Source organism: Tyto alba, unplaced genomic scaffold, assembly GCF_018691265.1.
Source record: "Tyto alba isolate M040663 unplaced genomic scaffold, T.alba_DEE_v4.0 Super-Scaffold_14, whole genome shotgun sequence".
Lineage (NCBI taxonomy): Eukaryota > Metazoa > Chordata > Aves > Strigiformes > Tytonidae > Tyto > Tyto alba.
This window is the reverse complement of record NW_024881276.1, coordinates 60,234,264-60,292,280: the sequence shown is the minus strand read 5'-3', so window position 1 is coordinate 60,292,280 and position 58,017 is coordinate 60,234,264. Positions and strand designations below refer to the sequence as shown.

The window sequence follows — 58,017 nt, the reverse complement described above, 5'->3', positions numbered from 1 at the left end:
CGACCCGCCGCCGCCCGGCTGAAGCTCTAGCAGCTCCATAAACCTCAGTGACGGAACAACACAGAGGGCACCCCCCCCACACACCCCCTCCCCGAGCCGTCAGGTAAAAAAAACCCGTGTAGATAGATATATCTTTTTTGTTTGTTTGTTTGTTTGTTTGTGTTTTGGTTTTTTTTTTCCCCAGATATAAAATATTTTTCTGTCAGAACAGCAGCACGACTGAGGTGACAAGTAAGAAAGAAAAGTACCAACTGGCCGTTGGTAACGTCTGAACGTTGAATTGAGCTGCTCAGGTGCTGAGAATCATCCAAACGAAGCTGATCTCCGTTTTGTCTGAACAGGCCTCATCGAGAGGAGCATTTATACATTGAAATACAGCCCTGCTTCCCCTGCAGTCAGTTCTGGAAAGGAATTGAGATTAGAAAAAAGGCAGCTGGCTGAAGATTTTCCAAATCATAAACCAGCAGCTTGCTGTTTATTAGGAGCCCAAACAATGTCTGTGAGTGTTAGTTATTCACTGTTACTGATTCTTTTAACAAAATCAGTTGTTTCAATGCAAACTTTATGACACACTATGCTTATATTTAGTTCCAGGGAGTAAGACCCTTTATCCATCTTCCTCATTAATTAAAGTTTAAGAAGTGTTGTTTCTTCTGCTAAAATAGGGAATCTTAATTCCCCACTACCTGAGTTTGTATTTCCTGCTAACACCTAATTCAATTACTAGTCATAATAACATTGCCTTCCTGTTTCCAGCCTCAGTAGTTTCCTTCCACAGAAGTTCTGCAACAGTTGCATTTGAAAAGAGTTCCAGAAAGTACTTTACAAGTACTTCATGTCTCTGCTCACCTGTAGGTAATAGTGGAGGTGCAAAGCCTTTTCTCTCTGAGGCAACCTGAAAAGGCAGAACTGTGATGTTTAGGCTTTATAGAAGATGCAAGTGCCTTTTTGCCCAGACAGCATCTTGTGTCCATACAATCTCCTAATATATAATACAGAGCAGGGACAAGTTTCTGAAATAGTGTCCAACAACTTTTCTATTGCTGAAATGAGTCACAGTAGCAATTAGATGTAAAAAAAAAAAAAAAAAAAAAACCAAAACAAAAAACAAAACACCAAAACCAAACAAAACAAAACAACCCCACCAAAACCAAACAAAAAAAAGCCATTTACTTTTGAATAGCTGCTGCTTGCAGAATAATCTTGCAGCTGGCATTATCTGAAAGACCCATTTGCCAGCTGTGAAGAAATTTAAAAGCCCTAGCTATTTTTGCAGAGAAATTCTACAGTTACTGTAAATAGCAACTTTGTAATGTATAAATGTAAACGCACTTTTTCAGTTTTCGTATTTTTTAGTTCTGACATGACAACTAAACTGGAGGACAAACAATATCTGAAAAACCTGTGCTGTCAATTTATTCCAATATAAACTGAGTTACTTCCCCCTTCCCCCTTTTCAAAGGTAGCATGCTTTTTTAGTGAAGATTGTCACTAAAAAGGCACCCCCTGTCCAAAACCAGCAAACCCAAGCTTACTTTCTACCACCCTACTGTGCTCTGGAGTGTTTGACCTCATAAATCTTCAGATTACCCATACAGTGTTAAATACTGGAAATACAGTAGCAAAAATTCACTGGTGAAATCATATATAACAGGTAGTTGTTGAATATCAGTAGCCTGTTTCTGGCAGCGAATATAGACTAGAAATTAAATGGCAAGATAGACTGGAAAAAAAAAAAGTTTTGCACAAATATTTGGAAAAGCTTTACACTGAGTAGAGGAGATGATTTGCTGTTAGCGGGACAGGTGAAGAGTTTCTGCAGCTTTATTTTAAACAGTCTTAAGAACAACTTGAGTGCATTTTTTTTTTTTTTTTTTGCATGAGAGCATCATACTTGACTGTCTTGCAGGTTTGGATTCAATAATTTAGTGAGCAGTAATGGTGTAAGTATTTATGATATGATACAGCAGCTGTTAGAAAAGTGATCAGAAGCCAGGTCAGTGCATCTCTCCCCAGGTGTAGGAGTTTCTTGAACTACAGGCCACGTACATGCAAGTGAGTGAAAGAGAAAGCTGGTAACTCAGCAGCCTGGAGAGCTTGAGCTGGTGTTGCCACAAAACCCTTAGGCAAAATGGTAGTAAAACTGAACTAAAGGACGTGTAGGGGGGAAGGAATGATAAAAAGATATGGAAAAGGTGACCTTGCCATCATCTGGTTTGACTGATGCCTCTTTATGGGCAAGAGAAAAGCACATAAGCAACAATCTCATGTCCCATACAAAGCATCTGGACTAGATGAGTTAAACAGATCTGGAGAACCCCTACAGGGGAAAAAAAGCCACGTTGTCACAAACTGATTACAACACTTGGCTCACAGACTGGTTTGGTAGATATTCAGAAGGACTTCAAATAAAAGATCCCTGTTCCAAAGCTCCTAAGTAATCTAGGCTACTACAGGATCAGAGGACAGTATCCTCACAGGGATGGAGGACTGATTAAAAGACAGAAGTCACAGGGCATGGAATAAAAGATCAGTTTTCACACTAGTAAATAGGGTGATGTACACACTGGGGAAAGAACAACAATCCCCTTTTTTTGTGTGAAGTCAATGAACTTACCGCTCATTAGATCCTGGCATTGTAACTGTTCTTTAAATAATCCTTTCAGTAACAAAAAAGCAAACTGTTGTAACTAAAAGATAATGGCACACCATAAGTTATTACAAGGTCCTCATAAAACAACCAAGTTTTGAATACAGTTGAGGGGAATGGAACTGCTTATCTTAAGATACTAGTAGAACCAGCTAAGCTTTGGAGATCAGTGATATCTGCTAGTTTCCCTGTAAAGAGAACTGAATTGCCTAAAACTGTACAGGCTGTCAGGCGGTGTGACTGGGATGAGCATGGAGAAGGAAAGAAACAGTGACAGAGATCAATAAAAGCTGTATGGCTTGGAGGACAGCTGCAGCAGTTGAAGTTGGCTAAAGGTTTTCCAGCTTCTGCATCTGCTGGTGGGGCCAGTGATGGAGGTGCCATTCCTGGTAGCAGTTCATCTCCAGCTGTGCCTTCCAGGCCCTCCAGCAGAGGTCAGGGAAGACAGCTGGTAGCAGCAGCTCAAGACCACAGTCAAGTTTCAGAGTGAGCTTTGCTTTCACATGTTATCCTAATGGATGCAGCAACTCCATCTACTGATAAAGCACTTTCCAGAAGAACTTAAATGAGTGGATAGAATAATCTATAGAATATTTAGGGTAACATTTATTTTTTTTCCCAGAAACTGTACCACAGTGCAACTTTATCACTTCATAAATGGTACTTCAAAGCAGGAGAGGAACAGGAAGAAACTAAAGACAAAAATGGCTTTAACAGAAGAGACTGGAATAGTTAAGAGAAGAGTTTTACTTAAATATCTTTTTCTCAGAAAAGTCAGTACGGAAGAATACTCGCTGCATCGTAAGACCAGTTACTTTTACAGGTACAGACCACAGTTTTTCAAAGATGGTTGTTAAGATTTGCAAGAGCTAGCAATTAATTCCAATACTTTAAAATATTTAAAATATTTTTATATATTTATTTGGGCTTTATATTTTAAATATAAAGCCCAAACCACAGTTTTTGATGCCTCATCTGTTTGTTTCAAGACTGCTCACTAGTCAATGCAAAAATATTCCAGGACAGTTCCTCTCTTCCCTCCTGACCCCACAATTCAGATGATTTTTGAGAAAAAGCTCATAACTTCAAGGAAAACAAACAGACTCCCACTTTCCTCAGTTGTCATCACAGCAGCCCAACTCACAGTGCATGTTAGAAATGTTTCATGAACCGTGTAACTGAAGATCTGAGGAATATTCTGTACCTGATTTCAGAGAGAAACAGCTGGACTGCAAAAAAATGCACATGACAAGTCATAAATGACATAACTCAAATAGTGCACATTTATTCTGAACGGTATTTCTAAAGAGTTTGAGAAAAACAAAAACATGCTCCTGATGTACAACAAGGGCAATGACACAGATTAAAAATGGACCATCTTATTGTAAAGAATTTGCTCCCCCTGCAACTTAGCTTGTAACATTAAGAATGCATCTGTAAACTGCATACAGCATACCTCTGATTAAATGTTAACTCAAGAGACTGGGGGTGGTCTTAGCCAAATTAATCAGGAAGCAGTTGCAGATTCAAAAGAAACATCCAAGTCAGCAAACACTTTACAAAACACAGACTTTGTGCATAGCAGCTGACCCTCGATTACAACACGGGGAAAATAAAACAATTTGGGGGATCAAATTTTTACTAGACACAGGGCACCATCAAGATTTAACAAAATATCACATAAGTTTGTTTCAATTGTAACAGTAAGTCATATTTAGTTGGCAGGTTTAACCATCAGCTGCATCATGTAAACTCAACCAGTTTCTGTATACACAAAATAAATTCTCTCCCTTCCCCCTCCCAAAAATGAGGGATATCTCTCCTGGATGATTCTTTTTCCCCTGTACCATGGTTTCCTCTAGTAGGAGTCTTTTTGTAGATAGTATCTTCATACTTCAACCAATGTATGACAAAACCAGTTGCAAAGATTCAGAAACAACTCATATATACACAATTTACACTCTTAAGCTGTTAGTTGCATTCATTTTTCTTGCTAGATCTTCATCCAGAACAGGAAGTGCTGGTGGTTTTGGTTTCTTTTTTTCCACTGAAACTCCCAACTTCTTTAAAATTTAGTTGTTCATAAACTGTTATTTTCAAGCTAAGAGGAGGTCTTGCTGCAGCAACAGCCAAAGTAACCGAATTTCTCTGCAGTAAGCCCATGCTTCACATAGTTTCAGCGTCTCTGGGTAACAGCACTAAGATAGATCATTCTCCTCCGACACTCAACACACAGCTGATACACCTATGAAATACAACTGTTTGTCATCCAGAACTACTGACCTTCACTCACCCTTATCCACGTACAGGGAACACAGCTTTCTAGGAAATTTAGATTAAACCTTGTATTCAAGATTTAACAACCGTTTTCCAGGATTAATAGCCTGGGAAAAGGAGTCTTAGATTTGTGGTTACTCTCTCTTCCACCTCCTACAGAACATTTTATCAGAAGTTACAGTGAGGCAGGTTTGCTGTGAAATAGGAGCCTTAAGAATTGTTTTCAGGGATACATTCATAGAATGATGGCAGCCCAAAGCAAAAAGACAGAAATAGAGGTTAATCCAAGTAAGTTCAGACATCAGACTCGTACTTTTAAACCTGAAGGAAAACTGTCTGTGAAACACACCGATTTGTGGAAGCCTACGACAACAGCAAATCCTAAGAGTTTGTATCCCCACACCCATCTACCCAACCCAAACACTTACCACTTAGTTCTAGAAGAATGAAGAGCACTTTGCTTGGCACCAGAGGCAGCTATGGTCTGAGTTACAGCTGTGCTGCACAATCATCCTCAAATACAATACTGTCTCTCTCCCTCCACATACTTCTCTTGGTTTGGTCTACAGATGGCCAGGGAAACTATGTTGGCATATGACAAGCTAATTGTGCTTCAGTACATCCCCTTGTAGAAGGATGCTGGAACTGCCAACATAACCAGTGCGAGCAGGTCCTAGCAGTACTAAAAATAAGCTTTTGTCCAAACTAGGCTGCCTCTGGCCAAGGAAATCGTTTGCATCTTTCTAGCCAGAGTCTGCCACCGAGTGCTGCAAACACAGGTACTCGGGCCATGCAGAGGGGCTTGTGTTGTTAGTGATTTGCCTACCCCCCAAGACTCGATTAGTGCAAACCCAGCAAATGAAGTAGCCGTCTTACAGCACAGGTCTGTCAGGATGCACTCCAACAAGCACTATGCACCTCTGGGAAAGGAGGAGTAATTCTGGAGCAGTTTGTATAGTCACCCCTCGGGTATCAAAGACCACATAAGGTGCATCCCTTGCCTCACCACAACTCCCATCTTGAAATCCTTAGCTCCCAAGTCACCCTCGAATGACTGGACAGCACCTACTAACCAGATGTATGCTGCAATGCACACTATAGGTTGGAGGCTTTCAAAGCAGATGAATTCAAGATGCGGATTTAAACTCTACAAAACAAACAGGAAAGGAATGCAGTTGGATACCTACTTGGGGGATGGGGCAGGTTGGTGTTGTCTCAGCTCAGTGCACTTTCCCAGGTGCTTGGAGAAGAGTCCAAGCTCAAGTTGGTATTTGTATTGGCATACATAAAATTGCTGGCAACAGTGCATAGAAAGTAGCACTGATATTCACGCAAACAAAGCATGAAAGGATGCAAAGCAGAGCTTAGTAGAGTTTACTGTAGCTTTGAGGTTACAGTACTAGAAAGAAGCCAGTCAGCCTATTTTCCAAAACTCATAAAATGCTCTAATATATGCCGCTTTCCCTGGTGCTCCATGAACACCCTCTCACGAGAGGAGAACTGCATTATTACCACTGAACAGGGAAAGGGGGGAAAAAAAAAAAATAAATCTTCAAAGGAGCAAACTGCAGTTCTTCACCACCTCCTCCCAAAGGAGCACATAAACACAGCAAGCCGAGCCAACCCCAAGCAAAACCCAGAGACCCCTGCAAAGCTATGTGATTAGGGTCAGATTCATGTTTGCCTTCTCAGCCTTGCTGCCTGGTTTCCTCAACCCTTGACTCATCTCAGATACGCCACTACAGATTTAGTAGCTGTAACAAATTTATCTGGAGACGGGTGCTTGCCTTATGTAATCAAAGCTGGTAAGGTGGTCACAGTCACTTTTCCCACCCCAACAACACAGATAAAACTAACTTTCAATGAGCCCTACAGCATTTCACCCGTTTTTAAAGCAAGGGTCTTGCCTCAGGATTCATATTTTTACGACGTTACTCTTGCCAACACTAGATCTAATTCTTACTCTGGCAGAAGTCTGCTGGGAGTTGGGTAATTGAAAAAAGGAAAAAACAAAGACCACTCTAAACCCTCCTCTCAGTTAAGAAGTGTAGCACCAGCTTGGGTGAGGAGTATTTAAAAAAAAGCATTCAAAAAGGTCAGCCCAGGCAGAGTGAAAAGGGATGGTAAAGTAGCCCACCCTTCTCAGCAAAAGATGGAGGAAAAAGCCATACTCAAAAATACTGAGAAGAACTAAACATACTTTTTTGAGGTGGGGAGAATTAAGAGGAAGAGTGGGAAGTACTGAAGTAACATTCAAAGGCTGGGGGGGAGTAAAGTACCCTGTAGGTTATAAAAAAAACCACAATAATGTAGGAGTCAAAGGACAAGATATTGCTTTTCCTTTTTTCCCCCCATTGGATTTACATTCTGTTTACTGAAAGAGATAATTCTGAAGGAAACTTGTCATCAGGAGAACCTGCTCAAGCCCTCCACACCTCAAACTTAAGAGATCTGCACACCTTTTCCCACCCCAAAAACAAAAACCCCAAACAAAAAAGAAAAAAAAAAAACAGAAAGGAGAGCTCAAAAAAAACCCCACCCAAACATGATTGGACAATCCTTGGAAGAAGCATTACATTTTGTTGGAGAGAGGTCAAGAAAAAAAACAATTAAGAGGATGAAGGGGTGGAGTGGAAAATCAACAAAAAAAAAAAAAAAATTTCAAGAGGCCTCTCTTTCCTTATTTGGCGACAAGCAAGTGCAAGAAAGTGTTCGTTGGGGTTTTGTTCAGTTGTCGGTCTTTTGCACATCTGCATTCTGGCCAAGACAAGGGGCTTTGAGGTTTTTCTGCAGCACATGAGCATCTGCGGGCTCTATCCTCTTGTAGTAGTTTTTCTTCGTCTCAATGATCTCAAAGCCAAACTTTCTGTAGAAGTCAATTGCAGACTCATTGCTGATCTGGACATGCCTGGGACAGAAAGGACAGACACAGGTATCAGAACTTTCTATGGTACAGTATTCTGCCTCCACACTTAGAATGCTCAAAGGCAAGATAAGGAAAGGAGCTGTCTAAAATAGAGAAATGGTGTAAATTCAGGGCTAGAAATTTTGGTCTTCCCAAATCAGCTAACATACAGCTCCTGGATGGCCTGTGGCAATCATTCTGAAAAGTGGCAAATGTTTCCCCTCGGTAAAGTTCTTCTAAGGAACAGAAATAGCAGAGACATTCTGAAGCATTACTAGCTACATAATGTCAATTTTTCTTAATCTGGAAGTGACAGGTATTTTGTGGAAATATGTAACAAAGTTTCACAATAGAGCCAATTTTAACTTCCTGTAATGACACCTCTCAGATGACCAGTTGTCTGAGTGATGATCCTTACATGATCTTTGACACAATTTTAACTCCTTGCTCACTTCTAACTACTCTTTTCACAAAACGCTATGTCAGCCCAAAGCAGCCCTATGGAGTTACAAAGTCCTTTGCCTCTTATCTATCTCCCGCACAGTTTTACAGATCTTGCTAGCATATTGCAAGAGTTCCAAGGCCTCCAAAACAAGCAGCCATCAGTTCTTCATCCTAAGCAGCTAGGGTGTTTATTTGCACAAGTTCTATCACAAAAAAAAAAAAAAAAAAAAAAAAAGATGTTTGGCTCAGCAAAAGGCATTCATTAAACACTCCCAAAATTCAGTGGACACTGCACAAGCTCATGAATCACTTTGTCATGACAACATGCTGTATAACCATAGAACCAAAGCAACTCTGGAAGCAACATCAGAACAAAAGATCTTAGTGTTAAGCCCCATAACCACCAAATAGCTAAAACGGAACTTCATAATTGACAAATTTAGGCACTGATATCAAATTGGGTGCCAAGCTACACAATACAGACAGATAGAAGATGCACAAGCAACAGACATAGTAATAAAATCAATGGGCCACTAGAAGAACATTGTTATGCCCAACTTTGGAGGCCGTTTATTGTCATCCCAGAATCCTGCTCTAGGAAGTGGAAAGGATTATGAAGGATTTGGGTTTTGCATTAAAACCAGCAAACAGTTCCTTTACTGTGCACACAGTAACATGCGAAAGCAAAAAGGAAAGCCTGTGCCAACTAGCAGGCATCTGAGAGTTCATTGCCACTTCCTCTGAGGCAAGAGTGCAGGAATACAAGCCAAAAGCAGCTTTACTCAGACTCCTCTTTAAAACACCTGTTCCTCTTACAGAGATGGCAGAAAGCTACAACAGTAGAGGACTTGGAAGACTCTGCACCTCCTTGGCAGAGGTAGACTATGCTTGAGGAGAAAGTTAATCCATTTACAGTGATAGCAGTGCATGAACCACTCCTCACTAACCATCTTCAACAGTCCTGACGAGTTTAGGGTGCAGTTCTGTGGCAGCATAAGTCCATCCAAGCCGTACCTGCTTTGGGACTACCCCTACCAGTGCCCTATGCTTGTATTGGTATAAGCCAGCAGTGATGGACAAGGAAGAAGCTGGCTCAGAGAAGCAATCTGGCCAAAACCTGCATCAGCTCACTTGGTAATCACACAGACACCAATGCACAGGAAGAAGCAGAAGTGTGCAGCCAGCAGCGAAGGGGAAGCAAAGCTTTGGCATCTATAGATTTCAGGCTCTATTTCCATGGGGATCTGTTATGATGGCAGTGCTCTTTAAAGCAGCCCTGTCCTCTACCCCAGTGCTTGTTCTCATGTCTGAATCATGCGAAGTGCTTATGCAGACATGTAGTTGGTTTAAAACAAACAAACAAAAAGCCCACACTAAAACAAAAAACAACACCCAGAAACAAAACTGCAAACTGCTTCCCCAGCCCAGTCAGGTTATTGACCTAGTTTACTGTGTTGCTGCACAAACGGCTGACCTGGCAGAGTGCTAGAATGGGAATAAGCAGTTGGGCCTTGCTAATGAATGTGAACCCAGAGTGCTTGCAAGCACCTCTGATCTGATGTTCTAACCCACACAGTACTGTCATAAAAGACAGACAGCTAATTCATCAAAACTGCGTGCAAGACTTGCATTATTTTCCATTCTGAGGACAACACCATATGGTAAAAAAAAAATTATTTCCCACTTTTTTTTTTAATTCATACAGTGTAATTCTGCTATAAAACATAATTTTGTAACTAAACTACTTTCAAATTCAGCAAATTTGCAGAAGCCCTTCTAAAGCAAGCAAGGTAGCTTTTTGTTTTCTCAGCATCACACAAGCCCAGAATACAACCCCTAGCTTTCTTGCTAGTACTTACAAGATGCCCCATGACCCCACTGAAATACATACTAGAAATGCTCTTGGATCTCCCTCCCTTTGCTCCCATATATGCCTCTATCTTCTCTCCAAAAATGCATGAGAGGAACTCATTTACTTACAGATAGATGTTGTCAAAAGTGCCATCTTTTTCACAGATGTTTAAGACATGATTCAACATTTTAGTTCCTGCCGAAAGGTAAAGAGATACTTAAGAAAACCAGAAGTGCACAATCAAGTCTGTACTTAGCTAATGGCTTTCTTGAAGAGGCAGGTTAACTGTAGGTAGGCTAAAATTACAGAGCTTGCGAGAACTAGAAAAGGCAAATAAAACATGGTGTATAAGCATTTCACTATCTTTCTGACTGCTCACCAAATTTAATTCATTGTTTCTTTGGAGAAAATAGACAAAACAGCCCAGAAGCATACGTATAAAGTAGCTTATTTAAATACTAGTTTCAAGGTCTCAAATTCACCTCAAAATAACGATCAAAACAATGTATAAAGCAGTGAGAGCATCGGTGGATTTTTCTAATAAAGACCTGGTAAAATAATTTAAAATAAAGTTATCTTTTCATTCCAGTTTGTCAAAGCAAACAGGTTACTGTAAAATCTTGATTAATCTGGCCTATGGATTTGCAACATGGAGAAAAGAACTAATTGCAGTCTAGACAGAAAGTGGGTACTACCCCTGAGCAGCAATAATCAGTAGAGATAAAGACAAAAATAAATAGAAAAAGCCCTACATTTAGAAGAGTGAAGAGATAACCCAATGAAAGAATGTTGTGTTCTACTTATACATGACTTGCATACTGGCTGCATACCTCTAACAAATTACTTCCTATCTCTGTGCATCAATTTTCACATCTATAGAAGCAGAGTATTTGCATTGCAGTATGACAATGTGATTAAAATTATCTGAAATCCTGAATTAGAAAGTTCTACGAAAAGTCCATTTCTGAAAGGCAGGAAAAAAGAGCACATCATAAAATCACATTCTTTCCCCAAAGTCCCTTCCAAAGAGATCAGTGGTGTAAAAGTACATTATCTTGGTTTAAAATCCAAAAGAGCATTTAGAAGGCTGCACAGCAGGCTGGTTTCTTTGATGACTCAGATACAAAAGAAGAACCTCCTTACCTATTCCTAGCCTTCGGTAGGGTGCCAGGCATCCGAGTGTCATGATGTACAGTCTCTTCTGGTTCTGGGAGTGATCCACCCTACAGCACACTGCTCCCACTGCAATATCATTGAAATAGGCTGCCAGGGAAGGATAGAAAAGCGTTACAAATCACAAGTCTCAAATTGTACATGCAGTTCCTTCATTTACACCCTATATCATCCTTCCTTCCCTCTTGGTAAGTCTCTCAACCAGATAAAATATCATACATTGTGGCTTAGCACTTGGAGTGAAGTTACCAATGGTGCTCTGACACACTGGTTGGCTTATTACAGTTCAAACCAACCGGCAATGACATCAGGAGGTAAGCAGACAGCACACATCCCAAGTTTTCTGCTGTAACAGAAAACATGACTATTCCCAGTAAAATGAAATCTATTTAGAACACAGACCCCCTGAGGTTGGGACTGTGGCTTTCTGAAGTTCCCAAATAGTTATTTTTCATTATCTAAAACAACAAAATAGAAGGATCTGCTATTCAAAGCCATTATGGATAGCAATGATGAGCATTTCTGCCACCATAGCCCACAGTTACTGGCAAGAACATCTGTACCTAATTTGGCTAGTTCGCCAACCTCCAGTACATCCTTGTAGAACTTGTCATTGTAGCTGACAGGAAAAATGACCTGGTTTAGCCTCTTCAGCTGCTTAATGTTGTGTGGCGTCACATCTCCCAGCTCGATCCGGCTACTGGAACAAATCAAAATATGCTTAACATCTGACATGCTGCAAAATTTCTAAGGACACCAAAATTAATTATTTTATTCATGCTTTGAGAACTGTCCCACCGAATAATCAGTTCAATACATATTTGAACTGCAAAGTTCAACCCACACAATTAAGACTTCTGTTAGTGACTGATTTAACTCCCAAACCCAATTTTTATTGGTACTATACAGTCAGAAGTTTCTCAGGTCACACTTAACACTGACACACCACAGTATATATGTGGTTTTATTGAGTGGGAGACAGAAGAACACAAATCTATGTAGGAGTATTATTAACTTTATCCCATTAATTTCTTCACTGATCATCAGGATCACAGAGCGGGGGGGAAGATGGGAGGGACAGGTGGCTAGAATAGCTACCAAGAAAATGAAGTCCTTATCCATGCTTCGAAGACAGCCCTAATTTTACCACCTATCAATATAAAGCTTATGCTTAGACAAAGACTAAGTCATTTCTAGACATCTGTCTCTAAAAAGGAACAATGCTGTTGTGCAGCATTTTGAGCCTGTTAATATGCAAGTGTGCCACACTGTCAACGTAGTATCTGCATCTATTATGCTCATCACTGAAGTCACTCTTCCTGCTGAGAGCAGGATCACAACCTTAAAATACCAGTACTACACTGAATTATACTGAAAAGAAACAAACCAAGCTTCTTCCTTTTCCAGAACTCACTTCCTGACAGAAATACTACGTGTATAGAAGGAAATGAAAAACCGAAACAAAGCCAAAAAAAAAGTAATTAGGTGTTCATATTCCCCAAGCCAATTTCTTGGGTGCGGGTAGACAGTTTTAACAAGAACTACATGAATGAAAAATAAAAAAACAAGACAATAAAAATGTTTTCCCAAATGGTCACCAAAATATGTAGGTCAATACAAAGCCAAAGCACATTGAGTTAGAAACACATGCAATTGTAGGTTCATCTCAGCCTTGTTTCACTGAATACATACAGTCAGCTAGACTGTTTTCTACCCAAGCACTGGTAGACACTGTTCGCCTTTTTTTTTTTTTTTTTTTTTAAAAAAAAAGTCAAATTCTGTGTGCTGGGTTTATGTGGCAGGGTTTTTGGTAGCAGGAGAGGGAGCTATAGCGCTGGCCTCCTAGGAGAAACTTCTCAAAAGCTCCCCCCGCTCCAAGTCAGACCCGTCTCTGGCCAGGGCTGAGCCAATTAGCAATGGTGGCCATGCCTCTGCGATAACATATTTAAAGAAGGGGAACCTGGGAGGTGGTTGGGACTTGTGAGAAGGAAGGACAAACACTGAGGTCAGTAGAAGGAAGGAGGGGAGGTGCACTGGAGCAGAGCCCCCCTGTATCCCGTGGTGAGACAGCAGGGCTGCCCCCCCCGCCACACATGGAGGTCACTGGTGGAGCAGTGGCCGACCTGAAGCCTGTGGAGGTGCCCACACCAGGACAGGCAGCTCTGCTTAAAGGAAGCCAGGACTCTGAGGCGAGAAGCGGCCCCCGCTGCTGTAGTTTGGCACTGAAAGGGCTGCAACACGCAGGGGTGGCCCAGTCTGGAGCAGCACGGGAACAGCTGCATCCCGTGGGGAGGGCTCGTGCCGAAGAAGGCTCGTGGAGGACTGTCTCCAGTGAGAGGAAACCATATGGAGCAGGGGAGGAATGTGTGGCGGTCGCCCCCTGTCCCAAGAAGGAAGAAGCAGCGAACTGACTGTAACCCCCATCCCCTGCCCCCTGCACTGCTGAGGGAGGAGGCAGAGACATCAGGAGCAGAGCTGAGCCCGGGAAGAAGGGAGGGGTGGGGGGGAGGTGGTGTTTGGATGTGGTTGCGCTTCTCACTGTCCCACCTTGTCTGTTAAATGTTGTCTTTGTTAGCGTTTGAATTAGCAATGGTTTTTTTCTTCCCCTAACAAATCTGTCTTTTGCCCACGACCATAATGGGTGAGCACCCCTCCCTGTCCATATCTGGATTCCTGAGCCATTTTGCTTCATTTTTCTCCTTCCTATTCCTGAGAGGGGAACAGGTAAGTGAATGTCTGCATGGTGCTCAGTTGCCCTCTGGGCTGAAACCACAACATTCTGTATTCAAAAAGGCAGCTTTCTAAGATCCTTGTACGCCAGGCTTCAAAGGTTGTTTTAGTAATGAGCAGTAGCTGCTTTCCATCCCCAATGCCTCTTGTGCCTAGGCAGCTTGTTTTTTCAAATAGGTTGATGCCTAGGACACAACAGCAGAGATTAACTTACATAATACAGTGAAACAAAGAAGAGATAACAACCACCAACTTTTTTCTTCAACTGTACCAATCAATGCAGAGTACAATCTATCTCTGCTTCATTAACTGACCTTGATTATACATCAAAAACTCTTAAACAATTAGTAGTCCAGATGTCATACCAGTTTTAGGTGTCGCTACCAATGATGGGTGATAAATATACAATGCTTTCTAGGCATTGTACTGCAGCCTACAAAATTATCAGGAAAAGCTACAGGGATGGAGCTTTTAACATTTACTTCAAGAAGCATAACTTGTCCTTACACCCACTTTCTCCCTTTCTTTTACAGTAAAGAATACAGTCTTCAGTTATGCAAAGATATCGAGGATCACCGTTGTCCACTCTTTGGTATGACACCAATCAATCTCCCTAGTAAGCCTTACAGGAGCTAAACAGTTTGTAAGTAGGGCCTACCTTTTAGAGAACCATCTAGCATTAACTAATGGGCTATAGATGATTTTTGTAGTTCTCCATCAGATTAAAATGTCCCAGTTACTACTTAGAATTAGTGGATGGCATTTACATATTGAACTTCGCTGACTCCAAAGTCTAACCTTTTGTCAGACATTTCACAAAGAAACGTGTCCTCTGGTGTCAAGCACCTCATACCAATATGGGTGCTTGCAAATTGTTCCTGGTAGCTCCTCATCTATCTTCCCCCTACCACACTGAATGTGTTGATCTTCTTCCTCCCTCACTGCAAGGGCAATTCCTAAGCAACGAATCATTGTAGTTCAGCCCTGAGCTCTGCCCAATTGTACAGCCGTCTCTGGAGAAACAACTCACTAAAGCTGAACAGTATGTTCTCCAACAGTGATCTCAAGAATTATGGAAACAGCAACAGTCTCCATACTCTGGCATCTCATCCACGTCAAGATACCCAGGCATATTACAAGCAACAGCAATGGGATATATTTCTAGTTTCCAGCTATAAACCGCTATATTGTGCAAGAAATAGTCTGCAGTATCTCTTTTCTGTGACTTCTACCACCACCAGCCCTTTGTTTCACAGCCTTTTCCATCTTCTAGATTATTTTTGCTCTCAAGATTTCTTTCTTCATGTATCATCACCTGTGCAAGTCCCTTTGATAATTATATTCCAACATGAAGTAAATAATGAGCTAGTAAGGTTTATCCACAGAAGTACACTCCCACTGTAAACAAGCATGCTATCAAAGTTATTAGACAGCAGAATAATTGTAGTACTTGTTTTATGCCTAGCTTAGCACAGCTGTTCAGCCTAGCATGGCAAGGCTTCCTCAGGCACACAAAAGGCAAATTGTGCCCTTTTCTAATCCCATCCAGCACTGCTACTACCTTTTCCTCACAAAGGGTAAGAATAAAACTAGCATGTGGATTCCCGGGTGTATTTGTGTCTGGGAGAGTTTTGCTGGACTACGCCACAGTAATCTCACAGTAGGAGCAAAGAGAAGCCCCATCAGCCGCTTTTGCTTCAGTCTGCATCAGAGCAGAAACCAAAAGGAACAGGTCTCAACTGCCCAGTTAGATCAGATTAGCTGCAGAGTAGGAGGTAAGGGAAGAGAAAACCTCACATTCACACTCAGTCCCTTGAAAGCCTAGATCTCTTGTCCAAAAGATTTAATAGTATATTAACCTTGGTGATACATTTTTGTATCAGTAGATCAGTAATGCTAGCATGAACTCTTACAATAAACTCACAGCAAAGCTGTTATAGAGCAAGTCCCTCTTTACACTTGAGCAAAAATCTCCGATATAGACTGTTATCAAGTAGCATGTTTGCCAATATTATTTTTAAATTAATTAGTTACTAATGAAGCAAGAAATCAAGCATTAGTAGACAGTCACTATGGAACATTTATGATGGCAGTGCAACAGGACAAAGATATATTGTCAGGGGCTGCCAGGACAAGATGGCTGAGAAAGGGACTATGGCCAGAAGACGGACCTTCACCAAAAAGGTTTCAGACAGGGAATAAATACATAAGTGCAGAAGAAAAGTCTTAAGGCTGCTCTTAGCTGCTGAGCCAAGACATCACCTCTGAGGCTGGCATCGGGCCAGAGAAACAAGTTCCAGTAGTAGATGGCTAAAAGTTGATGTTGACAAATTTCCTTGAGCCCTTGGGCTCCCCCCGCTATCTCACCACTTGCCACATTCATTGCTGCCTCCTGCCATCTCCTTCTGCCTGCCTCCCGTGCTCTGTCACTAGCCGTTTCCTCGCTGATCAAGAGTTGCACCAGGGCCAGTAATTTATCCTGGAGGACAATATGAAAAAGTCTGAGAAACACTGCAGAAAGCATAAGTCAATATGCTAAATATGTTTGTTTAAATAGTATGTACTCAAACCATAAATAACTTTTATGCATAGCACTAGCTGATTAAATCAGCACCACATCTATTACGCAGAAACACCTTTAACAAGTAAACCAAATGAGGACACGGAAAGGAAGAGCCACATCATGAGAGTTTATCCCTTCACCCAAGGACAGCACATCAAAAGTGCCACTAGGGCCTCAAGTGAAAACACGGGAAAGCTGGCACTGCTGCCAAAAGCAGCAGTCTTGCTGTCCCCAAGCCACTCATTTCCATCCTCTTGCTGGCAAACATTCGTGCAACAATGTGGTGAACCAACCGCAACTAAAACTAACCTAGCCAAATAAATAAATAAATAAATATAGTTTTAACTCACATTACTCCCCTGATTGGGTTCACCACGCAAGTCTTCTGCCAGCATAAAGAACAGAAAAAATTGCCAGAGGCAGAACCCATTGGCTCCTGAGCAGAAGTGCCAGCTTTCCCCAGTTTAAACTGTGAGTACTGTGCAAGAGGAGCACAGGGATCATTCAGCATCTTGATGATTTTGTGCTACACCTTATAACTTATGGAACAACATGCACTTTGAACCTAAGGACTTAAAACTACCCCAGCCTGAGAAGATCTAAGACAAAGCATCTGTGACAAAGGACACAAAATGGTCACTCGATTCTTCTAATTGGAGTAATAGAAATAGCTTGTAGTTTTATTGTTGTTTTGTTTGTTTTTTAACAGTTATTTACAAGTAGACCTGCTTCTTCACGTTACCTCTCAGTCAAATTACTAACATAAGTTTATTCTATCAGCTAAGGTCTGATTAGGCCTGTCTTGTGCACTCCAGCTCAGTACAGGCTGTAGCAGAAACACCTATCCTCTGTTGCAAAGAAAAAAAAATAAATCATGAGCTCAAATTAGCATATGAGAAAACATAAAGATGTGTAAGGAGCCTGAAGTGCCCCGAAGGGACATGCCCTTCCTTAACAGATTGTTTTATTCTATTATTCCAATAATATTCCTAAGAAGATACACACTTATTACTGGCATCACATAGCACTTAATGGAGCCTGAAACAGCTGTACTCATCTTAGTGTCAAAGCTTCTAGACCAAGTCAGCCACCCCATCCCATGCAACTGGTTTTAATATGGAAGGATGAGGGACTCCTGGCTCATTATGTCAGGCCTCTTATTACTACAGTGCTCTACAAATGCATACACTTTCCTAGATGGAATACCAGCCCTCTGAAGCCACTTAAACATCTTCCATTGAAAGGCTGTTCCTAAGCTAGCATTATTCCAACAGTTAGGGTGTCCTCCAATTTCCATTCTAAATGTACTGAAATCTACCCATATGCTGTCTCTTGTTGCTCATTAGCTTCAGTAGTTGATGGGTACCCATACAGCCTATCCCATATGCCTTTTCAGAGAGTTACCATGACCTTTTTATACTTTCTTCCTTCTAACTGAAGCCAAGCTCCTGGACTCCTCCTTTAAGACTGGCTCTTAATTCCTACTATTGTCATACTAGTTCTTATTTCCGTTCCTTCAGATTGAAGTTAATTTTCCTTAAACACAGCTAACCAAAACTGCTTACAGCACCTTGAATACTTACTACTGCCTTGTACAATGACAGTAAGTTTTTCCTGCTCCTACCAGAAGCATTTTCCTAACATATCCTAGGACTATGTTCACATTTCTCAAAACTGCAAGATACTATGACTCAGTTACTGGGGGAAAAAGCACACCAAGACTCCACTAGTGAAGGGAGCTGGTTTCTTGTAAGGCTGCTGGTTGTTAAGAGACCTCAGCAACACTGCCCAGTGATGAAAGAGCAGAAGTGAGGAGTGATCCACAAAATCCGAATGGAAGTGGGACTTTAGTGAGGTCACATGCAGCAGTTACTGAAACTGGATGCATGCCCAGGACAGCAGCATTAACACTCCTGCTCTTGCACGCCAGTGCCCTAAGATCCTTCAGGCACTTGTTGCTAGAAAAAAACCTCACACTTTGTAGGACCAAACGCACTCCCAATTAGTCCTACTGCAGCTGCAGTCCTCTATCTGCAGCCTAATATGGGGCTGTGATCTGAACACTGTCTTTTTCCTATAATGTCTTAAATTTATAATGGTGGAAATAACAGAAGCTAAATGAGACATCAGTGTTTCCTTATGCTAAGGCTGCCTTTTGCCTCTCAACATATACCAAAGGAGAACTGCTGTACAGAACGATAGCTTGAGAGGAAGCCAATTTCAAGAGGAAACACAAATTCAGTCCCAGGGAATAGTAAGTGTTGAACACTAGTTTAGAACCAACATCAGGGAGAAAAAGGGGGAATTCCAAGTTTCTTAATGCTGTAAGAATCTCAGTCTCATTCAACTTTAAATAGTGCAAGTCTCTCCCCAGAGGGATGTGCCTGACTGAAACAGATCTCTGTGTAACCGATAGCTGGGCTCAGGCTTATTGAAGGCATCTGTATGCTAAATTTAGCAAAGCTGTATCTGTAACTCGGAAAACTTACTGAGGTATCATCAAGCAGTCACGAGAGGGAGCACGAGAGAGAAAAGGGCCCTAGCAAATTAGAGGACCTCAGAGAAGGTTTGTCACCCCCTAAGCGGCCAACTAGCTTTATTGCTTCTATTTTGGCTTCCAAGTCAAAGCAGGAGTCTAGACAGGATAATCCACTCATAAAATAAAACCAAACCAGAGCTAGGAAAGCTATAGACCTGAAGGGTGTGTCTTTGCTTACATTTGACTCCAAAGGCCAAAGAGCCTCTCTAACATTTTGGGGTTGGCGGTTTTTTCGTGTGTTTGTTTGTTTGTTTTAAACAGATGAGCTGTCTTGCTAGGCACGCAAGTTAGTCTAGTTCTTGTGGGCAGACCAGTATGTTTTCAATTATCTAGAAGATCTGTGGGCTGTAAATCTACTCTGCTCCACTTGTCAGAAAACCAGAAGGATAAGTACAAGCCTAGCACGCAAAAAGTCTTACTAATTTGCTTCTGAGCCCCTCTGATCTTCTTTAGCTCCACTTACTACTAAAAACATGTATGTGCACAACACCTGATACCCTGCTGGAAGTTAGCCCCAGCTGTGTGCTGGACTGTAGAAGGGCACAGTGATGTACAGAAGAAATCCAAGCAATTTTAGAATCAGAATTAACAGAAGACTTCACTCACGACTTGTGATTCAAATGGATCTCAGTGTGAATATGCTTCGCTGGCATGCATCATAATTTGCCAAGACATAGTTCAGACCCTCCTTGCCTCTCTCCTTTATAAAGAAAAAAAAATACACAGCACATTACAGTCAAGGTTTCTTCATTATATTCAGATAATTCACTCTGCTTCAACCTAGAAAATCTGACCTTTCTATAAGTGACTGTATAATATTATAAATTTCTATAATATGACCATTCTATAAATGACTGGCTGGTCTTCACATGAAAGAAGTAAATCCTTCAATATGCTACAATAACCTCACATTTTTCCAGGCTCAAACCTGTTCTTTGAGAGTAGACCTAGACCTGAAATCTAGACTCAAGTCTGATCTTAAAAAAAAAAAAAAAAAACAAAAAAACCCCCAACATTAAAGCCAAAGTATCAGTACAATCATGAAGCATCTCAACTCTGATTATGCAAGTGCCAAGGGGAGACAGTGAGGTCATTTCAACTACTGTCAAATAAAAATAAACCTTCCCAAGAAAATTAAAAGCTATCTCATTCTGCAGCTGGATACAAAGAGCAGGAATCACTGTGCCCAGCTGACAGGACTTTCAAACTCCAAAGTATCAGAAATAAATGTCTTTGGTCTAAAACAGAAAAGCAGCCGTACATACGTGGCTTAATAGCCTCTAACACTTTGCTGCTTGAAAGCACCTCAGGAGGCAAGGGCTTAGTTATTATATCTGCCTATCCCAGGTGCATCAAAGTCAGGCGAAAGAGGGAACAACTTGCCTGTGATCATACATCAGATAAAGAGTTGCCAGAAATCCTAACTCACCATTGCTGGTCTAACCACTTTTCCTTACTGGTCAAGTAAGCTCACATGAACATTCAGCTTTTCAACCATGATTGCAAAAGCAGAAGTACTTAACCAGTTTGAAACGCTTAGCTCAAAATTAGTTTTGTGTCTCCCTTACCGATACCTTGAGACATCTTATAAATTACTGCCCCTTTCCATACCCTCAGTGTCCCTGGATTTAATAACTATAACCATTACTTGCCTCCCAGGAGACCGTGAGCCTCTGCTAATTTGTGTACATGAAGCACCTAATGATCCTCAGGTAAGAAGAGAGGCTTACTTTCAAATTCAAAATAGAAGTGATGCTGGGTTCAAAGTGTCTTGTTTACATAAATCTATATAGCTCAAGGGCACTGCTTGTACTTATATTAGGTAACAAACTATAGAATTGACATATCGGGAGAAAGGCATTTCTCTGCTTCATGCAAACTATTTCTATACGTCACAAGCACCTTTCTTTACAAATGCCTGTGTCCATTACACTAGTAAAGAAAAAATGGCAGGTCATTATGTGTCTCTGGCCTATACTTCAGATTTCAGTCCTAGGGTTGGTAGTTTTTTTGAGGTGTTCAAATAATGCATTACATAAATAATATACTGTGAAAAAAATAACAGAACACGCTATCAGTTTTATGCATCTACCTTCAATTACTTCTAAGGCAACAATCCTTGCAAGCACCTAACTTCTCAAGCACAAAAAGCTATTCTTCCCCCCACTCTCCTTTTCCCAATCTTCAATACAAATGAATTGTTCTCAAATGAAAATTTGTGCTAAAGAGCTAAAAACAAGTAAGTCTCCTTTAATTGAAATTTTCAACCTAATTTGTGATCTTTGCTGACAAGAAATTCCAAGTGCCATGTAGAGAAAACTTTCACAAGCCTTCAATTGCTGCCCATGGTCTCACCCCATACTCTCACGAGAAGATAAACACAATGGTCAGATGGTGGAAATGGGAATTTTTTTCAGGGATCAAGATTCTAGTCTGCTAAGGGCCAAAAATCACATGAAGCCTGGAAAAGAATGGAGAGGGAGGAAGAAAGCCAAGCGAGCTCAGGAAGTACTTCATGCATAAAGATTTTACCATGCAGCACGGTATTTTCAATCCATTAAAAAAAAAAAATTAACTCTGCCCCCAGAAAAATTCAAATATCTTAATCTTAGTCACCTAGTGACAGTGTTGTGGAAATGTTTTTGGCTGTTTTCTATAAAGGCTCATTTAATTTCCTTCCCGTAATGAATTAATTCAATATGCTTTGACACAAATACACAGTTATCCCATTTCAATGCTGTGCTTCTCCGCTCCTAGGTCTTCAAATCCAAGAGTCCCCAAATAACCAGAAATTTTTCTATGCATATACTATTTCTCTCTTTCCCCCTGCTTCCCCACCTCAAATCTCCCTCCTGACAAACTTTTGCTGCTCTAACACTCCCACGTAGGTCACCCCTTCCCCTCTTTCAGCAAAGAGCAGAAAGTAATCCTGACCTTGCCCATCTCACTTAGAGCAGAAAGGATGCAAGGAGGCACTGCCCTTCTCTCTTATCAATTCCTAAACAAATATAAAGATACAAATTCTCTTGCCCTTTTCTCCTCCTCCGGGTAAAAATATCTGTCGCCTTCTCAGATTATTGGTCTGAACACTTCTAATGCTTGCCAAATGGGCAGGCTCTTCAAGTTCTGAATCATTTCCACTTGGATAAAAGTATTTTTCTGGCTCAACCATCACCCATTATTCCCCATTTTAGAAGATATTCAATGTGACAAAGGAGGATGCATCATTTCTCTTGTCCTCAGGAGATGGCAGCAGAGTCTGTGGCATTTGGTGATTAAGTGAAGATACTACATTCTTCACAGAAGCAATGTCCCAACCTAGCAAGCCAATCTATATACTAACAAGCCATATATGCACGTAAAAAGAACTTAATGGTCAAGCACTACTCAAAAGCCAAGACTGGGTTCTAAAGTGCTTCAATAAAATAGCTACAATACCTTTGCTACCTTCCTATCATCCCAATACTTCCTACTTTGTGGAATGTCTTCATCTGGTTATAGAATTAAACTCAAAGTGGTAAGACTTATAAATCAGGTTAAAGTACCTATAATAAACTTAATTGAGCTTTTATAAACTAATTTAGAAGATATTAAGCCATTTTTAAGCATGTATATAGGCAAGGTTTAAGTTTACCCTCCATGAAATTAAGTGCAGAAAGCATAGCTCATGCTTTGACATTTCTAGGTTCAGAAAAATCCTAAAACCAAACAGTGATTTTCAAGCTCAATTACCCTTTTTGTCCTGCCTCCAGTGCATATGACAATTCAGCAGTTTTCTCAAACTTGGAACTTCCTCTCATGTATGTTAAGCTTAGCACTGTGCCTTGTGAATGGAAACAAACCAACAGTTCTGCACAAACTTTGTAATGCTAACTCCAAAGAGGAGGGAAAAAAACCTCACTGTTCTCATGAGAAACATGCACAGCTTCAAGACCCTGAAGGCTTTACTTTGCGAATCCGGGCAAAACAAGCAGAGATATCAGAGCTTACCCATAACAACTCACCGTACTTTAAAAAAAAAAAAAAAAGTTATTTTTCTGTTATGCTCAGTTTTCCCCAGCTGCGGTGTCTCTTCCACAAAGGCAGATAGAACAGCACTGGCCTGCAAAGCCTCTAAGTTACGCAGTTCTCCGTGGCAGCAGCTACCTGTTGTGTAGCACTGAGTCTGAAGGGCTCTTCCGCAGCAAGTCAGGACCCTTAGAAACTGCAAAGTGTAAGCCTCAACTGCAAACACATAAAAGTTTAAAGACAGTCTCCTGGAAGTTTCTTACACAAAAGTAGTGCACATTACTTTCTCACTCCGTTCCCCCTTTCAATCACATGTGCTTAAAGTGTCCTGCCACATGTCAATCCCAAAGGTGTTTCCCATTAAAACTGGAGAGGGGTTTGCTCAACGTGACAAAGTAACACGTACACGCAGGATCGCAGGCGCCGGGCCCTGCTTGCTGTGTGTGCTACATGTTCTGTGTATCTGATCCTCCCGGTCACAGAGCGGGTACAAGCACGAGACGGAGCACGCGTGTCCTGCATCATGCCCCTTGTGAAATGTGGTTTTTAGGTAAAGGCAGCAAGGAAAGGCTGCGTGATTTGTTCTCATAGGCTTCATCTAAGCTAAAATGGGTCAGAAAAGCACGTCTAGTGTAAGATACCAAAAGGCCACAGGCGGTGACCAGCAAGTGTTCAAAAATCAAGGCGAAATCTTGTGTTTTTTCCTTAAAACCAATAGCATAACTGTAATGAAAATACAAAACCACTGAGCAAGCAGCGAATCAACACTGCGAAAGCAGTAAATTGCAGGGAGTATTATTTAAATCTGCTCTACAAAAACAGGCAAATTACTACAGACAGTAGAATCCGAGTCCCTCCCACTGGTATTTTTCCTCGTGCAAATCCAGTTCTAAAATAGATTTTCAAATTCCAGAACTAACAACAACAACATTTAGGAGTAAAATAAATAAAAAAATAAATTCATTTCTATAAGAGAATCATAAAGTTCACTAACAGAACAGTCAATTACCTCAGTTTTTCAACTCACATTTAAGAAGAAAAGGCATAGCAAATCTCTAAACTATTAAAATCATTCAGAAGATGAGGATACAGTGAACATGAATACAAGTGTCACAAAAACAGGTGGGAGGTAACAGCAATTACCAGTTCAGAAGCTGGTGTTTAACTCCTCAAATAAGAGAAAACCCACAAAATTTGAAGCAGCTGAGAAAGCAAAAAAAAAAAAAAAAAAAAAAAAAATCTTTCACTATCTCTGAAACCAGAGGTCCTCTGTAAAAGAAGTCACCTGATCTCAACCACCATGATGACAGAAACACTACAACCCCCTATGCATTATTAACACACTGCTATGTGCTATTTTGAATTCAGAGCTAAGAAAGAGGGCTGCAAGCAACACACATTGACTACACAATCTCTTTGAGATCTGAAATTTCAAAACATCGGAGAACTTCCCAGTTTCTTTTTTAAGTCTTTCTCTGCCAAAGTAGACTGTTCATAATTACAGCTGATGTTATAGGTCTTAGTGCTCCCAAAATTATCTCTGCTCTTTGTGGTGTGGGTTACTATGCAACACATACACGCCCAGAAGTAGTGCTCAGAGGGAGTCAGTTTGTTCAAAAGAATTGATCCACAATTTGGGATTCAATACTGAAGATAGATCAGATCCCTTCAAACACCACAGTTTCTGCATGTTGGGAGCTGAAGCTTTAGACCTATTTTTGGACCTATCTTCTGACAGTACTTGTTTTTTAGGGATCTTCTCTGATCTTTGCTGCTTGACAAACAAACTGGCTTTGTTCCAAAATACCTTTATGTAATTTAATATATTAATTTTGAAATCTTCATCTAGTCCTTCGATTCTTTCATTGTATTTAAATTGGGTCATTTTTCAGTTTGATTTCTATCGGCCTATTTGCCTCAATCTGAATTTTTAGAGAACACCTGGATCCAATATGAAGATTTTATTCTGCACAAGAACTTGCTACGTGGTATTAACAGTTTTTTGACAAGACAGGAACATGCTGCTCTTCAAAGATATGAAGGAATACCAGAAAAGCAGAAATACAGAAGCACAGAACCCAAAGGGATCAGGTCTGAAGTGAAATCAGTGATAATGCTGCCTGTAAGTGAAAGTAAAGTAACAGAAATAAAGCTTGGTGCTCTGGAAGCAGAAGAGGGGTATGCAGGTTTTTTTTTCCCCATAGCTTAATAATAATAAAAATAATAATGTTATTAAAAAGTAAAAAGCTCCCCAAAACTCCTGAGCAGTGCAAGCCAAGCCAGGTGTCAGCCCCTCGGGGAGCACTGCAGCAGGGTGGGCAGAGGCTGCGACCTGCTGGGAGACCTCCACAGCTCCTGCCTGACACACCCAAGCCACATCCCACCTCGCACATCCAGGCCCCAGTAACCCCGTCCCTCAACTCACAACCGGCACACGGCCAAACCACATAAAACAGCAGAACAGTCAACGGAGGATAAAATGAAGCCCAGTTTTGTCAGGAGCACTGTTGACCAACGACCATGTCATCTGCCACTTCATCCTGGATGATGGGTGCTGTCGCCCTTCTCGAGAACTGTCATCCTCATTATAAGGTGACTAATAGGTGGGGAGCCCTGTTTCATGTAGGGTGGTGCAGGCAAATAAAGGATTGCCTGATATCCCAAACACACCTATTTAATGTCAGTTTATTTACAATTGTTGCTGAACCTCTTTCTAAAGAGATACCTGCCAGCCCCTTGGGATGCTTGAAGCTGCATTCACTATAGGAAACAGTTAAGTAACTGTTACCAACCGGTCTTGCTGTGTGACCTCACCCCAACTGCTAATAAGCTAAACCCCTTACCCTTTCTTAGCAAAAGCTTAAGTGCTTCAGCTTCCATTCACCCTGCCTCAAGCTGCCAAACTGGAATAATAATACCCAACATTGCATAACACCGGTTTCAAGGGGACCGATTTAATACTCCTTTGAGAAATAGCTGCAGAAAGCTTCCTTTGAACATATGAATACATTGGGGCACGGAATAGAAGGATCATGTTTTGTGGAGCACAGGTGATGCTGAAATTAATAAACATTAGGTGATTTAGCCAACATTGAAAAACCTGTCCCAGAGTGACCTGTGCAAGGTCAGGTAGGTCACCTGACACCAGAGCAGAACCGGGGCGCTAAAGGCCTCCAGTCTCGTGTTCAAACCCGGCACCTCGCTGCCTCCACCGAGCAGGAAATTGAGTGTTTCAGCCAACCACATCCGAAATAGCTAGGTTTTTCAAGAGCCACCGCGAAGCGAAGCTAGGCCAGAAGCAGTGTGCCACAGAAATCGGACACAAAACACAGCTCGTTTTCATCCACGCGCCTTGTACAGCCCCTGCGTAGATAAACACTTACAGACTTAACAAAAGTGTTAAAGAGGACGTTACAAACAATAGCGCTGCAAAACCACTCCTCCAGGGCCGGCATTTCTCTCACAGAGACCCAACAGCGCTTCTTCGCTATCGCCAGGCAAGTACGAGAGACCAGCCGGCTGCCTTTCTCCCTTCGCGCCGCAGATCGCCAGAGCCCGCAAGATGAAATCCCTCAGGAGCACGAAGCGCTGCCCCGTCCCACCGGCTCAGCTGAGCAGGGCTCAACAGGGAGAATTTTTGCTCCAGCAGCAGAATAAATTCCACGGTGAGGGCGGGCTCCTGCAGGGAGCTCTTCCTCGGCTGAAAGGGCACCACCGAGCAGCGGAGGGGCCGCCGGCTTTTCTCCCCCGAAAGCGGCTCCCCTGGCACCAGCGCCCCGCGGCACAGCCCCTCTCCCCGAAGGCGGGAGAGACGCAGCGACGCCCGGACCCCCTCCCCAACCCCAGGGCGACGGCGGCACCGCTCGGCCCCCGCCGCCTCCCGCCGCGCCCGGGCCCTCCCCGCTCCGCTCCCCGCGCCGCCCGGCGGCGGCCAGCGAGGCGGCGCGGCCGAGGCGGGCCCGGGCGGGCGCCGCCGTCCTGTCACGGCCGCGCCGAGCCCCGGCGGAGCGCGCCGAGCCCGCACTCACCCCTTCATGGTGCGGCCGCGGCCCGGCCAGCGCCGGCGTCCGTGCTGGCGGCGCGCAGGGCCCGGCGGTGCGGCTGCGGCCTCCCCCTCCTCGGCCCGGGCAGCGCGGCCGCCTCAGCCTCCTGCTCCCGCGCCCGCTCCACATGGGCCTCCGCCCGCCCGCCCCGCCCCCGTGACCCCTCACCTCACGCCGCGCGCTCCCCCGCCCACCGCCTCGCCGCCATGGCACCTCCCCCCCTTAGCGCCCCCCCTCCTTCCCGCCGCGCACGCGCCGTGCCCGCCTCCCTCCCCCTCCCACCCCCCGCGCGCGGTTGGGGTGTGTGGGGGGGGGGGCTGTAGCGGAGCGGCGCCGCGCGGCGCTCCCCGCGTGATTTGGGGCGGGGCGGCCAATCGCGCGTGCCCTCCCCCCGCCCTCCTCTTTTCGTGCGGAACGCCCGCGCGGGCGGCCCGGGAGCAGCCCCGGCCTGTGGGGGGGAAGGGGAGGGGGGGGGGGGGAGGGGTTTAAAGCTCCTCCCGGAAGCGGGCGTGGGGGACGCCGGCTCGCGTGGGGTGGTTCCGGCGTGGGCCACGGCGCATGCGCGCGCGGGGGCCGGCATCAGCTGATCCCGCGCCGCCGCCGGAGGGATCAGGGCTGCGGGTGAGCCGGCGCCGGCCGCAGGTGAGGCGTGTCGCGGTCCTCTCTTCCCCCCCGCCCGCCGCCCTCCCGTGGCGTGGGGGGCGGCAGGACCCGCCCCCCCCCCCCCCCACGGGCGCCCTGCGGAGCCCCGGGGGTGCGGTAAGGGCGGGGAGGCCGCGCTGCTCTGCGGGCCTTGTCCGCAGGGCGCCGTTCCGCGGCGGCGGAGCCCGCTGGAGGCAGCCCCGCGCTCCCCGGTGCCGTGTCACGGGGGGGAAAAGGCCTGGAAAGCAAAACAGCGTCGTCGTCCCGTCCCCCCCCACCCCCGAGGAGGCTTTCTCCGACTGAGAAACCTTCTGAGCGTTCTGAAAGGCGCCCAGCAAGGAATCCCAGGGACGCCCCACAATCTGTGCGGAAGGGAAGCAGTGACAGTGGCTGGGTTTCTGTGCCGGGTCACCCCACCATCTTGGGTGGGTGGAACTGAATCTTCCTGTGCCTTGACTGTAGCCCTGCGGCGAGCGAGCAGCCAGGCTGTGGAACAGGGGCACCGCTACTGGCTTCTGGCTGCAGCCCTTCCTTAGTGAAAGGGCCCCCTTGTTGTTCTGCAGTTGAAAATACTGATAACAAATCAAACGCGTCTCCCATTCCTGTAGCCAGTGACCTAATCCTGACATAGATGAGGTGTTCCAAGCATAACACGATTCACTTAAAGGCAATAAAGAAAACTTAGGTGTCTGGGATCTGGATGATGTTGTACATGTTACAGATAGCTGTGACATCGGAGCGTCTGACGCCTGTGTCAAGGTCTATCTATTCAACGCAGTCGCCCAAAGTGATTTCATCCTAAGATTTTACTGGCTTCCCTCAGAGAATTTGCACTCCAGCTGGGATAAAAGCAATTTGTTGATAGTTTTATTCATTGTAATGTAATACTTCAGCAAAGTACACTGGCTATTTGATCTAGCATGGTATTTCAAATGCTAATACTACTTGATGAAGTGGGCAGGGAGGAAAACCTTCTGGCAGCACTCTAAAGATGGCTTATTAGCCCACAGTTTTGTAGCACCTCAGTGAGAATGTGCTGAGTGTAGGTTGGCATTTGCAAGTGGAAATTTCAATAACTGAGGCAGATCCTCAATATATTGTAAGTTGCTGTATTAGTGCTGACTTTGGCACCCTGCAGCTCTGCAGCAGCTGAATGGCTTCTCTGTACTAGTGCTTTTAAAGGCCTTTTCAGTGAGCAGCAAGCATAAATATTTAACAGTATCTGCATTTTATTATTTTCTACTTAAGAATATGTGAAGTGAGATCAGTGTCTACAGGTTTTTGAATTACCAAAAATACTGCAATTGTTTTTGCTATGCTTGTCAGTTTATTATGTCAAGTTGTCTTGAAAACAGTTTTGCCCTCTACATGGGGGGAAAAAACTAGTCTTAATTCTGTAATCAGGGCACAAAGCTTGGCATTCAGAAATAATAAACCACCATGGATATCAACTTGAGAGGATGGGGAAGGAGAAATTAAGACAACACTGGAAAATGACTGCTGGCATCAGCTGACTGTTCAAATGGGGGTTGAAGTCTTGTGTTGCAAGAGCAACGCAAGATCTTGGTTTCCTGTAAATGCAGCCTTTCCATTTTCCAAATCAAGAACTATTTTCTACAGATGGTGCTGGTATTAGGGTTGAGCCATGAACAATTAGTACTACTTGTTTAATTTTTGCACAGCATTAGCTTAAATTTAGCATTTATTTTGGTCTAAGTATATATTAACTGGTTTATAACTCATTAATCCTGACTTACAAAATGTGCAAGCTTCAACATGCTTCTGTTGTCTAAATTTTTTCCCAGTATGACTTTGTGCATTTATCTTCCAGACACTGGTATTACACGTTGTCATCCAAAGCCATTAAAGACCAGCAGATTACTATGTGATTCCCCTGGAGATATGTTTAGAGGCACTGCGCTTCACCTCTTGTGTTTTGATACCTTAATACTGTTTATTTGAGTTCCTGAGCCCTGAAAATTCCTACCGACAGTTTTCCCCCATGCTTTTAAATTTCTTGTTTGTGAGCTAAAGCCATGTTCCTAAGTACTCTTTTTAGAAGAGTGAAAAGATTACAGGATAACTGAATTGATGTCCTTAGTTATTTTGGTGTTGACCATAAAACATTGCATGCTATTGCTGGCCAAGTAATAGTCCCTCTTTTTCTTTCTGTCTCTTTTTTTTTTTTTTTTAAAAAAAAAAAAAAAAAAAACCAACCACACAACAACCCAACACTATATTGCCTAAAACTGAAATAGATTTTATTTCCTCTATACTTGTATCATGGGTTTCAAAGAAAAGTAGGGGATTTTAGACATGGAAATATTGAGATATTGTTGAACAATGGTATCCACATGATTTTTTTTAGACTGGAACTGTACCCAGAAAAACAGATGATGTAGTCAACTGGAATATCATGCTCATTCAGTCTTATTCACCAACTTAAAACACGTGACCTCTTTAGCCTGCCAGCTGGTCAGAGAGAAATGGGGACCTACTCCAGCAGAGGAAGCAGAATGAATCTCAACTTTTCACCTTTTTCTTCCTATACAGATTAAACCAGTAATCACCTAAAGGTCCAGCGTGCAAAACTGGTTTAGACTGGATCTTCTGGTTGTCATTGTTTTACCTTCTTTTATGTTCTGAAAAGCTTTTTTGTGTTCTTTTTGTTGTGTTTACTCCCTCCTCCCCTTTGAAAGTTGACAGCTAAGCTTATACTAAATTCTACAATCTCATAAATACTTTTGGTTTGGTTACTTCATTTCATCTATGCATTCAATTATCCTGTTTTTGTCAAATTCTCAAGTTAAATGCCCTCACTTCTTAGACTGACCATTTGCTGCTGGCTTTTTTGACTTCCATATATTGTGTGGCTGCTATAACAAACTTTGCCATATAAGGTCTGTCTTTACTGAAATTATACACTTACTCTGAAAATCAGTGAGATGTATATGGATAAATCCTGAAAGACCTAGTCAAACAGACTTTATTACTATCACTTAACCAAATGGCAGATGAACGTCGGTTTTAACTGCTGAATTTATTTTCTTGGTTCATCAGCTTGATTATTCCTCTGAGCTTGCATAACAGTAAATTTCATTGTCACTGCTCACTCTCTTCAGAAATAATTTGTCTGACTGTGATCTAGTGCATGCATGGTGCCTGTTGACAGTTCTTTAATTTTATCGTAGTTTACAGCATTTTGGAGAGTTTGTTGTGGGTGTCTTAAAATATTCAAATCCAAAGAAATCAGGAAATACTAAAACTAATATGGGAAGCTGCCATCATGGCCATGTTTTTATAGCACTGGGCTTTCTGCGTTAGCTGTCTGACATCTGTTTAATCCTGGGAAGAATAATTTTGAAGACCATTGCTACCCCAGTTAGCTGAGACTCGTACTGCTGAAAAGTTAAATGAACTAAAACGTCTGCTGAAAACAGACCCATTGCAGATGCAAATGCTTAAGAGAGAAGCAGTGTTCCTAGACGACATCTCTGTAATGTGAAAGTCATATCTTTGTCCTTAATCAGCTGAAAAGTGCTCATGTTGTAAGGATTCTCATGGCCAAGTTGAAATGTTGGTGCACAGGTGAGTTTCAGCTGACCAGCCCGTCCAGCTAACTCTTCCTGCCAGCTGGCATCCCAAGAAAAAGGCTGAAATCTGCACTGTTAAGATGCAATCTTCCCGGTGTGGTGTCCCATCTTTAGGATGCTGTAAGCTGTGCTCACTTACTGGCATGGCTTGTTGTTATTCTGTAAGACTATGTAAAAGATGGGTGGTCTGAATGTCTGTGTTGCTGTTCTGCGTTCTGTGCCCTAAGCATGAAGAGCAGGCCTGTTGCGGTTGGGATGGTCGGGTGTGGTAAGGGGTAGAATGGCTATGGGAAAAGGTATTAGCTTTATATGGACAAAACTATGCCTTCATTAGAATAGTTTATTATAGCTGGACAAAAGCTTTCAGGTACACAAGTTTCCTTTAACCTCCTGAAGAATGACTTGACTGTTTTTTGTAACAAAGAAACTGCACCTTCCAAGAAGTTCAGTTAGTGGGACAAACATTTGGTCCTTCTCATTATTACGTTATATCACTATTTTGTTTCTCACTATGAAAGTAATAACTTAAAAAGCAGCTCTTAGGAAAAAAATTTAAAAACTAAAATGGTATTTCTGGCTAATCACAGATAACATTGGTAAGGACTTCTAAAAAAAACAATTCTATTATGTGAATTTCCTCTAGATCCTTGAAATTTTGGGAGTTTTGTTATTGTGAGATAAATTTGCATCACCTGGTAGATATTCAGACAACCACCACAATATGTAGCTTAAACAATGTTAAAATTTAATATGTTGGAGGGGCTCTGGCTGTTCTAAAGAAGCTGTAAATGCTTCACGTAATTGAACATAAAATCTCCAAATCTGGCTTAACTTGCTTTATAATATAAACATGAAGTTTTCCATTACAGGAAAAGTCAACCCCAACTTAATTTCCTTTTACTGGAATCCAATGGCAATATGTGTGTTGTGATTCCAGCCAGGTGTTTCATTATACCAAAGTGCTGTAAAAGAGTACTGCTATCTGCTGGGGGTATTCGATCTTTCTCAAAGACTTTCATGCAAACTTACTCCTAGTTCAGCTCTTCAAACTAGCTGTCAAATCCTTCACATAATAAACTGAAGATTCCATAATATCTCATTTTAAAGACTGCTCTGAAAGTTAAGTGCCTATAGCAATAGTTGTTTTATGAAATTGCACACCTTTTGTCTGTGGAGGTAAGAGTCTTCAACTATTCAGAAGTGACTCTACTGAACTGTAGTGAAGTTTGCTGCTATAATTGCTTACAGCTTTGTGTTCATCTCACTTTGATGTTTGTCATCTTAAAGGTTAGAGCAACAAGAACTGTTTTCAGTAGGGATGCCAAATACACCTAGAAGTAGAGCGACTTTTATTTAATAAAAGCAAAGGTGGATTTTAGCTTTGCAGCAATGTTAGTGAGATTAATGAAAATGCTGCTCATCTAGAGGAAGAGACTGAGCATTGCACTAAGCAGGTGGCTGTAGAACTTTTCAGCCCTAGCAGCTAGATGACAAGAGTAGGATGAGAAAAGAAGGCCACTGTGGGACACAGAAATGATTATTGTATTACTATTCTGATTGGATCTCGGCTGCATTAGACCTTTCTTCTGCGTGAAAGTCTTATCAAGCCAAAGAGGCAAGATGTAGCAGGCTGAAAGAAATGTAAAAATTTTCACAGTAGCAAACTTGTGAAACAGTGTAACAAGTAAGAAATAAGGGGAGGCTCATCCATTTCCACCTCTAGAGCTCCTCTGGAGAAGCCTTCTGGTCTGAGAGGAAGGAATTGGTGTAGAAAACAACTATGGAAAACTCTGTAGCATATAACGAGTCAGCTGATGAAGACTTTTTTTTTTTCACGTGAACAGTGTAGTTTTCTCTAGTAATAGGAATATTTTAATTGATAAAACTAGTATCTTTATCAATCAAAGTGTGACAACTGTGTTTGAAGTCAGGAGGCTGGTTATCTACTGAGCTGATCAAATCTTCAGTGGGTCAAAGTAGTTATGCAGTGAATGCCTTGCCAGCCTTTCTGTCTGGTTTTATCGCTGCTGCAAACTTCTCAGTCATGTTCAAACACAACTTTTTGCTAGTCCTGTCCTGGGCTAACTGAAGGAGTCTCCCAAGAGGAGGTACTTCTTGCATGAACAGACTTCACACCCCATCTCTGTGGTAGGGGAGAGTCTCTTATGCTGTTTATATGTATTAAATATAAACATATTTTATATATATTTATCTTGTGTGCAAGGCATGATGCTTGCTTGAAGTATCAGGCTTGTATGTATTGGCATACCCACGGGTAAGTCCCCATATTTTTGAGGAAGAAGGTAGTAGGAGCTTGTGATGGGCTTTATGAATTGCAATGTAGCACAGTCTCACTTTGAAGCCATTGTCTGCTGTGCTGACAGTGGCAGCATAACTCTACTGTCTTTTTTTCTTGAATACACCTAGACTTACCTGTTCATGAGCTGAGTAGCAAGCCTTATGTAAGAGGACGGGGTGTTATAGTAAATTAGAAACAAGTTGTATGAAAGATGAATTGTCCTGTATGGTTGCTGATGGGTTCACGGTATGTAGCTAAGCATTGCATAAACAGATTCCTGACCTATCAAGAGCAGGGGTGGCCTCAAAGTGCCCTGTGGCAACTGTAATTGTATGAATAATTATATGGAAGAATGTCCAGGTTGTTTGGTTTAAGAAACAATGATACTTATACCTTGGAGCTTATGGCAAGAGGGTTGGTACAGTTAGCTTCTCGATGTCTGTGTGAAGAGAAGACTAAGCCGCATCTTTGTGAGCAAAGGCAAACTCCTGAGTGGTTTCATTAGAGTGCAGATGATACAGAGTTGGAAGGTGTGTGGTAGAGCAGAGGGCTGTGCTGCTGTACAGACAGACCTCAACAGACTGGAAAGATAGGCTGCTCTGAATCTCATGAAGTTTGACCAAGGGAAATGCAGAGTCCTGCACCTGGGGAGGAATAACCACATGCCCTGCTACAGGCTGAGGACTGACTGGCTGAAAAGTGACTTTGCTGAAAAGCAGTAGAGGTGCTGGTGGACACCAAGTTGAACATGAGCTGGCAATGTGCCCTCGTGGCAAAGGTGGCCAGCACTGTCCTGGGCTGTGTCAGGAAGAATGCTGCCAGCAGGTTCAGGAAGGTGGTTTTTCCCCTCGATTAAGCTCTGGAGAACCACATCTAGAGTGCTGTGTCTGGTTCTGGGTTCTCCAGTAGAAGGAAGACATGGCTTAATGGACTGTGTTCAGAAAAGGGCCACAAAGACTGTTAAGGGGTTGGAGATATGAGGAGAGGGTGAGGGAGCTGGGATTACGTAGCCTTTGGAAGAGCTAAGGCTCTGAGAATCTTACTGTAGAGTATGTAAGTACCTAATGAGAGGGGGGAGCAAAGAGGATGGAGCCAGACTCTTCTCAGCAGTATCTGCTGAAGTAATAAGAAGCAGTGGGCACAAACTGAAATACAGAGAATTCCCTTTAAACATAAGATAACACTTTTTACTGTGAAGGTTGCCCAGAGAGCTGGGGAGTCTTCATCATTGGCGGTAGTCAGAGCTCAGCTGGACGTGGCCCAGAACAGCCTGCTCTAGCTCTCTTTGAGCCGGGTGTTGGAACTAGATGATCTCCAGAAGTGCCTTCCAACCTCAGCAATTCTGTTGTTTGGTGACTGAGAAATCTGGAGTGATTTTCTCTGCTGTGTTATAGTAAAATTGTGACTCTGCATAGTATGAAGGAGCAGATTTCCTGAGAATGCTAGTTGGCTTCCTTTCCAAGTGACCCGTGTTAGAGTTCTGGGCATGCTGTTTCTTCTGGGACAATATTCTGAATTCTAGATGCAGAAATGCTGCCGAGGTTTTGCATTTGTCTAGTAACTTAGGCACTGTATTTTTTTTCATACTTCCTCTTAAAAATATCATCTGTTGGAAGGGGAAGTATAAACTGTCCAAGTTACAGGAAATTCATGGCAGTGATTATACTATTATTTATGAGGCCCTTGCAGCACAACCTCATACAGCTCGACACTGGGATTTATGCACTGTACCAAAGGCTGTTCAGGTGAACACAGTAAATGTTGGCAGTCTTGATTCTAAAGCATGACTTAAATGCAATGCTAAGCTGATTGTCCAGTGTGGGTTGTCTTTACAATTCTGTAACGTCTAGGTTTTTACTAAGAGGAGGAGGGATTTTATTTGGAATACTTTATTTGGCTCTGTGTTTCTGTATATGCCTATTAAGATTTCCTGGAAATTGAATGTTAAGGCTTATATTCTGACTCTGTTTTTCTACCCTAGGAAGTCAAAACACAATAGTCTGCTTCAGATACAGTAAAATCTATGACCTTAGTTCAAAGTGACTCTAGCAGGATGAATTCTAGCACTGATGACTTATTAATATGATGCCGCTGCTTCCACATTGCCAGTCTTGTGCTACTTACTACAATTTTGGTTAGTGTATTTAAGCTTTTGTGCCAATTTGATGTGTTGCTAATCCTAGAACTTGCAAAGACAGTCATGAGAAGTTGTGAAGACTGCAGGGAACTTTTTAACTCATGCAGCTTCTTAGGGGAGAGACTGCATAGCTGCTTGTCTTCTGTACAACATACAGGACAATGTCAGTACCTGTCGATCTTTGAAAACAGATTCCAGCAGCTGTCACTCAAGTGGCACATCAGTCTGCTTTGCTAAGGTGTTGGATGTTGTGCAGTTGCATCAGTGCTTCTGCTAGCTAGGGGAAGGGGTTCTTAGATTAGCAAAGCCCCACAAGACTCTTTATTTTGACAAGAATCAGTATCTGTTCTGCATACTCAAGCAATTAGTATTGTGGTGTCTTCAGCGCCTCCCTGTGCAGTCTTGTTAAACGGTTGTTCTGTTAAGCTCTTCCAGAACAGAGCATGCACTGACATGGATATATTACACTGGAGAACTGGTAGGTAAACGGCTTCCAGCAGAAAGCATGCATCTCTCTTTCAAGGATCTTTATGTAGTAGGATGTACCACTTGGGACACTGGGATTATTGACTTTGGTTTTGCTTAATGTGAATGCTGAATGCTTCTTTAATTTCTTCTGCTTGGTCCTGTGCAGTAAGGAGGACACAGATGGGAGTTCAGCTGGGCTCTAGGAAGCTTGGTTTGCTATTGCGGCATTCCTCAGTGCTGGTGGGAGAGAGAGAGACTGATGACTCATCAAGTCAGGTGGTTATGCCTCTGCTGTGTGTCAGAAATTTCTTTCCCCTCTGCAGCAGGCTTTCTCATCCCTCTGTGTAGGGGCACTAGAAGGACAATTATTTCGTAAGTGGTGGGGCTTAACTGCTGAATTCTGGCTTTGCTTCATTGGGCCTGTGGATTTTTGTTGCTCCCTGTTTCTGCAAAATAAGGTAAGAATCTGTGTTTATATGATAAAATAGTCATGGATTTTATTCCTTGCTGCAGGAAGGCTCCTTCTAAAAATCTCCCTGGAGTCTTAATTTTGAAGCGATCTTTGTGGTAGGGCAGTTCATCGTGTAGATTCTGGGTCTGATCAAATGTTTGAAGCAAAAACAAGGAACTGTAATAGAAAACAGGTTTCTCTAGCATTGAGAGCAGGCCACTTACATTTTTGGGGTTACTATATAGCCAAATAGCTGTGCTGGGGAGAAACCAAGATAGAAAACTCAGGTCATTGGCCCTTTCTTGTTTAATTATGACTATAAAATTACTTTAATAAATCACATTTCAGCCAGAGATGGTTCTGCAGCAAGTAATATTTTGATTTCTGGCACTGTTAGGCAGAATATGACAATGTCAGAGCTTAAAAGCATGTTTAAAATCAATTGGTAAACTGTTTTAAGACTAGGAAGATTCCTGTATATAAGCTGTAAAGGATTCAAGGTGTATCTTTGTTCATAAGGGAATTAAAATTAAGCAAATATCCTGGGTAGGTATGCTAGCAGACTTTGTAGGAGTGGATTGCATATAGTGCCTAATATCCTGTGTTGGCAATAGGCCTCTGAAAAGCTGTAGGAGCTCAGTAGATTTCTAAAATGGCTAGCTACCATGGCTTCTGGGGTAAGTACATGCTGCCTGCACACACATGATGTTATGTTTATTAAATCCCGATGTGCTTCAGGGAATTTCACTTTATCTTTGTACTAACCAACAATGAAAACATTTAACAGTGTAGGTAGGTAAGGCAACATTGCTGCCCTCAAGGACTTTTCCGTATAAAATGAAAATCTGTAGTGCTAATATACAAGCACAAGAAAGCTGTGCAGAGATAAAGAATAGCCTTTTTTTTTTTTTTTCTTAATTTGTATTCAGTGTTAAAAGATGTGTAGTCCCTTAAAAAAGAGGTCAGCTTGGCTGGGTGAGCACTGTCTTTTTAGACTGTGTACTTTGTTTGGAGTTATATAGAAGATGGAACAAAGCAAGATGAGGAAGAATTCACTGCGTCTTTTACGCTTGGAATAGTTGATAGGTATGTGTTTAAAAGCAGTTAGTGCAGATGCTAAAGATCAGAACAAAGACAGGGTTTATTGGTGTCTCGCCAGGTGGTCTAGCGGAGGAATCCCATTGTCTTTTATTTGACTTGGCCAGTAATTTGGGAAGGTGGCTGTAGGAAGGGAGAAGGAGCAGAGCAGTGAGAGGAACAAGAGAGGCAGGTACTGGGTGTCAGGATACTATTTTAACTGCAGAATGACTGTTCTGAGGTTCTTTTTGTCCCTAAAAGATATGCAGTCACTTTAAATGGCTGTCAGCTGACCTGCATGTTCTAGATATGAAAAAAAGTTCAACTGAAACTGGCCAGTGTTCTTCCTGCTTTTCCTTGCCCTTGTGAATTGACTCTTTCTTATGGGACCCTGTACTGTCTAATTGCCAAAAGCATCACTAATTCAGTTATGAGAATTTGGTTTAGCTCACTCTTTATTGTGCTTCTGTAGAAGATCTTTGTAGTAGGACTCTAGAGATTGTTTCACATCATGCTATGTTGAAGTAAATGTTTTGGGTAGATTTATAAGACCAGCTGCTTTTTTTTTCTGTATGAACAGTAATTGTACTTGAATTTTGCAATGTTTTTTGTTGTTAAAACCAAAAAAGATGAGGTAGTTACATTAGTCTGATCAGAACCAGCTCTTACCAGCTGCTTAGGAACTGCAGATCGCTTTGTGGGGACCTCCCCTCTGCCATTTGTCAGAGGAGACTTTTGAGAAATAAACAGTGAAATTAAAACTGTCATTTGGGCCTAAGCAACAGGCAGCTTAAACTATCATTACGGAGAGTAGAGGGATCTGACGGCTATCTGACTTAGACTTTGAGCCTGAGAGCAGTTAGCAGTTCCACTCCAGGCTGAGGGTGACTGAGTCATGATCAACTGTTGGGGTGGCTGTTGTGAAATGAATCAATGGTAACCATGTCACACAATCTACTCCGGTGAGCCATGGAGCCTGGCAGAAGCTGTTCCTTCAGGATGAATAGGAGTTTGGAATCGTTGGAGATCCTTTTCTTACAGAGCAGAGCCACCGATTTAAAATGTTTAGATTAGCATGGAGGCTGCGGGGCAGAGGACTTGCAGTATAGTATTAAAAAGCTGGAAAACAGTCATAAGATTTTAAGAATGGTCAGCTACCTACTGCTCCTGAAGAATAGGCAAGAAAGCATCCTTTAATGAAGGTGGAAGGGGTGGCAATGTAGCTGTCATCTTCCATGTTGTACATGGGGCAGGCTTTCAAGCCTGACTCTGCCTCTGTGTTTGCTGCCTTGCAGAAGATGCCGTCTTAGCTTAAGCTTCTTGCAAAGACTGTGAGTGTCTACAGAAGCCTCCTGCAGTTCATGTCACCAGTCCGTGGGCTTTTGCTGGGCAGGGCCTGTTGATAAGCAGAGAGCATTGTGTGCCAGGGCTGCCATACCTCACTTTGCACCAGCACTGTGTCATAAGTGTGTCTGTTAATGCTGTAGAAATGGGTAGTGAGCTGCCTTGCAGTTCTCTGACGCTAGTCTGTTTCCAAGGTAATGCAAAGCATGATAAGGGCTGACAAAGCAAAAACATGAAATACTCTTATCTGCACCAGGAGCAGGACAGCACAACTGTTGAATACAGAACAAATGTGGATGGAGGAGATCTGTTTCTAAAACAGCTTTTCCTGTGCCAGTTGTTTAGATTCTTTAAACAGTTACTGGCAAGAGATGTCAGTCTGTTTAACTGTTCAAAGTTGGGGGTTTTGGCGATTATTCAGCACAGTCCTTCTATAATGCTCCACAGGTTTCATTGATAGCAAAGATTGTGGCTGTGAGGCATATAGAGAGGATTTGCATGCTTGTGTGCTGGTGCTTGTGAAAATGCATGTTTCTTCCTTTGAACGCTCATTCAGCAGCTTAAGATAGCAAAAACGGGTTTTTCACAACTAATACTTGTAGTATTGCTTTTTAGAGACTGGTGGCAGTAAAGCATCTCCAGAACTTTCTTGCTGACTCAGAATCATGGAAAACTCCATATTTTGAAGGAGACTAGATGAGATGTGGAAGACAGAATAGATTATCCGTTGTTTAAATATGCTGTTATTAGGCTTGAGAACAGTCCAGCCGTGTTGCGGCATTTTGGAGTGTAATTGTTTCACTCAGCAGTGTTTTGTGGAGCATATCATGGAGTGATGTTCCACCCCTGTGTTTCTGCAATAGGGATGTTAGCTCTGCTCTTTGTTTAAATGAGTTACTTTCTGACTTTTTATAGCTTTAAAATCGGTGTGGTTAAGGTGCTTCAGGCAACGCAAGTTCAGAATTCTTTCTAACTGGAAACAAGGAGAGAGCAGAGGAGAGGAAGAGGAGGAACTTACTACATGTATGTATTTTTCAGGACTGATTTATTTATTTATTTATTTATTTTTCCTTCTGTACAGTTGAACAGGCAAAATGGACTTCTCCAAGCTACCCAAAATCCATGACGAGGACAGAGAGGCTTTTGTTGGCTATGTCCATGGAGTCTCAGGACCTGGTAGGTATTATTTTGTAAAGGAAATCATAGGTTCTGCTTCATCTAGTGTGTTGTTAATCTTGTTCACTTGGAAGTGGAGAATTATAATAGAGCTCTAGGTGGGGCTTCTTCTCTTTCTTTTTTTGCGTGGCGGGCTTTTTAAGGAGGATCACTGACATATTTCTGAATATTTTATCAGACTGTTCTAACAATATGTTATTACTAATTAATCTTATTTAAAGATGTAATGAGCAGAAGCAGGCTGAATAATAATAATAATGACAATTTTTTAAACGGTAGTAAGCTTTCTGGATGAGTTAAAGCCACTTGGTCAAAATCTGCCAGCCCAGTGTGTTAAGCTTCTCTAAAAGGGTGTGAGATGCACAGTCCATCCTCACTGAAATGCAGGGTCAAAACCCTGTGCTTTCTGGAATACTCAGTCCCTTGCCAGTGTCAAACTGTGTTCTGTTACTGCACCGTGGGCTGGAGGAGCTCAGCAAGGAGCTGCAAGGGTCAGGGAAAGTGTCAGAGTGTGGTGGTAGTTCAACCAGGAGAAGGGGGACTCTTCCTCCTCCTTTATCAGCTCAAATAGTTTCTTTAGACTCTGGTAACAGCTTTTGAGTATGTGCAGACTCTACTGGCTTTTCTGCTCCCTCCTGCATTCCCTTCAAGAGGTGAAGGAAAGGATGTGAGAGCAGAAGAATAGCATGTATGTTTGTAAATACAACTTATTTAATGAATATGAAACTCCCTTGGGTTGTGTCTACCTAAATAAATACCAGTTCTTTAACTGCCAATTCCTTAACTGCAGAAGTGATACTTAAAAACAGTTTTAAACTGATACAACTTTCGTAAGAAGTGGAAAATGTATTTTTTTGTAAATACATGAACCCGGTGTGCAAGATTGATATTATAATATAAAAGACATAATAAATTTTGTCCTAAAGCAGCTAGGCCTCATGTTATGACCTGCTGAAATCTAACTCAAAACAGTATGAGGTTTCAGGCCCAAAACATGCTGTAAAACAGTCTTCATCTGTTGGAAGTTAAGTGCCTTAAGGTATACATCACTTCCCTACAAAATAAAATATCAAAATAGTGTTTCCTTAAGTGTTGTAAGCATCTGCTAGCCTAGATACAAGGTCATGTATTGCCTTTAGCAGGCACCTTGTCTTGATCTGTATGTGGAAATTGTTATGTGAGCATCCACATGGTTACCAAGATAAACAAGTTTGAATGACTTGAAAATGCTGGTCTCCAACCACAACGTTATGTAACTACCGGGTATCAGGTGAGCTTTTGCTATTTTCTTGTATATTTTGTTTTAGTCAGATGGGAATGTGGCCCAGCAAACTGAAAGGGAGAAGCGCCTATGCAACTTGTCAAAGTTCACTGCGTCTCAAACCCTAAACATTTGCCATCTGTCAAGATAGATAAGAGAAATTATGGCATGAATAGGCTGAACTACTATATTCTGATAGTGTCCTCTTATTGAGCATAAAGGAACAGTGTGAAAAGTACAGGGAAACTTTTTGTTTTGACTTTTAAACTAGAAATACCAGGATTTGTGGCCACCAAGTTATCCCTTTTGAGAAATGCAGCACGCACTTCTGATTTCGGTGAATACCAGTCTTATGCTGTGCAGTTCTTACCAACTTCCAACGAGTAAATTTCCTGACCTACAGGAAAAATGTTCACCAATGTGCCTGTCTTTTACAGTGGTCACGGCGTGCAACATGGCCGGTGCTGCTATGTATGAGCTGGTACGAGTAGGCCACAGCGAACTGGTGGGGGAGATTATCCGACTGGAAGGTGATTTGGCAACTGTCCAGGTGTATGAAGAAACGTGTATCCTTTTCACTGATCCCTTTGGGCCTGCCAGACTACATAGTCCTGAACAGGGTGGTGACTAGGGTGAAGACGATAAACATAGCTGACTGAGACAAGCACTTGCTACTTCTGGTGCCAGCGGGACATCTGTTCAGCATGTCTTTTGTAAATTCTGATGGTTTTGAGGTAGATCTTACCTTGCTTGGCTGTGTACCGAGGAGACTTTTTTGGGATCTTAAAGGAAGTCAAATAATGTGTACCTTAGAATTTAACTTTAATCTTACAGCTTTGTTGAAGAAGCTGTTTGATAAATGTCAGCCATAACTGGTAAAACTACCAGTCATATTTTTTGCATTTTTTTCTTTGCTTTTAAAAACTATGCTTGTACAACACTTAAACAGGAAATGTGAAGTGGGCAAGATGCCTTCTTCTGGGCAGAGTATTTTGCCAGATGTAAGATTACATCTTTGCTTCTGCAGTGTGCTTACAGAATCTCGGTCCAGCTAGGACGCAACATGTATTCTAAAATCTAGTTAACTTAGAATGTACTTTCTATTACACATACATGAGAGAATGTCAGAAAAGAAGTCATAAAACTTGAGGCCAGACCTTCTTTTTCTTCCTTATTCTTTTAAACTTAAGAGCTGGCTCTGTGTATCCATAGAGGCTAGGAAAAAAATCTTTCTTTTGAGGAGCTGGGTGGTAAACTGGTGACTAGCTCCAGTCTGTACCTAATAATTTATCGGTTTAGATGGCATCATCATTGTAATATCTAGTAGCCTTCCATCAGTACATGGAACAAGTTTGAGTATAGTTTACTTTTAGGTTCCTGATGTCACAGGCTCTGTCGTAGGGCTCACTGAAATCAACTTGCATTTAATCTCTTGAGTCTTGCATATGGTTTTGGGGTTTTCTTTTGTATTCTAGCAGGGCATTTTGCCAAACTGCTGGCCCTTTGCAGAGAAGTCCATGATGCATCTTTGGAGCTTAGTGCATAGACTGGACAACCTGATATCAGAGAGGAGGGAAATAATCCTGGTCTTGGACAAACTGCCTTTAAAAATTAGAATGCTGTCAAAAAGACTGTGCAAGGCTCAAGGTCAAAACGGTTGTGCTCTCTAACAAATTCTGAGGCAAAAAATTACATATTTCATAACATTGCCTGACTGAGACAATCAAACCTGTTTTCTAGGTCTGAAGATTTAAGAAATGTCTGACATTTTGTCGTACTGCTGCCTGGCACTCCAGTAAACTCATCCATACAGTTGAACTAATGATCATAAAGCAGAATATTTACCCCTACTTTGCTTCTCTGGAGAATTAGAAACTTTGTTGCTTTAACATTTTCAGCTTGAGTTTAGTACAAAACCTACACGCTTCTCAAATGATGATGTGAGGCCAGGCTGAGAGAGTTTGCGTTGTTCAGCCTGGAGAAGAGAAGGCTCCAGGGAGACCTTATGGCAGCCTTCCAGTGCTTAAAGGGGGCTACAGGAAAGGTGGGGAGGGACTATTTATTTGGGAGCGTATGGATAGGATGAGAGGTAACGGGTTTAAACTGAAAGAGGGTAGATTTAGATCAGATATAAAGAAGAAATTCCTCCCTGTTTGGGGGGTGAGGCGCTGGCCCAGGGTGCCCAGAGCAGCTGTGGCTGCCCCCTCCCTGGAAGGGTTCAAGGCCAGGTTGGACGGGGCTGGGAGCCCCCTGGGCTGGGGGAAGGGGGCCCTGCCCGGGGCAGGGGGGCTGGAACTGGATGATCTTTAAGGTCCCTTCCAACCCAAACTATTCTGTGATTCTATGTAATATAAGCAATAAAAATATTACCTTGAAGTCAGAAAGCTGGTTTTAAGAATATGATGTTGTGAATGTGTTGCCTTCTGCCCTGTTTCTTTCCCATTCTCTGGATTAACTTTTCCTCAGCAAATTTTTAGCTGGTGTCTCTGTAGGAGATCCTGTACTCCGCACTGGCAAACCCCTGTCAGTGGAGCTAGGGCCTGGCATTATGGGAGCTATTTTTGATGGTATCCAGAGGCCTCTCTCGGACATCAGCACTCTGACCAAAAGTATCTATATCCCTAGAGGTGTCAACGTGTCAGCTTTGAGCAGAGATGTCAAATGGGACTTCATGCCTTCCAAAAATCTGCGGGTAGGTTATGACAAGCCTGTTTGTCTTCTTGCTCCTCTACCCCCAGGGCTTAGGGCCGGAGCAGAGTGCCAAGGCTGGGAACTACGGTTTACACAGTATTGCAGTTTGTGAAAAGGTGTGCTAGGAGACAGTAGTGATGTATGAGGTTGGATGGGGATCACCATAACTTACTTGATGTGACGTCTTGTGTGTTGCTGCTGCATATGAGAAACTTGCAAAGTTTTGATGTATTTGCAAAACTGTAAAGAAACTAGTGGAATTGCACTAAACATTAGCAGGAGCAAGAATGACTGCAGGACAGATTTCACTAATGGTGAAGATAGCCTTAGAGCTGGAAAATGTCATGGCTTTAGCCCTTGGCAGCATCTTTTTTCCAACCCTGCTATCCTTTCTTTACTTAACACATTAAGCTAAGAGGTATAAAAGAAATGAGGAAATTCCTTGTATCAGTCAGTAATTGCTACTGTCTGAGCCTTGAAAGGCGCCTGAACCCAGATAGTGTTGCTTGCAACGTGCAGTTAGTGTAATGAGTTATGTAAATGGGCTACTGTGCTGTAACAATGCCTTTATAAAGGGAGTAATCACAGTGCTAGACTTAATAGCTACAGTTATTTTCTAGAGTTCTTTGTCAAGGTTCTTTTTTAAAACTGGAGTTCTCACTTATGACTAATAGACCTGTTCTGATTTTAGGTTGGCAGCCACATCACTGGTGGAGATATTTATGGTGTGGTAAATGAAAACTCCCTTATCAAACACAAAATCATGCTGCCTCCACGGAACAGGGGTACAGTTACATACATTGCTCCGCCAGGAAACTATGATGCTTCAGTAAGTCTCCTAAGCAGCAGTTGCTGGTATATTCCATGTCCCTTTCATAAGGTTGATGTACTCTTTCTGTTATGCCAACTGGAAAGTGTTTCATGCAACAAGACGTCTGAGTTAATGATTGCTTCAGCTACCCTGCCTGCAGGGATTGCATGATTATCTTGGGCACTTACTTTCTATCTATATGGCTTCCCAATGGCACTTCAGTAGTCCATGTTTGCTGACCTCTATAGGGATCTATAGTATCTTATGAATATGTGAAATTCAGTTGCTCTTCAAAAGCACATTTTTCATTGAAGCTTCATCTTGTACTTTTTTTTTCCACAGTAGCACTGTAAATAAGGGAAAGAGCCTTCCCTCAGGAGGGGATGATAGCATGTTTAGGTTCTGAGAGATCTGTGGTGGTATAAAAAATATAGATGTTCAGAGTAATTGAGATTTTTGTGTGCTGGTTTGGTATGCAGCTGTTTGCTTACTTCAGATGTCTGGTGCTGTCTGTTAGGATGTTGTCTTAGAGCTGGAGTTTGAAGGTGTGAAGGAGAAGTTCACTATGGTCCAGGTCTGGCCTGTACGTCAAGTCCGTCCTGTTACTGAGAAGTTACCAGCCAATCATCCTTTATTAACTGGCCAACGGGTCCTGGATGCCCTCTTCCCGTAAGTACTACCTTTTATTCTCTACTATGTAAGAAATCTCTCTTTTGCGGGGGAAGCTGAGGAAGGAGACCTTAATTTTTTTTTTTTTTTTATGGGCAAACAGACCCCAAAATTTCATTACATATCACAGCCTAATCTCAAAAAATATTTAGCTGAATTCCTCATATTTCTATATTTGGCAGGAGAACCTACTAGTGGGAGAAAGAAGATAAGTTTAACAAGATAGTTCGAGTACATTAATCTAGAAAAGAATGGATAAGCATAAATGTAACGTAATCATGCCAAATCTACAGAAAGGCTAGAACTTTTAGGCTTGATATCTCCATTTGAACACATACGTAGCATCTCTTTCCATGGTCCTGAGGATATATAGTTCCCAGTGATTTTGCAGTTGCCACTTATGAAAACTGTTGCACTTAACCGTAACACAAAATGCTCATTCAGACAGCTAACTTCCAAGACACTGAATTCAGTAATTTGGGTTCTAAAATACTGTGCTGCGTATTCTTAGAATGCACAGCTAAGTACAGTTGTTCTTTTCTTAGCATTTGCATTCCATCAGTGCTTCCAGCTGTGAAAATTGCAGTGTTTCAAGCCTGAAAGTGTACCTGTTGTACCAGCATAACTCATGTGTTTCAAGGGCAGTAGAAGAAAAGGATAGCTCGTTCCCTCAGTCTTTTGGTTAAGTGAAATACCTCTGTGCTTCTCACTGAATGTGACTCCCATTGCTCTACTTTTAATTAGGGAGTTTTATTGGAGAATATAATCTAAGATGGGGGGGAGCTGTTTTTAAGTTCCTTGCAAATCAGAGTCCTTTTTCTTTACTCAGGTGTGTACAAGGGGGTACGACAGCGATTCCTGGGGCATTTGGTTGTGGAAAGACTGTGATCTCACAGTCTCTCTCAAAATACTCCAACAGCGATGTCATCATCTATGTAGGCTGTGGAGAACGAGGAAATGAAATGTCTGAAGTACTGAGAGATTTCCCTGAGGTTAGTATGGTCAATTCATGGAGAGTAAACCTTCTTGGGAAGGACTTGCTGTTGCACTGGTATTGTAACTGAACAAAATATGATATTGGTAGAGTGACTTGAAATGATCTTGCTGTAAGTTCTGGCTGTAGTAGCAGAAATCCCTTTTGGCTCGTTCAAGAATGTTTTCATTGGCTCCTCAATAAACATCTGGACCAGTTTTTGGGTGTACCTTCTAACTTACTTAAAATAAAGCCAAAATGAATGCTAGGGTGTAGTTTAGCACAGTTATTAGCATCTTACCTTTCACTGGTAGTGTCTCTTACTTTTCTAACTTAACCATGCATAGCAAATACAGCATCTTTATTGACAGGGTGCAGGGTGGTGATCCAGACAGTTTCCACATATTAGTTTGACATGTTAGACTGTAGAATACCTTCTGAAGGAAGTAGAAAATGCTTGCTATAAAAAAAAAGCAACAAGTTTACCCATCCTTCTACCTATTGTTTTATGTCAATGAATTAGTTGTGGCACAGTCTTCTGTAAAATATGGGAAAGCAGCTAGACAGTCTGAACTGTTAGGTTGAAACTCCAGTCAGAAATAAGGGGTAAAAGGCTTGAGTGTGTTGATTGATTACAAGATGAGAAAGTCAAGCTGAGGTGGCCATGAAAAAGGTAAACCCCAGGATATTCATAAGGAGAATTCTACACAAATGTCAGGATATACATTCTGTTGCTCAGGTGCTTGTGAGGCTTCACCCGGGTTATGTATGTGGTTTTATGTCCAGTTGTCAAAGACAAGCTCAGATGGGTGTAGGTGGGGAAAAAAGCTCTTGGATTCCTAATGGGCTTATGACAGGAGGCCAAGATTTTTGGCTCTTCCAGCCTAGTAAGCTGAGTAAGGATAATGTACTACCTGATGCAGAGGATTTGTCATTAGTCATTTGAATGGGCTCAATAGGGATTTGCCAGTTGCAGAAAAAATGAAATGAGGCTGAGGGCATGTATGTTGAAGAGTTAAGCTGTGTGCAGTCTGGAAGGTAAACCAGCATAGTATCCTGAAATCTAGAATCTACTCCCCGCTCTTGGTAGAATAGCTGTGAGGAGAGTATCCCGATACAAGGCCAGTAATACAGTAAAAAAAAACAAACAAACAACAACTAACAAAACAAGAAAACAACCCCACAAAAACAAACAAACAAAAAGAACAAAAAAACTTGCTACTGTTACCTTTTAATTCTTCTATTTTCTTGTATTTTAGTTAACAATGGAAGTTGATGGCAAGGTAGAAAGCATCATGAAGAGAACAGCTCTGGTGGCAAATACCTCCAACATGCCTGTGGCTGCCAGAGAAGCCTCTATCTATACTGGTAAGATTTACAGGAGGCTGGAAAAGGCTGTGTGTGTAGAGCAAGCCATCATGCTCTAGTATTTTCAGCTTCTGAGATGGTCGGTACCAAGAAGCCTGCTTAGTTTCAGAAGTCAACCCTTTTGGGCCTTGGCTGCACAAAGTCCTAGTATCTGAATTGAATTTGGCTTGCTTGTATATAATTGATTTCTGAATATTGAGTAAATTTTGCCTATAATGTGAACTTACTGCATCAGCTCTCATGTAATTTTTCTCCATGTGTTAATTACATAAGCTTTTGTTTGTGAATAGCTTTTTGCTAACAGGTACAGCCACTTAGTGGGCAGGAATAGTACTCTCTGAGTTGGCAGGCTAATCTTCTTTACTTTTCAGCCTCAGAGTTTTGGGTTTTTTTTTAAATATTTTTTATGAAAAGTTGTCAGATGATTAAGATAAAACATGACCTTTTCTTACTCTTGTATTCTGCTAGTTTGAAAGGGAGGGAGATGATACTTAACAGAAAGAAGAGACTTTGTTCATAGTTTCAGTGAGGCAGAGTGTAGCATTGGTGACATTGCCGTGTCTCTTCAAAGAAATACAAAGGAATGTAAGATAAGCCAGAGTGGTTCGTAAGCAAAAATGTGGAGAGTGAGAAGCAATAAACAAACAAACAAAAAAGACAGCAAGGACATGATCTAGTGAGAAGAAAGAATAACTTTCAGTGTGTTTCCATCAAAATGTAAACTTAAATTATTTAGCTTGTTTGCATCTTGGTGACAACATACAAGCATAGAATTCCTTTCTGAACTGTATTTTGCAGCACGCTGTTTTCTTTGTTGTAGGAATCACCTTGTCTGAGTATTTCCGGGACATGGGGTACCATGTCAGTATGATGGCTGACTCTACTTCCCGATGGGCTGAGGCCCTCAGAGAAATTTCAGGGCGACTGGCTGAAATGCCAGCTGGTGAGCAGTCTTTTCTCAGTCTAGCCTTGTAAATGCATCCTTTAAACTCGGAGCCTTTGATTCAATTTCTGTGTGTTGGTGTTTCCAGACAGTGGTTATCCAGCCTACCTTGGTGCCCGTCTAGCCTCTTTCTATGAGCGAGCTGGCAGAGTGAAGTGTCTGGGAAATCCTGAGAGGGAAGGCAGCGTCAGCATCGTTGGAGCGTGAGTGTTGCATTTCTTTGCTTTGCATTGGCTGCAGTTCTTCCTCTGTTTTTGTATGTCAAAGTACCTGGTTTTCAGACAAGAAGGTCTCTTGTTGCTCTGTGCAGCTGCAAAACTAAAAATACGTGAATGAGTAGGTAGATATTTAGTCTCTGTTCACCCAGAACTGCTGCTAAGTTGTGCGTGGGAGCAGAAAGAATTAATGTGGACAGGTGGTTCTGTGAGGTGTGGAATCGCACTCACTTGCAGCAATCGGAGCAAATGGCTCGGGGAAGAATGTCATTAGAGCTGTCACTGAAAAGTATGTCAAGCCATGCTTAGAGCAGGAAAGAAGGGGCAGTTAGAGCAGCAGTGTGTGCACTTTGGGGGCATAACAAATTGTAATGCTCTCGATTAGAGAAGAACTACATTGAGCAGCATGTCTCAAGCTGTGATGGGCTGTGAAAAGCATGTGATCCCCAGATATTTTTCTAGGCTATATTGCTTTGTATATCATACTGTGGGAAAAGTGATTTTTCCACCCACGTGTTTTCAGGAGAGCCTCTAGCATCTGCAGGAACACCTAGAGTCCATTCTTTGCTCTGCTTGGTTCTGCTGTCCACACGTACATACATAAATGTATCATGATTTTGAGGCTGGAAGATTATTTTTTCTTCTTTTAATCTCTGGGAAGGCATGTGTTAAGGTGTCAAGCCCAAATGAAGTGGTAACTGTATAGGTGAATATCTGAAATAATGTCAAAATGGGTTATTTTTTTCTGTAATCATTGCACTGTGTTTCATGGTGTCCTATCAGCACACTTGCTGAATCTGTTTCAGTTGAGGTAGGTTTGATAATCCAAGCTGAAGCTACTACTTGGAGCTAAAGTGACTGAAATCATACCTTAATACTGTCAATCAGTCACTGATATGACTACATTTCATGGTATGCTTGATATTACACCTGTGTGGTTATTCATCAAACACTTTCTGCAGTGGAAGCTTGCACTCTGTTACTCGATATCATGTTGGCTTTTGCTTTCTGTGATCACTGAGCTGTGCAGTCATATGTTTGGTACTTCGGTTTAACTGTGAAAGCAACTGATAACTTTTCCTTATCTCTTCCTGCTCAGTGTCTCTCCCCCAGGTGGTGATTTCTCTGATCCTGTCACATCTGCTACACTGGGCATTGTTCAGGTATGTCGCATGACATTGCAGCCCTTCTGTCTACTTTCTTTGACTTGAAATGACTGTATTTCAGTGCACTTGTGCCAGTGGCTGGGGTATGAGAGCTTTGATTTGACACAGGGAGCTTCGTAGGGTGCTTTGGAAAATGTTCCTTCTGAGATGGTCTCTGAACTGAGGTGTTTGAGATCCCTTTGGAAGAGGGAGCGAAGGTCGCAGTTCCTTGCAATGCTGACTCCTCAGGAATATCCATGTGCTTCCTGATTGCTGCCCATTGAGCTGCACTTCAAATGTGGCTGCGCTCAGCTGAGGAGGAAAGTTGAACCACTCTTAATAGGTGCATTGAAACCACAAAAAAATCCTCAGAACAGCTGACTGGGAGAAGAATGGCTTGGAACTGATTGCATCCCTGTTTTGGGAAAAGGAGTTACATCTAATAGGTCTCCAGTTAGACTCATGTATTGACAGTGTCTTTGTTACAGCTGACTTCTCCCTCATGAGGAGTTGAGTAAGTCTGAACTCAGCTTAAAAGATGCATCATTTTTTGAGAGGTGTATTTTACAGTCACTGCTATAGTTAAATTAACATAAGGAAGGCTTTCTTTTTCTCTATCAGGCTTTCATTTGTGATAGCCTTTGCCACATTTCATTTGCTCAAACTTGTTTTCTGTATTGGTTTGTGTTGTTTGGTGGGTGTTTTGTTTTGTTTTGTTTTTTTTATTTTATTGCCTGCAATGATTTTGTTTAGTTTTTGATTTGGAACACTGGTTGATCTTTCTGGCTTCTGACAGGTTTTCTGGGGCCTGGATAAGAAGCTGGCACAACGCAAGCACTTTCCCTCTGTCAACTGGCTGATCAGTTACAGCAAATACACACGTGCCCTGGATGAGTACTATGACAAGCATTTTACAGAGTTTGTCCCTCTCAGGACAAAGGCCAAAGAGATTCTACAGGAGGAAGAGGACCTTGCAGAGATTGTGCAGCTTGTGGGGAAGGTAAGTGACTAGCTCTGAGGAAATACAGTGTCGAGCCATCCTCCGTTTCCTTACTGCTAGTGCAGGCTTTTAACCATGTCTTGGACCAGACTTGATGGGTCTTTCATTGTGCAGAAGAGGCAAATGGTCACTGGGAGATGTCAGACTCTCCTGCCCTTAGTTGTGCTTTATTCCAACTTTGTTACATGTTGTTTGACTTGTAATGACAAATACTTCTCTAGATTTGATAAACCTTGGCTTGATGCTACTTTTCTCGTGTAAATTAGATCGTAGGACATCTAATGCTGAAGTTAAGAAACTTCACTTGCTTCATTGTTCCAGACCTGCTGAAATGCCCTTTGCTGCAACTTACAATAGTTCTCCATTGGTAGTAGTCTTTGTAAGAGAAATGATGCAAACTGAACTTTACCGTTGAAGTCATTTGAAGGGTTACAATTTATTAGAAACCACGTTGCCAGCCACAGAACAGAGGTGTTGGCATTTACAAGCTGGCCTGTAGAAGCAGTAGTGATGTCTGCTTTTTCTAAAAAGTGATGATTACCTAGTTTCTCTGTGGAAACTTGCAACGTGACATATGGCTCCATTTTACAGGCATTCTTTAATTTCCTTCATTCACCTCACTGTTTTGGAGAGGAAGCTGAACTTGGACAGGAAAATTTCCCTTGAGCGCTCTCAAAATGGGCCCAGTGAAAATTCTGTGTTTCAGCTTAGCACTGTAAATATGATAACTGACAGGTGCCTAGCACATACTTGACAGTAATTCAATCCCGTGATAATTGGATGAGCTATGCTGATTTACAGGGTGGTAGTAGTGTGTAGTAACACGTATTTACTTTGAGGAAGCTTGTGCCTGGTGCTCTCCCTCTTCAGTGATGTTCTAGTCCAACCGAGATGAGGCCTTTCACCAGATCTTGCCTAGCACAGCTTTCTTCTCTAGACATGTCTTAAAAGAAAATGAAATGTGATCTTAGAGCCTTCTGCAGTTTTCTGTTTACAAAACCATGTCCTAAAAGACTAGCTTGCAGAGCAGGGTAGAATCAGTTCCTGGGTGTGGAAGGGATATTGATAAGCCAGTGCTTGTAACCAGGCATTATTCACATGATAGACATACCGGAACTGGTGATCTTGTTCTCAAAGATGTTACCTTTAACGGTTTCTTTCATTCTGGGCTTGGCTAACAACTGCAACAAATCTTTAGAAAGGGAGGGGGGATTGTGGAAAACAATCAGATATATTATTTTCTTTTTAGCTCTGAATCCTGTTAGTCTCCTTGTGAAAAAAAGGTCCAAACTTCATGCCTAGAAAGCAAGCTGGGGTACTTAAAACTCAGTCTGCCCCCTTTAGCAGAAGGACAGTGAAGGTAGAGAAGACGTGTGGTGCCAACAGCAGCAGCGTGCAGCAGGGTTGTGGCTGTCCTGGAGAATATGACAGGCACTGTTGTCAACTCCTTTACTTTTCTTAAATGCCAGACAGGGAAAGCCCGTTGGTAGCTGTGGAGGCTAGTATCAAATCCTTAAGATTATTTATAATGTAGTGTGCAGAGATAGAGTTTTTCTTCCATGGGCATAAGTATTGAGGGAGGTAAAAATGAATTTACCTCTTTATGTAGGAAGGTGATGTTTCAGTGTACCTTAATAGCAGAGCCATGTGCGTTTTCAGTGCCTGGTGGCTTTTCCTTTATCGTAAAGGAAACTTCCTTTCCATTGCTTGTCATCAGATAGACTTAAAGTACACTTATTGACTGCTTGGCCCATCTTAATTTGGCAATCAGTTAAACTGGTTGTTCTATAGCAGGGAGTGAGAAATATCCAAAAGACAGAATTCTGCTGGAAGCCGTCTTAAGAGAGTGGAAAGAAAACAGGTACTGAAACATAACAGTTCTTGGCCAGGACATACCATGTCTTCGTGGACTTGAGTACTAAACTAACAGCATACCTTGCTTTTCTAGGCTTCCTTGGCAGAAACAGATAAAATTACCTTGGAGGTTGCCAAGCTGATAAAAGACGACTTCTTGCAACAGAACGGTTATACGCCTTATGACAGGTGAGATCTGACTGGCCGCTGTGCCCTCTTGGTCCTGTGGAGTCTGGATTTACACAGCTATTTTATTTGGAAATGGATCAGTGCAGAAAATAATTTCACTCACCATAAACAGATAAAGAACTGTGCTTGGGGAGGCCATCGAACAGTGTATTCACGTTGTCTTACCCAAGGCATGCAGGCCTTTTCTGAATACAATCACACCCTTCGAGTTTCTCAGGCCCTCGTCTGTTGTTCATTTAGCCAGTATTTCTGCAATAGCATGTCCTCTTTAGGAGAGGAGGACCACTGTATTTTCACAGTCAACACCCAAAGTCTTCCTGTTTATTCTAGCAATGCATGGGGGACTGCAAGAATCTGCTTTCAGTTACTGTTGCATAATTCTTGAGTAAGTCTGATCCATCAGAAAAATTTACTGGATCTTTTCCCAAGTGCAGTGCTTATTATCCCTGTCTGCTTTGCTTCTTTCCATGCTATTGTATTTTAACAGCCTGTACTTCATCTCACTCTCCAGCCCAGGTAGATCAGGAGCTCTTGAATGCTTCATCACTAAAACTTTAGATGTATGTCATTCTGTAATGGTGTGTACCTTTGATTAGGTTACTAGGGTGGCTATGCTTGTATGCAGTAAGGAAGTAGCATGATGTAGTGTATAAATAATAATGATATACCTTCCATGGCAGTCATCTTACCGTTAAAAGCAGTGCCACATGGTGCTTTTTGTGTGTGGATTGCTCTTGTCTTAGAAACGCTCCCTTTCCTGTGAGCAAAGAAACTTGCAGAGCTGTCAGGTCATCCCAGGATGCTTGGAGAGAGCCTGCTCCCATGATGGACAAAACAGGATAGAGGAATTCCATTGGCTGCTCCGGTGCTTTCCCTTTCTTGTTAGCTTTGGCACAGATTGAAATGTGAGACTTGTACAGCAGAGGTTCCTGTTCTCTTCTGTTTTGCCCAGTGCTTGGGTGCCGCTTCAGAAATCTCACTTCAGGCTGGTTATCCTAGGCTACAGTTTGCCCGTTGAAAAATGTGGGGCCAGTTGGAGGCAGTGTGTCTCCTTTGACAGTATGTATTAAAAATACCTGGAGTAAAGGAGGCTAGCGCTCTTTCTCTCAGGTGAGAATTCACACTTGTTGTGAAGGCAGGAGCAGATGCTAGTCCTGTTAACTGTTCCAGGATGCCTGACAGATCCTCTTCTGTTCCATCAGGTTCTGCCCTTTCTATAAAACAGTGGGAATGCTTTCCAATATGATTGCATTTTATGACATGGCACGCCGTGCTGTAGAAACCACAGCCCAGAGTGACAATAAGATCACGTGGTCCATCATCCGAGAGAACATGAGTGAAATCCTCTACAGACTTACCTCCATGAAGTTCAAGGTATGTTTGTAAGGCACAGTGGTAGCACTGCTTTTTGTGAGCTGCCAGTGCCTCTGAGAGACTGTTACCCAAAGGTGGTCATCAGTTGCCTTAGATAAAGGTCTATGAACAGAGACTTTTTGCAATCATTTTGAATACACTGAAGAACTGGTTTTAGTTTGTGAGCACAGGAATGGTCAGTAGAGAAATCTAGTCGGGTGGTGCAGGCTGCAGAGCCTTGGCAACCTCACCTTCAGTAGCCTCTTTTGTGTTACACATATTCATAGTAATAGTACATGCACCTTTCCTGTTTGTTTTGAGGGTTTTGTGATAAAATTCTGTAAAAAGTTATAACGTGTTCTAAGGAGACTGCTAGCAGGCAAAAGCAGCCTAAAGATTAAATCCAGGAATGCGCTAAAAAGTGAACGATAGAAATGCTGGTTGAGCAATTTTAAACAGAACTTAAGGAAAGAAATGCTAGTCTCCTGCAGTAATGTGTGATGCACCCTGTGTTTGGCTTCGGGACCCAAGGCAGGTAATTAGGAGAAGAGGAAGCGAGGAGTAACTTCAGCGTGGGCTGAAGAGAAAACAAGGGGCTTGGAGCACCTGCCCTGGGTAACTTCAGTAGCAATCTTTTTAGGGTATAGCTTTCCTAAAACTCATCCAGAGCATGCTGGTGTGGCAGTCACGGGTAGGACAGTAACCTGTGATGCTGGCTGATGTTAAAATAGTTAAGAAATATTCTCTGAAGTGTAACACTTACTCTGTTACAACTGTTATAAATAAACATTGCAAATCTTTCGAGAACAAGTACCGTAAGATAAAATTATGTTTAAAATTAAGTGTTCTGGTATGCCAGTGCATTCTGTTCCTGCAGGGTACTGGCTTGTTTCTGCAGTAAGCAGATCCCTGGTATATATTCTCAAAGCATCAAGAATGTAAGATACGCTTGGAGACATGAGCTTCTTTGAGAGGTGATTATATAGAGATAGGGGAAATAATACACTTTGTACAAACCCTGGCCACCAGAAGACATCTGGCACGCAGCAGACTGGTGGACAGCATGACTGAAAAAGGGAATCTAGGGGGTGAATACATGTTAGGTTGAGCCAGCCCTCTTAATACAGTAATAATTATGAAAGGAAAATTAGATTTCCTGGGTAACAGTCTAAAAGGTGTGAAAATTTAAATGTCCTGCATCCTGTGGTCTGCGTGCTTTGGAGAGACAATGAAGAAGTAGTGCATCCACACATGGAAGTCCTCTGCTTCCCACAACCTGCACTGACCCAGAGGAACGCAGAGCTGAGAGGGGAATAGTGAAGACATTGAGCAGACTTCACAGCCTGGCAGTTAATGCTTCTTGCAGGAAAGGCCTTGCAGCCTCAGAGCAAAGCTGATTGCTAGATTTTATTTTTTTTTTTTGTCCTTGTCTTTCATGAAAAGTATTCTGAGAAAACAAAGCTGTACAAAGATGTCTTGGAGCTTGCTTATAATTGCACAGTAAGATTTTAATTGGAACAGAGACCTCTGACTGATGGCAAAGTAACTCTTGCACTTACAGGGGGTGCACCCCAAGAGGTATGGCAGAGCCTTTCTGAGTCACAAAGATCCTTACTCTGTTTGGTTTGGGGATAGGAGCTGGTATTAATTACTGCAGCTCTTGAGTCACACAGCATTAACTAAGACCCTCAGTATTCTTGAATCCTCTCCAAATCAGTTGCTTCTCAATAAAGCACTGCTCATGAAAAAAAAAAAATTCTCTGTCCAGTATCCATTCTGCCTGCTCACTGAATGTGGAAAGAGGGTGAGGTTTAAACCTTGTGGGTGTTCCTGAGACAGACAGGAGGCGGAGGTGAAGCTATAATGCCTGCTCTGCAGTTAGCAAGTGTTAATCCTGAGGCTGAGAAATTACAGCGCTGACAAAGCAGGGTTTTAAGTACCCAAGGCTTTTCCTGATGGATCTATTCATTTGCTGTGTTGTCTTTCAGGATCCTGTCAAAGATGGTGAAACAAAAATCAAGGCGGACTATGCTCAGCTGTTTGAGGATATGCAGAATGCATTTCGCAGTCTGGAAGACTAGACTCAACCTCTGTGACCACTCCAGTTTGTCCTCTCAATTCCTCATCTCAACTCCTCTGCTTCCCTACCTTACAAGAATGATGCAACAGTACTTGAGTTGATAAATAGCCCTATGTTTTCCCCGTTCATACTCAGAGAGTGTCCTTACAAAACATTCCTCTTAGTTTGTGTTTGGCATTGCTTTGTGTGCCTGAAATGGTGAGTGATGTGTGAATGGGCCTGGCTGAGTGAGGAAATGCTGTTGTACACTTCTAGGGTGGGAAAAATTTCACCTTGCCTCTCCCAGCTCTCTTGGTAACCAGTCTTTCACCTTGGGATGTAACCAGCTGAGCTGTACCAGCAGAGGAGGTGTAGATCTCAATGCAGTCACACGGTACGTTTGGAGCTGGCAATGGTAAGGGCATTTACATCTGACACTTTGCTAAGTGACTATCATGACATAAACTCCCTATTCTCGAACAGCATTTTTGACTGTATTCTGATGACACGTTGATACAACCAAAAATTCTTCACTACTTTGTCCTTTCTGCAACCCTCAGCTGAGTCTGTTGGTATTGAAATGTGGTAGTTCTGGATCTCTCCAAGGGACTAACTAGACTATGAGCACGTACAAGCAGCCAGTGTGCTTTTGTACACTGGAGAAGTAGAATTTTATTTTCCTACTTATACTGATAGGACTGTTGGATTCAGCATCAGCTAAAATCAAAGCCATAGGTGCTCAGCTTCCAGCAGAATTCTACCTTCTACCCTCCCACTCACCCCATAAGATTTCATGACCCTCAGCTGCTTTAGTTTGTGAAGCCTGTGACTGCTGCTGTGTGCTGCAGGATATGGAGAGCAAGTTACAGCGATGCCAGGCGTGCAGACCGGGAACACAGTCCTCCCTCAGTGGTGCTCTGTCTGCCAGTGCAGTTGCCTCTCCGTGCAATGCCCAGGTCAGGGGCATGCTAAGGAAAGGAAAGCATGTGCTTAGCCTTCCTCCTCCACCTGTGCTCACGTGGTCTGTTTGGCAGCAGCACAGAAGGTCCCCAGTTCTCATGTAGGAGGAATGTATGATGCTAAACTGGGGGCGGGGGATGAACAGGGGGAAGGTT

General features: G+C 42.3%; 2 protein-coding genes across 8 annotated transcripts; one reads left to right on the top strand and one right to left on the bottom strand.

Moving 5' to 3' along the window:
• Window positions 1-3,910: 3,910 nt before the first annotated feature.
• Window positions 3,911-27,321, bottom strand: NAA50 (N-alpha-acetyltransferase 50, NatE catalytic subunit). Of its 5 annotated transcripts, none has more exons than XM_042788634.1 (6): window positions 27,170-27,321; window positions 16,399-16,510; window positions 11,865-12,001; window positions 11,272-11,391; window positions 10,257-10,323; window positions 3,911-7,835 (listed from the first exon to the last, which is right to left on the bottom strand). In XM_042788634.1, exons 2-6 carry the CDS (start codon window positions 16,428-16,430, stop codon window positions 7,655-7,657), a joined length of 537 nt encoding a protein of 178 aa, XP_042644568.1. In that variant the 5' UTR covers window positions 16,431-16,510; window positions 27,170-27,321; the 3' UTR covers window positions 3,911-7,654. The 5 variants fall into 5 exon arrangements, with proteins under 5 accessions (XP_042644568.1, XP_042644569.1, XP_042644570.1 ...); XM_042788635.1 differs by having other exon boundaries at window positions 11,865-11,998; XM_042788636.1 differs by lacking the exon at window positions 16,399-16,510.
• A 391-nt stretch (window positions 27,322-27,712) lies between these two features.
• Window positions 27,713-57,075, top strand: ATP6V1A (ATPase H+ transporting V1 subunit A). Of its 3 annotated transcripts, none has more exons than XM_042788207.1 (15): window positions 27,713-27,826; window positions 40,277-40,371; window positions 42,070-42,198; window positions 44,110-44,324; window positions 45,015-45,152; window positions 45,652-45,803; window positions 46,633-46,795; window positions 48,036-48,144; window positions 48,965-49,087; window positions 49,176-49,290; window positions 50,402-50,465; window positions 51,244-51,447; window positions 53,396-53,490; window positions 54,693-54,864; window positions 56,832-57,075. In XM_042788207.1, the coding sequence occupies exons 2-15, from the start codon at window positions 40,290-40,292 to the stop codon at window positions 56,922-56,924; spliced, it is 1,854 nt and encodes a 617-aa protein (XP_042644141.1). In that variant the 5' UTR covers window positions 27,713-27,826; window positions 40,277-40,289; the 3' UTR covers window positions 56,925-57,075. The 3 variants fall into 3 exon arrangements, with proteins under 3 accessions (XP_042644141.1, XP_009973725.1, XP_032851498.1); XM_009975423.3 differs by lacking the exon at window positions 27,713-27,826 and adding an exon at window positions 36,140-36,781; XM_032995607.2 differs by lacking the exon at window positions 27,713-27,826 and adding an exon at window positions 37,726-37,860.
• Window positions 57,076-58,017: the final 942 nt, after the last annotated feature.

Excerpts from the sequence above, each read along its gene's own strand:
- NAA50 (XM_009964314.3), bottom strand. The coding sequence starts at position 12,036 with ATGTCAGATGTTAAGCATATTTTGATTTGTTCCAGTAGCCGGATCGAG. Across the intron at positions 11,392-11,864 it reads TGGCGAACTAGCCAAATTAG|CCTATTTCAATGATATTGCA; the intron begins GTACAGATGTTC and ends CTTCCCTGGCAG. Across the intron at positions 7,836-10,256 it reads ACTTTTGACAACATCTATCT|GCATGTCCAGATCAGCAATG; the intron begins GTAAGTAAATGA and ends TTTCTGTCCCAG.
- ATP6V1A (XM_042788207.1), top strand. The coding sequence starts at position 40,290 with ATGGACTTCTCCAAGCTACCCAAAATCCATGACGAGGACAGAGAGGCT. Across the intron at positions 48,145-48,964 it reads AGAAGCCTCTATCTATACTG|GAATCACCTTGTCTGAGTAT; the intron begins GTAAGATTTACA and ends TCTTTGTTGTAG. Across the intron at positions 50,466-51,243 it reads CTACACTGGGCATTGTTCAG|GTTTTCTGGGGCCTGGATAA; the intron begins GTATGTCGCATG and ends GGCTTCTGACAG.